The following is a 72,089-nucleotide window of genomic DNA, read 5'->3' on the forward strand; positions in this document are numbered from 1 at the left end:
TCTAATGGGTCTCAGGTTGAGTTTCATGTGCTGGAAAAAGCAGACGCGAGGGATGAAATAACTGTTTGACGTCACCTCAGGCTGCAGCTCCACTCAACAGGTGATGTCTGGATCATCTGAGACTGTCGGCAGCTTTAATGGAGACGACAGCATGGGTCGCAGGTCGGCTTACCTGAGTGCCAGCGTGACATCAGAGGTAGATAAAACACTGAGAATTGCAGGGTGGTAAATATTTAAACCAGCTGGCCTCGCTGAAAATATTCAAACAAAAACCTGTCTTTTTTATGGATAAGTTGTAAAGTTTCCATTTTATTATGAGGAAAAGCATTCTCACGTGAATTATATATGTAATGCCAAATGTAAATCTCCAGTTTTACTGTGAGAATGACAGTAAAACAACTTCCTTGTCTCTTTCTTTAGCTTCATTCAGGTGATTCGTTCTCCTGTCCCAGGTTGCTGACATGTGGACCATAGGCTGCAATCCTGGATCACCCTTTTCATCTTTGATTTTGTTTGAACAACATACATATTTCATATATACATGTACATATTTTCCAACATCTATCTTACAATAGTCTATATTTGCATGCTCAGGCGTTGGTTACACAGGCATAGAGACTGGCTGTGTCTGTCCCTGGTCTGTTAATGATCATGAAACTGATCCAATGGCCCACAGTCAGTCAGCGATGCCAGTTTTGGTTTTTAAGCAAATGTACTGTTTATCAACCTGGAGTTAGCTGAGAATGAAGAAGAAGGATGGTTACCTGGATTATTGATTAAATGTTTCTCCCAATGAAAATGAAACATCCAGAAAAAAAGCATCAACTTTCCTTATCTGGATGAGCGATCTTAAATTAGGACATTACGCTGCTGGCAAGTATTTTCTGGAGGTTGCTAGGTGATGATACTGCTCCAGAAACCTTGTGATTGTGTTGTTGCTACCAGGTTGCTGCGGTCATGCATAGTTGTCATGAAAGATGCTGATTTGTTTGCGAATATTTGCTGCCTAACCACTAAGCAATAGCAAAATTTGAAAAAGTGCAATTTAAATTGGAGATGGAGAACATTCCCCTTCAAAGTAACAGTTGTGACTTAACTTCAAAACCAGTAAGTTTCAAAAGGAGCATCTTTTACTTTGAAGGGAAACAATCGCTGTTTGTGTTGCACTCTTCACAGTTTCTGTACCAGTTAAAGAGTATCTAGCTAGTGTTTCCAGACAAATCAGCATCTTCCATTTAAACTACTAGCAACCAAAGGGATTGCAAGGAAGTTTTTGGTGCAGCACAGTATAGCTCTTTGTTACCAATTTTATTAGCAATGCTTAGTTTTTTCTGAGCGACAAGTGGTTGCTAGGTGGTAACCTACCAATCTCTAGGCCTGTGAGACTGGGGCCTACATAAGCTAGCATATTCTACCAAAGTTCTCTGAATGCTGGCTTGTGCTTTTTGTTCAGTTTTTTCTGTTTGGACATTGCTTCTTAAACCTGCATTTCCTCTAATGTCCATCAGATGGCAACTCCTCTGGTTGTAAAAAAAAAAAAAGAAGTAGTGATGTCTCAGAGAAAATGAGCCCATTGCTCACCTGATCGCTGAGCTCAGTAAACACTTTCCTGATGAGTTTATAGTTCCAGTCACTAGCTTTAAGTCTTATTTAATAAAATATGATGTTCATTTTGGAAATTATGGTCTCATTAGAGTCAGACAGGACCAGAAAGCAGGGGAAGATTTAATATGGAGCTACAGTTTAGAAACACCCCTCCCTTGTCACGTCTGGTTTCAAATGGTTAGCTTGAGGCTTGATGGTGGCTACGTCAGTGTGGGTTGCACATTAGTTGAAAACTGATGAGCCAAATAGTTTAAATTAGAACAAGAACAAAGGGACTTTGGTAACACTCTACAAAGACTCATATTTTCCTGTTTGTATAAAGTTATAGACATTAATCTACAGCCATACTTTAGACGTTGCTCAGTGTGCTATCTGCAGTCCTCCTTAGAAGACAGAGTCCTTCTTATTCTGTCTCCTTATGCTCATCTTGGAATCTTTTGTCTCTCGCTCTGGAGACTGAAGCATCAGATTATGGTCTGAAGGCAGTAACTTGTTCCACTGCAGATGTTTGTGCTGATTGAAGCGACTGGACTGAAGCAGTTTGCTTCATTGCTTTGACAGCAGGAACACAGAAAATCTGTCGTCTGCAGCTGGAGGCCGTTCAGGAAAACCTGGTGAAACCCCCGAACGTGATGTTTTCACTGCCTGCGTCCAAAACAGAGATCACTGCCACAAAATTAACTGCATGTAGCTTCACTTCTGCTCTCAATAACAACAATAACGTGATAACATCTGCTGCAAGAAGGGATCAACTTCTTTTTCTTCTTTTTTTCTTTTTATAAGTCTATCTGTAGCTATGGAAAAGGGCCGTTTGTGAGGACGCTTGCTGTTAGGACAGTGAATCATTTCAGCAGCTCACAGTTGGAGTTCCATGTGTTCAGATAAAAACAAAAAAAGCGAGGAGGCAAAGCAAGTATGTGAGGATGGGTTGAGATGGAATGATTCTCCAAGGAAAGACACAGACTTCCTTGATACAGCAGGAAACATATTTACATTTATAAATCTGAAAGTCGAAACGTTGTGAATTACAAAGACACACAACAGTCAACTGAAGCTGCTAACATTCCAGAGATGTTATCTCCAGGGTCAAAACCAATCTCAGCCTGATGACAAAAGCTGAGCAGTAGATGAATGGATATTGAGTCTTTTTCCAAGTATAACAGAAGTCCAGGCAGACAAACCAAGAACTGCCAATCAGATTATAGTGATGAAGCGACATTTGATTGACAGCTAAATGTTTGTGAACAGATGGCCACACAACATCCAGTCCAGGTACACAGACTAATGTGACACAAGAGCCTTTTCCAAAAACAATGTGTCTCTTTTGTTCCATGATAAACTTTAAGTGACTGGACCATCAGAGCCATCGCCTGACGGCACTCACATATATGGAAGCTTATTCCCACTGGCTGAATTTTTTTCTCCCAGGCAGAGCTACTATTAGACTTATTATCTTAAAATCTTCAGATAATATTTGAAATTTTGAGGTCTGATATTTTCAGTTTGTGAGTCATAGTTTTGAAATTCTAAACCAATATTTTGACAGATGAATGGCATTTTTTCTTTTTTCTTTTTTTTTTCCAGTGTAAAAACAAGCTTCCAAAATGTCATCTTTATAAACCTGTGATGTGAGTGGCTCAATCTGTAGTCAGTTAGATTGTGGGATAGCAAAGAGCCAAAACTTGATGTCAGGGGTTTGAGTTGTCTTTGGGATGTACAACTTTTTTAAATTTATGATTATTTTTTGACCTCTCTCAGTCGATAATATTTTAATTATTTCATTTTATTCTAACTGATAAAATTGGTAAGATAAATACATTCTTAAACAGAAAGATCCAAATTCAAAGACACTCAACTATCCCAGAGGCGCTTGAGTGAACTGTTCCTCACTGTTTGGTGTGCTACTCTAAGCTCACACCAGTACATAGAAGATTCTATGTTATTCATGTCATTTTATGCAGATCTAATGTGTTTTGTGAATTGCAGGATTGCATATGTAGTCACACTTTGGTGACTTTCATGAGACATCAAGTTCAGAGATTTTTTTGTTTATATTTTTTATAACAGTAAAACCTTTAAAGCTCCATTGCCTTAAGATTTGATAGACCAAACAACTTGGTTACATGGATAAATGAGAGCTCTTAGTGAGCACGACTCCCCCCGAAGGGCAAAGTTTACTGATTTTCACATTTGGTGTAACTTTGACCAGATTTTCCCCCAAATTAAATCAGCTCGAGCTGATTATCCATCTCGAAAACTGTGGATGCTAGACTGTTAACAAGCAGATGGACAGACGAACAGAGAAATGAAACCAATTGTCTGCCAAATGTCTATATTTCCCACTTTAGCTCAAACTGTCTTCCTTCAGCATCACATTTTCTTTTTGTTGCATTTTATGCTATGCTAGCTACTAGGGGTGCAACGGATCACGGTTTATCCGAAATCCGAACCGATCCCACTCCACGGTTCGGTACGCACGTGATCCGAAGATTCGAAAAAGAAAAAAAAGTATGTGTATGGTGCGCGTCGTCAGTCTGTCAAGCGGTAGCGCTAGCGGTCCAAGTAGCGGAGCAGAGGAGTTTGCGGCATTTAAGCAGCCCTTTGCTGCCCAGTCCGACCGGGCTAAAGCTAAAAGCTAATGGGGTGTTTAGCTACAGACGGGAGGCCGTCGTCTGTTGTGCAAAACAAGGTTTAAACTGTGATGAACGTGCTTGACCCACGCTATGATATCTCGTTGCGCGTCCACTTCAGTGACAAGATCCTTCCAAGCATGTATGAGCAGGAGAAGTTTAAAGTTACGGCTGAACTGTCCCAGGCATCTTCTGTTGCTCCAACTACAAATGGGTGGAGCTCCAGGGCAACGGAAAGCCACGTGACCGTGACCGCCCGTTATATCACAGCGGAGAGGTAGATACAAAGCCCTGCACTGCCCTATAGATTACATTAGATTAGATGAAACTTTATTTATTTCTCGGGTGGGTTCCTCCGGGAAATACAGTTTCCAGTAGCACAGCACCCACAGAAGTTGCAGAATGTGAGCAGAAATATACAATGTTTACACATATATAAATACAGAGTATACAAAAGGGATAAATAGAATAAATAGGAATAAGGATACAAGGGCGGCACATTTCAAGTATTGTGAGTCTATTGCACCGTTGGATATTAACAAAAACTATTGCACAGTGAAAAGGCACTACAGCTTACTTGTTCCCCCTCCTCTGTCCCCGTTTCCCCTCCAGCGAGGAGTTAAACAGTTTGATGGCGTGTGGGACAAAGGACTTGACTTTGGGAGAAGCAACCTGTCACTGAACAGACTCCTCTGGTTGTTTATGGCCATGTGCAGATGATGCAGAGGCTGCCCAGCATGGTCCATAATGTCCATATTGCACCTTAATTTGTTTTTATATAAGTGCGTGGAATGAGTCTTCAGTTGAATGTTTTTAATAGGCAAAAATACTTAAATAAGTAAACGGCGTAGTAGAATTTTTGTCTTTTTTTTTCTATTTTTGCTGATCCGAAAATTGATCCGATCCGTGACTTTAAAACCGTGATCCGATCCGAACCGTGAGATTTTTGATCCGTTGCACCCCTACTAGCTACTGCACAATCTTAGCTGCTGTGCAAACTATACAGCTGCAACAGTCTGAGCCCCAAACTATTAAAGTGCTCATTTAATCTTGTCTGAAACATGCACCCTGGGAGGCATCGTATTCAGAGGCCCAGACTAATGTTGGCCTGCTCATCTTGTACTGTAAACTGGCTTCATGAGCTGAGAACCAGTTGAAGAGAAGCCATTTATGTCTGAAGGGCTTTGAATGTTCTTTTTTTTGTTGTTATTTTTATTTTTGATGGGGACAGTATTCCTCATCATGGGGCTGGGCCATCAAGGATTTGGGGTTAATGTTTTTTTGGGGGTGGTGGGTGGGGGTTGTGTTAATAGTAAAATTTTCAGCATCCTAATGATTCTTTTTTGTTTTGTTGGACCTCTTGAACCTAAAACTACAACTCAGTATCACAGCAAAGCCTGTATTAGACATGCCTGTCCACTGTGTCCATTTCACAGTTTGCGTCTCCAAAACATGACATGGACACTAATGCAGTAGTTGCAGTAAAAGGAAGTTGAGATAATTTATTTAAAGCCAAGAACTTGTTACTAGACAAAAAATGTCCAAAGTGCAGTCCAGGGTCCGAAACGATTAAGCTAGGTGGCTAATATGTATATAAATTTAAATATATTAATAATGTCTGTTTAAACGCTTTCCCGTAATTATTTTCATGTTGGCTTGAAATAAAATATCTCCCTCTGTTTCTACAGCAACTTACTGAAACTTCTGCATGTGTTTTGAAGAGGCAAAGTGGGAAATGCACACGGTGTGTCAATTACAAGTTTTGTCGTGATATTGGGTTGAAATTGCAGCCCCAATCGAAGCTTGCACAAAGTTTCAAATAGGCCAAAATCTCTGTAATTCAGATTACTCTGATCTGAAGTCTCTTTTTGTGCTGTTCTGACTGCTTTCCCTCGGCAGGCTTCCATAAGTCAGCCAATCAGAAGAAAGTGAGCACTTACAGGAGCTCTGAAGAGACAGGAGTGCCAGACAGGTAGTTTCACAATCCCCCAAAGCTGCTCTTGTGGACTATTTTGCAGCCTACTTGATTCATTTTTAATTGTTGGATTTACTTCAGGTGAAAAACTTCAAATTTTAACCATTAATGAAATAATTTAAATGAGTAGACTCAGCTTTTAAAAGAGGTGGCCTCACATGTTCAGCCTAAAGCTGCTGCACATTTTCCAGCTCAACCATCAGTTTGTGTCTTGATTTGCTTTCTTAAAGTCCATCATTAATTTCAATTTATTTTTATTTCATCAACTCGTAGAGACATGAAACGCAAATTGTTGCTCCACCTTCCATGAGTTTCAGCAGAGACTTTTCCCCTCTTTTTATTACATTCAGCTTGAACTCCGATCAAATCCAACCTAGCAGTGCTGTAAAAGTAGATTCAGAGTAAAATCTATCTGGTATTCTGGGGGATTTCCTTAAATTCTGGAAGAGCTTCTCTTATTTATGTCTCTCACTTGGAACTAAAGAGGAGGATTATTTTGCTATAGACTATCTAAAGAGGCGTTCGCTCCTCACAGGGCCTCACAGAGCTTTGCTTCATGTAAGCTGGCATGGAAAATGAGCCATCCTCTTCTCCGCTCTGCTTTCCAAACCTGAGACGTTCCAAGTGGGGGAGCTGACATGGTGGCGCTGGCCTGCATAGGCGACATCTGCAAACACTTTCCAAATCACCGCACCAGCTGAGCAGAAGCAGCAGCAGCAGAAGAAAGAGAACAGCTTCTAATGTGGGTTTTGGATGAGCTGGTTCTCCTGGGCAGCTGACCGTCGTGCCCCAATGGGCCATCCATCTTCAGAAACCTCCACTGAATGATTCTGCACAGGTGTCATTATGACCTTTAAATGTGTCTTTCAAAACACAAAGTCCATTTTACTGAAGCTCACTGGAATTTGTATTTGACATCAACGTTTGTAAGATGTAGAAAATCATACACTACATAAAGGTTTTTATAAGATATAAAGACTTCCTTAGTGCTTCTAGCAAACACCACAGATTCTGTGCCTAATGGAAACAAGGCATTGGAGTCAGATTTTTCTGAGTTGTGGCAGTTCAAACATAATAAAGAAGTCTTAATTCAAGAGTCAGACCAAATCAAAAGAAATTTTTACAAACCAACTTACTAAAAATACAACCAAAACATCTTAAAAACAGAAGTTTGAGGAAAAGAAAATCCAGACCAAGGATCCATACATTGCTGTTTTCCACAGCTGAAAGTAGACCACAGACTTCAGAATCCTAACAAAGTAAATGTTATTTGACAGACAATCAGAACAGTTTGAGCGTCTACTGTATTGCAGCTGAGGCCAAAATGTTTTAGAATATGGAAAATAAACTCCAGACAGAGTTATGGAGCCAACGCGAGTCACATGATTGACGGTGGAAAACAAACAGAAACCAAAGCAGGAATCTATTTAACAAGCAGTCAAAAGTGCAGCGGCGAAGTGGAGTCGACTGCAGTGATGCACGTAGCAGGCCCTGAATGCCTCATATGGAACCAGGAATTCATTGGTTACTAACTAAGCTTTTTTTCCAAACATATCTTATATTTACACCTTTTGTGAAAAATGTATCCATTTGGCTTTTTACACAGGAGTCACCTTGAAGTGACCTTGCAAGTAAACACAGGTGTTATCAATCACATTCGCTGAGACTCTGAACTTAAACAGAAAAGAACTTCACCACTGATTTTTGAATGAAGACAACGGTTTCAAACTGTGTCTGTTTTTAATACTTAAACCCCAAAAAGAGACTATAAAATGCATCGAGGCTTGGTCTAATTAAGGAATCTTGATTGCTGAAACTTTTTTGTATTTATGCTGCATTAAATATAGGCCAATATGGGAAAATAAAATATCCTCAAAGGCCCAGTTTTTACTTTTTTTTAAGTTTAAAAGCCTGTTTTTGTTTATTGGTTCTGTGGGAGTTATCAGTGTAAATGCACCACCAGGCCTTGTGGCCTCATAGTCTCCAGATTGAGGTGATAAAACAATTTTCAGATTCATTGTGACCTACATTACCCACTGAACTACTTTCAGAATGGAAAAAGCACAGCCTTCAGCTGTGATGGATTGAGTTGGACCTGATTTATGGCTCCATAAGACCCGAACATGGAATTAGAGGTCTGCTCCTCCACACGGGAACCTCCTCTGGGTTTAACAGGAGTCAAGATTTATTTGGAAAGCCTTTCTGTCTTTATACAGCAGATTTTCTCAGAACATAAACCTGTTCTCCAATCTATATGACTGCATATAAATTCAACAGGAGGGTTGATTAGCGTGCTTCCTTTGGTTTCTGACTTGATTCAAACCATCAGACAGCTCAGGTCAATAAATCCTTTAAATCTACCTTTTATTACCTGGAAGGCTGGACTGATATTCCAACAATGGCAACCATGGTCTTCTCTTAAAGATAAAGATAAAATCTGCTTCCAATTTGTAGTAATCATTGAAATGAGCTCCGACAATAAGCTAACGAGACAATAACTTCAAGGTTTTTCCAGCTACAAATGGGCCTTTTGGGGGATTTCATGAACAAAAATGCTGATTATGCTTGAGTAAATGAAACCTCACTTAACAAAAGTGGTTAAAATACTTTATTATTACACACTGGAGAATTTCCTTAGGGACTGCCTGAAACACCTGAAGATGAGCCAAGCATTGGGTAGACATACACTCCTGTTTTGCCTCCTTTGCTATTATTTCCTGTAGGTCACAGCTACAAAAAGCATCACATTAATTATTTTTTTAATGCAGATAACACCCTAGTTTCTCATCTGAATGCTACATTGTCTTACAAGTGATCAGTTTAATATTATTTATATTATATTCCACCAATAAGGCCACTTATTATATATTCTACAATATTTTTTAATAGCCTCTTAATGCTTCTTGAAATTTTAAATGAAAATAAAATAATTTCATCCAAGCTTAGAAATTTTCTCCCCATCATTCATGACATCCAAGCATTGCAGCAAAAATAAGATGTACCCTATATGCACTCCATTACACTGGCACCTGTATGCTTTGGAATTGATTTGAAATGCGATCGATTAGACAGAGTATACGTACAAAAGGCCACCTGCACATTACACCTACAGGAGCTGCTTAGCCTTGGACACCCATGGCATGAAGCTCTTAGAACGTAGTTTTGTGCTGATGTTAATGCCAAAGCCAGCAGAGAACTGTTGACTTTTACACAATATGGGCCTCAGCACTTGGCAGCTCCACTCAATTTTGTAATAATACCACTTGGATTTTACCATGAAATATCAAGGAAGAAACTGACTTGGTACAATGGTGACATCTTGTTACAGCACCATCCTTGAATTCAGTGAGCTCTTTAGATTGACTCATTCTTGCACACATGTTTTTTAAAGGCAGACTGTGTGGCTAAGTGCCTCATTTTATACACCTGTGGCAAAAAGCTTGAAAGCTTCTGAATTCAAAGAAGAGCTGTGTTCCAGTGCTTTTTTTCATTTGTGGTTATAATATAAAGCTTAAAAAGATTTTTTTTTTTTTTTTTTTACAATTAACACAATATTTTGTGATGAAGACCATAACTTGTGACGAAAGGATAAAATGTGAACAAGATAAAACCAGACTTTTGTTTGACAAACAAGAGTATTTAGGAACCTAAAAATGGTTATTCACCATAACCCCGTTCTGACATGAATACATTATGTAAAGTCAATAACTCTGAGATAACTATACGCCCAAGAAAGATTGGTTTGTATGAAATCAGTAAAATAATTATAGCTCTGGTCTATTTTTACCACATTCATTATCACAAAAAGTAATGGTATTAGTGTAAACAAGCTCATTGCAACTTTTGTTCATTTGTATTTGTGGACCTAAAGTGTTTATTCGTCACTGGTCGGGAAACTTGTGCAAAGTCACAATTGCGGCTGAAAGTGAGTTTGACAAAAGAAAATTTGAGCTTTAATTTTTGGGTTTGCCTCCATTTTCTGTTCCAAATAAGCTTGGTCAACCTCAAAAACCGACTCATCTGCAGTGCCGAGTGTTCGTCATGATTTCCCTTGTCCATTCACCAGTTTCCCAGCAGCCCCTGAACTAGCATAGGCAAGGACTGAAGAACTCTTTGTGTTTTGAAACTTTCCTCTTTCTGTCTCGTCTGCCATCTGATCCCAGGCCCCTCCACCCTCCAACAGGAATCTGAAGCTCTGGCTCTGATTCCACACGTGTCTCTGGGAATCCGTTCAATGCACTTGGAAAGAAATATCAAACAATCCTGTAATTACCTCATTACCCAGCGCCCACCTGAGAACTGGGAGACGGCAAGCATTGCACGTCCTCGAATGGTGATACTTCCTGAGCGTTCATCCATGGAGAGAAAGAAATCCATGAAGGGAACAGGTGGAACGAAAACTGATGGAACACCATTAGAGCTGATTTATCTAAATGGTCCTGGAAATCCTAAAGGAGGAGATGATATTCAGCTGAATTCAAGAAAATGAGAGTAATGTTGAGGACATGTAATGGCAACCTCCAAATCTGACAAATCAGGGTAACAAGCTGCAGTTCTTCTAATGTCCACTTGAGGCTCCAGCAGTATGTCAGTCCTCATAGACTCGCATATTAAAACTTTACAGCAGGAAGTGCTTTTGGCTTCTCCTGTACAGGGGGTGATTTTTATCCACCACGAATGTGCTCCTTTGCAGTCATCCAAAACCTCAGCTGCACTTGGATGACCTGTACATTGGTCAGACGCTAACTGGTTGACAAGTGGGCCTGAACAGCGAAGAAAGAAAAAGAAGCACAACCCACTTAATTTCATTTCAGCTCTTTATATGCTAGAACTCGTCTTTTTCCTCATGGCTGGCTGATGGAACAACAATAACAGAAGCCACACATGTTTTTGACACATCCTCCATCAACAACAGATCCTCCCTGCAGGTAGACTCTGCTGTCCGTGGACTGCCAACGGGCGGTCAGACCAAAGAGCTGTTTTTTTTTCATAGACTTTTTGGAAAAGTCTTTTTGCAGCTATCACCCCTCCTTCCCACTGGCCATTAAAAAGAATGCAGCTATACGCCACTCGTGCTTTTCAAACCCAGAAGCTACATTCAATTTTCATATTGTCTATTAGGTTGACAGGTGAATTAGCTTTAATGCTGACTCCAACTAAAACCACAGTGTCTTTGTGTAAAGCATCATGAAGAACCAGATAAAACCTAAAACCCTTCTTTTCACCACCAGATTAGGTCCAGATGAAGCTCATCAGATAGGGGTCATGAAAAGCAACTGCACTGAAATTCTTCAATTATTGTAGCACTCATAATTCAAACAATATAAATCCCAGCATTTATTAAGCATAATTAATACTGACTTAATGGACAGATTAGGGAGACTTAGAGGGCTGTTAAGTGTAAAAAAAAAAGTCATGTGTTTCAGCCTGTTATGGGTCTTTGTGCCTGTTTTAGTGCTTCTCTCAGTTGTGCTGCTGAAGCCTGAAGGCAGACAAAGGCAGCATTGTGCAGCACTTTCCCCAAGAAAGAAAAAAGGTTATATAAGCGTCGCTGGGTTTTCTCTCTCCTGGCTTCAGCGCTCATCACCGTGATGCGATGCAGGTGCCGCGTGGGCTCTGGCAGGCCGAATCGATGCAGGCGCTTTGTTAACAAGGGCCGTTTGATTGGTTAAAGAGCTCCCAGGAACAGCGGAGGGTGGAGATACTAAATGTCAGCTTAGCCCTGAAAGTCAAAGTTCAGTCAGACAGAGAGTCATTTTTTTTTTTTTTAATTCCAGTATTATTCATGCTCCACTTTTCTTTTTTGGAGACTTTGTGTTGAAACTCTCAACAAAAAAACAAACAAACCCAAAAACATGTGTTTGCAATGTGTTAAATATTCATACTAATCAAGTTATCAGTAGGCTGATTTTTTAAATGCCATGAGGATCATTTTCTACCAATTTCCTCCAAACGAAGCCAAACGTTCTATTTCATTTCTTCACAGCACTCATGGATTCACCGATGGGACTGACTTGGAAGCGTCTCCATTAGTTTTTTAAATATGTGCAGTCATGAAGCATCTGAAGCCATTTAACTTTTACAGATGACTGAGGAGAATGAAGAAAACTGGACTCATTTCAAGAAACTGATTCTGTTGCAATTCAGGGATTAAAACAGGCATGTTTTGGTTATGAACTTAGAGGAAATGCAGCAGCATCATTCCTGATAAACAATTCCGAGCTGTCATTGCTATAATGTATATGTATTATTCCTGGTAACATGTTTGTGTGTGACTTTAAATCTCTTAATCACATTGGAACTGATGTGAAACATAAAGTTTTATTATTATAATTAGTAGTAGTAATAGCGGTTGTATTAATAGTGTTAATGAATCAGTGTGTAAATGTTTTTAAATGCCATTAGAGTTCAGTCATAATTGTTAAATCGACTCGTTTGGCGTTGGACTTGACTAAATTGGCCGTAGGATAACAGCGGCTTGTTGACCTAATTGGCAGCGTTAGCGTCATTAGTTCAATTAGCAGTGCAGTGAGAGCGTATTGCCCTGGCGCTGCGAGTATGTTTGTAATAACAACATCCTTAATTAGTCTGAGTCCGTCGAGCCGGGCTGCCGTTTGATGTGGGAGCGTTTAAGTTTTACAGGATGAAGCGTGGAGCCTCTCTGCTGCTCGCAGAGAAAAACAAGCTTTATGAAGGCGGACACGACGAGAGGAGCGAGCTTTCACAACCTGAAGTGTTGACTTTGGCTGCAGCGTGTTCAAGCTTGTTTTTCACAGCTGTCAGACTCTTTACTGCCCGTTTAAACCTGCAACGTTCACACTTCAAAAGGAGCACAATGAAAAGCGGATCCACTCGACTTCTTCACTGTAGCCAAGCTGGTTTATCAGGGACACTATTCTCCTCAGGTTTAAGAGATTTCCTGAGCTGTGTCCTCCTTTAACTCTTCCACTAGCAATGAAATACTTGAGAGTTTTAACTGTATGGAAAAATGACTGACTTAATTGCATGTAAGTAACACAGTCAAGTGAACAGGAAATTTAGGAACACAAGAAGGACAGACAAAGGTCAGAGGTAAGCACTGGATCTGTGGAAGTAAATGGGTAAACTCTCAGGTACGATATGAGCTAAAGTGGAAATCCATACGTAAAGAATAAGATTAACAAGCCATAAAGAGTTTTACAGTAGAAGTCAATGAGTTAACTGGAATGGTGACAATGAAATGAATAAAGAGTGTAAAAATAAACTGGTTTAACAGTTAAAAAAGCGGATAACAACCCCCAAATAAGCAGAACTTTATGGCTGAAGCAAATATTATTCAGTAAATTCAGTTTTGTTAAATTTTATTTAGGAAAACTATGGAAAGAAATTTTGTGACTTTCTCAAACTTAACTATTTAGGAATCCTAATAAAAGGTATTAGATTGAGGAAGGGGAAAGCTATGCATAAGATTACTAAAAAGCACCACTGAATGACACAGGAAATAATTCCTGCCTGTGGCCATCTCCCTGTACAACACCTCCATCTAATACACTGTAAACACTGCAACAGTTACACCCTTTTGCACACCCACTACAGTAAAATAGCAAATGACAAAGTTCACAGGTTAGAGTCTGTAATATTCTTGCGAATATTTTTGATATTTATAATTGAGTGATTTGTGTATATTAGTGCCATTTCTTACATTTGTAAACTCTGTACCACATTGTATTATTTAAAAAGTCTAGTCTGTTACTGTTACTGAAAAATCTGGGGGATGAAATGATTTTTTTCAGTTGTAGTACTGCATTTGGCCATTAGAGGCAAACATTCCATCCACTGCATCAGCTCTAATACAGTTTCTAATAGTAAACGATGACGCAGCCTCTGGATTTTGACCCACTGCGGCACTCCTCTGCTAGTGTTACACTTTACTTTAACACTAGTTACAACAGTATTGACAGTTGATATGCACCTGTCATCGTTTCCTTTTTCAGAAGCCTGATTTGCGGCTTCACTCTCTGCTGCTGTTGTGCAACACAAATCTCAAATACTTCATTCCTCTTCTGCATCAGCTGCTGTTTGGCAGTTTTCCCTTTCTCCTTCATCCTGTCGCATGTGAAGGCACGTGTTGGATACATAAACCCAGAGTCCAGGGCCAGGTTTCGGGTTTTCCTTTCAGTCATCACTGCTCCTCCTCCTCCTCCTTTTCATCCTCCCTCCATTCAGGCTCCAACTTGGAGAAAACATGTCAGAGTTTTTGGCTCTGTGGCTGTTCTCAGCATGCACGTGTGAAGAGAGCGGATGTGTTGTGATGCGGGCGGAGCTTGTGTGTGTTTTTGTGTGTGTGTGTGTCTTCCCATCATGCTCTGGTCCAGGAGCAGCGAGGCCACCGAGGATTTCACGAGTTTTACTGCGAGCACGTGCAACAAACCTCAGTGACCCAAACACACTGCTGCTGTGATCAGTGTGTGCATTAATAGATGTTCCACTGACAGACGCTCGTCACAGTAGTTTGTCCAGTTCTGTGTGTGTGTGAAACATCCCCGGCTGATATACATTCCTGTCGTTCCTGTCAGTACAACCCTCAGAGCTCCTCCCACACAGGTTTCACATCCAAATGCTGCTTTGTGAGCCAAACAACAAAACTTCTGCTATCAACATCATTTAGGCGATGATGGTGAAACACGAGGCTACAATTATACAGAAATTAAGTACAATAAACACTCCATACACCACAAGGGGTAATTCTTCTCAACAAGCTGTCAACATGTGCGGCCCTTACATACATGATTAGATTACTCAATGAACTGGAAGGGGCTTCAAGGTCAAGGGCCCCTGGGCCTTATCAGTTTTTTTTTTCTTTTAGGAAAGTTATTGAGTTAAGGCACAAATATGAATGTCCTCATGGAATACAAAGGAAAAATACTTAAAAACATTAAAAAAACAAAAAAAAGAAACAAATAAAAAACCTAAAAAAGTTTCAAAACAACCACAAGCAATACGAAAAGTAAAAGAGCAACAAAATAACCAGAGAAAGACGGTCAAGGATCAAAAAGAAGCCCAAATAACTGTAAAGAGAAACAAAACTACAACTAAAAGACTCAAAACCACAACTAAAGGACACAAAATAACAACAAAGTGTAACAACATCTGCACGATGAAGAAGCCGCAATGAGAAACAAACAACAAGAAAGACAAAAAACAACAAAGAGAACCGAAAAAATCCAAAAAAGTCAAAACAACCACCAACAGCCACAAAACAGAGATTAAAAATGATCAAAAAGAGTCTAATAGACCACAAAGAGGAGAAAACAAAAGGATACAATGTAACAGAAATGCAAAATGATACAACAAACTGATCACAGAGCCACAAATCAACAGTAAACAATAACAAAAAAGTCCAAAAAATAACCAAAAGAGATAAAACAGCTAAAAATTGAAACAAGAAAACAACAAAAAGACACAAAAGAACTAAAGAAAGAAACGACCTGAAAAAAAAAATGTGCACAACCAGAGAAATGTCTCTTACACTAATATCATTTTCTCACTTTTACATAAAAAAAAAGTCTTGGCACAGATAAACACGGGTGTTACAAACAAAGAACAGAAACGAAATGGATGATTTCACTGTTGACACAGTTTCTGACGCGTTTGTGGTTCTTTGTGATCACAGCCTGCTGCTAACCTCCTGCTCTGAAGTGTCCAACAGCCAAACCCTGGAAAACAACAAAGTGAGGAAAGGGAGGGGTGAGGAAGGAGGAGGAGGTGTGCATGATGAAAAAAGCAGAGAGGGGGTAAAAGAGAGAGAGAGAAAAAAAAATCATGTTTGAGGTCCAGAGAGAAAAGGGAGGGGTGCAGGCTGCCGAGAGAGGAGGGCACGTACAGTAACAGAGGGCCGTATGTGGGGCTTGGAGATGCCTTCCAGACCACGCCCACCTGCAGAAGCTATAGATGTTGGCGTTTCAGTGGTCCCCCTCTTCACAGCGAGGACGTCCGACAGCTGAACAAGTCCTAAGTCCGACCGACCAACTGCAGGGAGAGGCGCTTAGTGAAGTTGTCCAGCACCTGGTCGCTCCTCATCCTTTAAATCTGCGCCCCATCTTCATCACCAGGCTAATCCCAGAAGCTCCGTCCTCCACTTCATCCTCGTCTCCTGCAAGCTGAAGCTTTGAGAGGTCATGGCGGGCATCGCTCCCCTCCTCCGAGTCCTCCTGTTGCTGCTCGAGGGCACGACTCTCCTCAGCGGCATCCCTGCACAGAGGATCAGAGGCAAGTGCACAAAACGGCATGCAAAAAAACACAAGTTGCATAGCGTAATGTGAAGTCAACGGGGTAGCACGGGCATGAAAGAAAGCAGAAATAAGTAAAGTAACAGAGCTGTAATAATAAAAATGCAAAAACTAAAAGAGTAAATGGTTCATTTTATGCATGAATGAAACAGATTGGCATAAAGTTGTGAAAGAAAAGATGGTGACATGCTTAAAAATAGTAGTACTAGGCAGAAATAGGTTTGGAATAAATGAGGAAAATGTACAGATATAAATGCTAAAAGAATGGAAGTAAGTGGGTGAAATGTCTACAGAAAAGAAACACAGTTCTGAAACAAAGTGGCATCAACTTGATAACAATGAAATACAGCAAATGTAGAATAATGTTTGCAGCAACAAAGATGTGTCTGTGGGTCTGTCAAACAGGATGGATGTAATAATTAATATGTGAACATGTGTGCATAGGATGGCAAAGTCGTGAGGCGTGAGGAGACGAAAAGTCAGGTTTAAGTCACGAAAATGTGGAAAAGTGCAAAGATGAAAGTAAATGGATGTAGGAGATGTAGGCAGGAAGCAATGCAGGTACACAAGAGTGAAAATAAATGGTTAAATTATAAAGTTGGGAGGAAAAATCTGTCCACAGAAGACGCATAAACATGAGAGAAAAAGAGAAAACATGAAAGTTATGAGGACAACGTTAGAAGTCAGCATGATGATTGGGTACAACTGCCTTGAAGTTAATAATAAAGTTAACAGGCTGCAAAGGGCAGTCAAATATCTCAAATGTGTCCAAATTAGTTCAGTGTGATGAGTTTATTGAGTCTTTTGACACATGAGGAAACCCTGAGGAAATTGGATGTTTAAGAGCTGAACACTGTTTTCATGCTGCTACTCGTCCTGAGTTTTAGCAGAATTAGCAGATTTCCCTGGTTGGAGCTCCTGCTTATCCTTCAGTGTTCCTGCACATAAAAAAAGACTCATTTGTGAATAGATTTGAGTTTTTGTCTTGCTTAATCTGCCATGTGTGCCGGTAATGACCTGTGCAGCTCTTCGCCCGCAGGTGTTTGCCTGATTCTGTCATCAGTGCATTCTCTCCTTTCTGCTGACTCGGCATCTTTGGCTGCAATAATGGTCTGCAGCTGCGGAGAAGTGACAGAATACTCTTTCAGAACACTTTTTAATACATGCGTTTTGGCCTTTTCCTGATTGCCTTTTGGCTGCGTGTCGAGGTGGATTTTGGTTTGGTGTCTTTGTCGGTTCCTGCAGCCAGGGTTTCTCTGTGGGCTGCAGGTGTGCCTGCCCAGGCCCGATGGGAGGAGGGGCTAATTCATGAAATAACCTGTCATTTTTTCTGCCTCAGTGAGCTTTTTATGTTATGTAAGATGATAAAATCCCCCTCATTCAGAGAGACATGGTGGTCTGACGTGACGGCTCAGAGAAGATTACCTCACCGGGTGAGAGACAGCCAAGAGCAACATAGAGGGACAGAGAGAGAGAGTGATGTGTTTGGAGGAGCTCTGTTTTTTTGTTTTTTTTTTCAGTTTGTTTAAATTTTTTTTTTTGCATATGTTTTCCGCAGCTCTTCCTTTATAGGGAAGTTTATTGGTGGCAAAAGTACAGAGTGAGCAAAAATGTAATTAATGTGGTGAAGAATTAGAAGCACACAAGGACACGTGTAAATGTGGAACAAGTTTCGTGTTAAGTCCTGCTATGATTTTGTTTGTTTCAGCTGGGTTTTTTTTTCAGATTCGGGGGGGATCCTTGACAACAGTTTCATCAGGCCACGCCCACATACAGCTGTTAGATTCATTACTATTTTATACCGAAGCTCTTAAAGGGAAAAGTTGACTAGCCAAACAGGGGATTACGGGGCTCTCAGAGTTTGTAAAACAAAGACCAGCTGCAGGGGTTTTGTCATTGTTAAACTTCCATATAGGTCCTGTTTTAGTGTTCTGGGCAGCTGCTTCAAAAAACAGCTGTTTTCCGTTATTTTCGTTGAATACATCTAGTTACAAATGGACTTCGAGGGTTATAATTTTGCACGTGTAACTGTTTCTTCACATTTTTCTCTGTGCAAACTCAGAGTGGATGTAAAGCTTGTCCTATCAAAGAAATGCCATGTAATATTGCAAAAAAGATTTCTCTTTTGACTTATTGTGTAAAACAGTAAGGTGTGACTAACACTAATTTTTTTTTCTGTTCTTGATCTTTTTAAATATCTCTCTAGTTTGTTTGGTTTCTCTTTGAACTGTTTTTCTCCTTAAAAGCAGCCAAACTGAGTTTTTTTTTTTTTTAACATAATGTTGCAGTTGACCTGAAGGGGGGCCTCCTTTTCGCCTTTTTTTTTTTTAATAAGTGGGGCATTTATTAAAAAAACCCCTCAAGGTTAGTCCCCACTTAAATGCTAAAACATGCAATATCTATAGTGGCCACTTGAGGCTCCAGCAGTTATTCCCCATAGACGCCCCATTAAAATGTCGCACTTAACTTGAGAAACCAACATGTTTAGAGTTGGATGCACAAACAGATTTCATTATTACAAATGTAACTTCAGTTGCAGGTGACCTGCAGGGGGCACTAAATAACATTTTTGTACTTTCATTGATTAGTTGATGAATTTTGATTGTGTGAATGGGTGGATTTTTGATGCTGTTTCCTAGCTTACCTTTAGGGTGTCATGACACATCTCATGATAATTAGCATTTTATGTTCAGTAAATTAAATCCAGTTACACAGAAGCCATCTGGAGGTGTGGCCAAAAGGGGGTGCTGGATCATCTTGCAGTCTTTTTCTCACTGAGTTTGTAAAATAAATAACTTTGAAGATTATTTAAGGATCAGTTTCAGGCTTAAAGTTGAGTTTCAGTATGTTTTGGTTTTTTGTGTATTTTCCTGTGGGGGGATTTCCCACCGGAAAGATGATAACAACCCTCACTGAAGCCAGCAGCAGGAGCAGAAGCTTGGAGGTTTAGCGATAGCGGGACCTGTGCTGTATCACAGAGGACTGTTTGAGTTCCACCACACTGTTTTACTGTTGCAACTAATGAGCTGGCTCGCTCTGTTGTCTGGTGGCATTTCTTCCCTTAAAAGGAGCTGCTGCACACTGACCGTGTGCAGAAACAGACTCCAGACTGCATGGAGGTGATTTCTTTTGCTAACTGAAAAATGTTATGTGTGTGTCTCTGGTTGTCCGACTACAACCAGTACTTTCTAATACTGCATCTTGTGTGGTGTTTTATTGTTCATGTTTTTGGAGTACTCAGTGACTCATGTATCACTTTTTATACAGCGTTATCTTTCAGTTCATTTTGATGTTTTGCTGTACTTGTAATGTAATTCTTAGTGGTAGTTATTTTGGAACCTTTCTGGGTTCTGAGCAGTTTATAGCTGCTCTGTGTGCATAGTAGTACTTTGTGTTCTTTGTGGATGAGATGGCGTTTTATAGTACTTTGGATTGTTTTTTCCACAGTACTTTGATGTAACAGTTTGTTTTTTTGTAGTATGTTAACCTTTGTTAGGACTTTGTGCTCCTATTTGGCACTTTATTTTGAGCAGTTTTGTGGTACTTTCCGATTCATAGCAGTGTAAGTTTAGAGTAGCTTTATATTAACTTTGATGCACTTGGTTCATTACTGTTTGTTTGTGCTCCCTGGTGATGACATAGTTAATGTTTAGTTCTTTATACTACATGGCAGTACTTGTTCTTTGGTTTTCATATTTTGCACACTCAGGTGATTTTTCTGTACTGTTACCGCCTTGTGATACCCTTTTCTTGTAGTAAGATGAAGGCGTGTAATAGCTTTTTGAGCTATTACTGTTTGCGGGTTTATTTTGAGGTTTTTTATAGTACTTTTGGTTACTTGCTGGAGTACTTTTTCTTCCATTTGACACTGGTTTTGTGGGTACTTGTGGTATTTTGTTGTACTTAATGTCTTTTCATTAGGGTCCACTTGTTTCTAAGGAAAAATGAGAGTCATTACAGAGATATTAGAGTTTGACACACAGAGAAAACTGCTGCAGCTGGGATATGTTGTCCATGCTTTTGGGAGGGGGGACCCTCGTCTATATTAAGCACTGTTTTTTTTGTTGTTGTTTTTTTCATGGGGGTGGGGGGGCTGATGTCTGTCATGATGTTGAGGTTTATCCCTCCACCTTCGACAGGCCAAACAGTGCTGCCAAGAATGAGCTACATGATTCCACACGTCCAGCATGTTGGCCTCTCTGCAGGCTTTTCCCATACTGATCTGCATGAACAAACAGCCCATAGAAAACCTCGACAAGATGATGAACTGGATGTACTTGAACACAATGACGTGCTCGGAAAAATCCAAACCTTCCAGGAAAAAAAACTAAAAAAGAAAACAGTTGTCTAGTGATTGGGCACATGCTTTTCCTCGCAGGAGGCTTTAATGCCTAATTAGACCTGATTGTTCCACTGAGCTTCTGCACAGAGAGTTAATCGGCTAAAACAACAGTTCAGGAGCAGAAAAATGCTCCTCTGCTGGAATTTATCACTTCAAACTGCTCGATTTGGTTCCACATTAACCTGTAGTCACTTCTATGAAAGGACGTGTCTTCCAGCAGCAGCTGATTTAACCTTCCTCTATTTAAGGCCGAATAATCTCTCACGTAAACATCACAGAGCCTCAGTTGATGGCTTCAGGTGATAGAGATACTTGGATCATGAAAGGTAGAAGCACAATTTACAGGTCACAGTGTTTTTCATGAAAGGTTTGAGGCAATAAATCTTCCTTAAAGACCTCCAAAGTCGTGAACCATTATATTTTTTACAATGTCAACATTCCAGCATTCAGTATCCTCTACATGGGCTTTGGAACACCGTAATTCAAAACAGCCCCATTACAATTCAATTTCATTTCAGTTTTATCTATATGGCACCAAACAACAGTTGCTGCAGAGTGCTTTATATCAAGTAAGGTAAGTGAAGACTGTACAATAACACATAGAAAAGACTAAAATTCCAACAATCAGATTGCCTGCATATGAGAAAGTGCTTTGGCCACAGTGGGAAGGAAAAGCTCCCTTTTAACAGGAATAAACCCACAGCAGAACCACACAAAGTAAGGGGCAGCACCTAAATTGGTGCACATTAGGTTGCTGCAGCAATAAAAACTGGACATATTTAAATACAGTGTGGTGAAATATTACAAATTTGCAGCATTACACGAGCATTGTATTTGGATCATAGATGTATATATAAAAAATCCCTAAAAATCCCTTTTCTGAGATACTGCACTGCAGTGACAGCTCGACAAGATCTACCTGATGAGAAAGATCATCAGAAGTTAGAATATAATAACTAAACCAACTGTGTAGTGTTCAGAGCAGAAACATTTTAAAGACAGAGGAGCTTTTGGGATTACATGTGGGAAACATTACAAACATCCAGCTAACAGGTTCTTTATGCTGGGACTGGTTTGCAGTTCTTCAGAAGCCCGTCTGAATGTTACCATAGCTCAGAAAGCCACATGAAGGCACGGAGAGGAACATGAAGCGTCACATGTGTGATTGCCTCGTCATTGAGTTTTCATGGTGTGGATTCAAGAGAAAACCAACTGCAGATGAACTCTTAACAGCTTCATCATGTTTAAGCAAGTCAATCCTCTTTAAATGGTGGGAAAGTGTTGGAAAAACAAGCAACCCTGGCTGATGTGGAAAACTTAAAGAGGCTGCAAGTCCTGCTGATTCAGCCATTTTAGGTTTAGGACTTTCCAGGTCAAAGTTTGAGTTTTTCTGGGGTATTCACATGAAGTAACCATGATTTGGGTACAGTCGGAGATTTTCAGCCTGTATCACTTCACAGGTAGTTGAAGTGTCTGCTGAACTCTTAGTTTACAGTGTTTCATTGATGTACTGTTACTGTGACGCTGAAGGAAAACTGAAAACAGACTGATTCCCAGGCAGCTTCTGAACGTGTTTTCTCCAGTTTCTGAGTGGATTATCAGAGATAATGATGCACAGGAAATGGAAGTCAAATCTGTTTCATGTCTGCGAGTTCTGACTCTGAGGAGGCTAAGTTTGATGCTGGCATGGTTTAAAGCAGCTTATTCATAGAGTAATTTGGACCTCCTCGAGCTTTCCTGTGTGTGTACACTGTCAGAGCTCTGGGGCCTGGAAAATAAAATGTTTATAGAGAAAACCCTGCAGGACTGAAACATTTTGTCCTTGTTAAAAGTGTGGACCATGATGATGCACTTGAGCCCTGCAGACAGAGGTCAGGAGGATCTGCCACTGGACACCAAACATGCTCATTAACTCCTTGAGCAGAGGCTCTGAGGCAAATCTTAAAAGCCCATGAAAAACAGAGATATACAGAATGTGGATTCTAGATGACATATGCATCCCAGCGTGAAATGTAATCAAAGCATGACTTCCCCTACAGAACAGAACAGACTGTACCTTCAGACTGAAATGTTCAGTCCAGTCGAAACTTCCATGTCACTGGACTATAAACTGGACAGAGCTTAGAGTAGAGCCAGTATTCATCCAGTTGAGGTGGTTCGGCCATCTAATCCAGATGCCTTCTGGACACCAGCCCAGGTTTTCTGGGCATGGAATGCCAAGCTCTGAGGAGACAATAACGTACACACATCAAGAAATCAGTTGTATATCTCATTTGGAACTCTCTCAGGATCCCACAGGAGGAATTGGAAAACCTGAGGAAAGGATTCTCTTGAACATAACTTTGGGTAAGAAGAAGAAAATTGACACACATAATTCTTGTCTCTTTGAAAGAAATTTCTGGCAGCTTCATTTTGTAATAAAAGTGTTGGAAAACTCTAAAAACTCTTTCCATCATTAGGAATTTAATATAGCATTTATTCCATTTACGTCCCCAAACGTATAAAACATAATCTCAATAACCTGTCAATGGAAATGCGGTTTCTCTCCAACAAACAACAAACAAAGCAAAGAAAAACAAGAAACATTTTAAAGTTGATGAACAAACATTGTCTCATTCCAAGACATCGTGCAACACTGGCCGCCTGTGTTGCAGGATTATATACAGGATCTTTGTCACTGGTCCTCAAAGAGAAAACAGCATTATTTTAGAGACCTAAAAAATCCACATTGTGCTGATTGATTATTGTGCTGTACATGTAATTGACATGTTAATTCTGAGAACTGGTTTGTGTCCTTTATGGACGTTTTATGAACTTGGTCTAGATTCTTGGTTAGGTCCAGGCACTAACAACTGCTTGGTTTGGCTTTTTGTTTGATGGAGCTATATATCAATAAAACTTTCACCATGGTTTGTTTTTACTGCCTTTGATTTCTAAAAACACAACTTTTACTCCTTTTTTTCCAGTTGCAGTTAGATTATCTTGGTTTGATTTAGGAAAAGATCCTGTTTTGTGTTAAAATAAATCCCTTGAGAATGTAAAACCACATGTTAGGAAAAAAGCTTTTGTCATCTGCAACAAGTTTCTCCTCTGTTTTCATCCTGTGACAGTGGCTACACCAGCAAAGAACATGTGGCCACAGTCTCATGGTTTCTGTTTCAGACACCATGGAAAAAGACACTAAAGGGGTACCTGCTGCATCACAGTGTGACACTGAGTGGGCTAGACTAGGCTTCAGTGATTAGCTGCGAGTGCAAATACCCTCTTTAATCATGTTACAATAACTTTAAATAACTCCTGCAGTAAGTAATAGGCCAAACTTTTAACTCTGTTGATTTTTCCCCCATTTTTTTTCTAAGCTAATTTCCATAAAAGTAAAACCTTATATTCAGGCCCGTGTAGAAACGTTCTCTCCAGACCAGTTTTAGAGTTTTGGGCATCTTATTAGAAAATCCTTATTTGACTGACTTGAAAATTCGATAAGATGCCATGTTTCAATCACTTTGTGAATTAAAAATTAAAATATCTTGTCTTTGTGTTCATAAAGACTATTTAATTAATTTATACTTACAGTGAAATGTGGTTGAACTCTGAATTCTTACTTGACATCCGAGATGTTTGACTGTAAGCTCAGAGCGACACTGGAGCTGGTGTGGAGTTTGAGTCCCTGTCTGTCTCCAGTTTGGTCTTTGATTTTTCGGTAAAGCCAAAACAAATGTGCCATCCGCATCGCCAGAGGTTGTTTGGTTTCAGTCTCAGTCAGCTGAGACTGAAGAAGTCACTTGGATGAGTGACAAAACGTGTCTTCCACTGAAAACGCTACGTCCAGATGAACAGAATCAACTTTTGGACAATCGGAAAGAGATTTTTGGTGGAGCACCGTTTTTATGACTGATTTCAACTTGAGACAGCCAGCAACCACTCATTATCAGTCGTTTTTACCTATCAACCACATGTTGCCAGGGGGGTCTTCAACCCATCTTTACACCTTAGTACATCAGAGCTTGGTCTTGAAACATTTAAATCTGGTCTTGGTATGAATTTTTTGAGTCAAAAACCAAAATGTCTTTCAAATGTATCACACAGTTCTGACTTTGTAAATTTTTATTACATGAACTTTGATTCATGTAACTTTGATATGATATTTTCTCACCTTGAGTATTTGTTGTTAAATTCCTGATATTCCCTAATAGTCTTGCTTCTTCTCTTCCTTAGTGCGTCGTCAGAACATGAAGGTTCGAATCAACGCCACTGGGGACACCATTGTGATGAAGTTTGTACGTCCAAGTCCAGATGTGAAGTTAGAGGGTTATATTCTGGGTTACGGCAGCAGCATGTTCTCCAAACAGTTCATCCAGCTGCCTGAAAACGGACAGCCCTACGAGACTGAGATGGGTAAGACCCACAAATATTTCTTCATCATCTTTTTCTTTTCCAATTTACTTTTCCATTTGTTTTAATCAGTATCAAGTTGTTGATGGAGATGATCTTTGCAGATAAAAGGCAGCAGATCTTTATGAATTTCCTTAAAAGTTTATTAGAAAAGAATAGTACACTTGGGCAAAATTAAACCTTCCACTCCCTTTTCCGAATATTTTCCCTTTATACAATTTTCAGAGGCTGAACTTATTAGTGCCTGTCTTTAAAACATTAAACAGGTTCATGAGGAGCTGATTAAATCTGTGCCAAACCACGACTTTGTGTTGTTTTGATTCTGGAACTTTTGTTTCTGCATCTGTTTGACCACCAAACCTCCATGTCTAAACCTTTACACTCGTGGGAAAGTGAGAGTTTCTGTAGGAATACTTTCAGGAAAAGAAGAATGTGGGAAGCTTTGAGAAGCAGGAGAGTCTCACAGTGACAGCAGCAGGTGGCTCTGATCCGTTTTCTGAAGCGCGGCCAAGAATTTTTATCCCATCACACCAAGAAAGCTCTAAAAGTTGCGATGGTACGATGCATATAATCGGCCACAGTGAGAAGGTTAACAGAAAACCGGCTGAAAGTCATCCTTCAACACCAGTTTTCATGCAGGATGAGTTTGTTTGCACTCCTGCAGATTTGGGACTAAATGACTGCAGCAGCTTTTGGAATTTAGACCAGAGTTATGAGGACTTTTCCCCTCAAGCAGGAAAGCCCATTTATCATCTAATGACAAATATTGGCTCTGCATTATGCTCACAAAAATGCACCAGATTTGGCTGAAGTTTGGTTATGGTCTTGGATACATTTGCTTTAGTGAGAGACGTGGAAGTGAAAAAACATAAATCCTGGGTCAAAACTGCTTTTCATGTTGGCACTATGAAACATTAAAATACCACTAAATTTGGCCGAGGTTTTGTGGTGATCCTTTGTGTGAAAACCCCAAATTTGCTCAGTATCGCCTTGTATGTTGGCAGAATTAGAAGTCAAGAGGGTACAACATTTTGGTTGATGGACAGCTGCCAAAAGACTAAACTTTTCTTGCCTTTTGGATGTTTTTATCCAGGTTCTCTCAGCCTTGAGAACTTAATTTCTTGGTGATGAGAGTGTGGCGAGTTTAGCTTTGTACTTTCTTTAAAATCAACCAAATTGGGCTGTTCATGAATGACATTACTGATTTTGGATGCAGTTCAAGTCTTATCAGCTTTGAGCTTCATTTCATCCTGCTGGAAGTAGTTTCGTACTATGTTTAAAATTACACAGACTTTGGCTGAAGTTTGGTGGATCTATTTTAAATACTTTATTCACTGCCTCCCTACTTTTCTGATTAATGTACAGTAATAGTGACTTTGCTCCAGTCTCTCTGTGTGGGTCACTAAGATACTAATTCAATGATGAAGAGGCGGCTGAAGGTTGGTAGACAGGCCCTCATTTACTCGTGTGATGATAAATTTTTGTCTTTTTGCTTTCTTCAGGTCCTATGATAGAAATAGCCAAATTGTGCCAGAAGTCTGGCACTGGTTTTCTGGATAGATTTTTGGTTAAAAAAAATGTGGTAGTTTTTCCTCAGATGATTGATGGAACTTCCTTAAAAGTTGGCGTCAGTTTTGGTGGAGACTTCAACAAAAAGAGCCCAAACTTTTAAAGACCATTTTCTCGTCAACTGCTTGATTGGCTTTGATGAAAACATCCGAACTCTGGCATAATGGATACTTTTCCTCATGTTATAAATTGGTACAACATTAGTAGTTTGCTGAGAAACATCAGCTTTACTCCAGCCTCTCTGTGAATCTCATTAAAGATACTTAATCAAAAGTTGGAACTTCACTTCCATATCTGACTTAAGTTTAGGTCTGTTTTTTTAGTCTTTTGGATGCTTTACGTTTTCTGACTCTCTTTAAGCAACTGTGACCACATAATTTCCTCTGGGACTAATAAGCTATTCTGATTCTGATGACTCTGATTAAAAATTGCCAGAATTTGCATGGTCTAGCTTTGATTTTCTTGGTATATTTCTGATGACATAAAATATATTTTGCCATTGATGATTAATTAACTTGATTGATTAAATTGACTTAAAATTTGGCTTAGGTTCGGTGAACAGAAAAGCTTTTCTCATCAACTGTGAGCTTCATGTCTTTACTTAGTGGCTTTGTACCTTGTTCAAACTGTGCAATATTTGGCTGAAGTTTGGTGGACAGCTCACCACACATCCAAACATCTTCAGATTATTTGATTTGAATAATTCAGATCTGAGTGTTTCTTCCTTTCTTGGCATTATGAGACATGCTGAGTTCACATGCTGCTGGGAAAATCAGGTATCCCATTCTTCCATGTCATGTTTACTTTCCTCACTGTGGGAAAATTAAATCCAGAAGACAGACGATAAACACATATAAACAGTTAGATGCAGGAGGATCTTGGAGCTCCTCTGGGAGAATTTTAATTTAATCTCCTTCTTTATTTTCACCACTCATCTCTCATCACTGCCACTTCTGCCTCAAGGTCATGTCATGTCAGTTTGACGATCTGGGCGGGACTGTGGTATCAGAGCTGCTCTTGAACATTTCCTGCGGTGTTTACCTTCCTGTTTAAAAACCCTCAGTGGAGGATCATCCATCAGCAGTTCCAGGAGGACTGCAACCGCAGTGTTGACTCTTTAAATCCGACGCTGCCGGTGGTTTCTGGGTTTTGGTTTTTTTAGCCACATGAGACACAAACGTGGCTTCACGACGACTCAGGGATACTTCACCATTTCCTCTGCAGGCAAACTGTTGCTTTTTCAATTTAAACTTTACTGCACGAGAGTGGGGAAACAGTAGCACTGTATGGTGTTAAAAACATCTGAATTTTGGCTCAAGTTTGGAGGATGGTTTGGTATGCTGATGAAGTAGAAACCAATAATTCAAACCTCAAACTAAAACAAAAACCAAAAACCCTAACACCAGCAGCAAAAAGAAAAAAAAAATCTAACAAGAAAACGAACCCCATTAGACAAATACAGACAAATCCTTAATCTGTTTAGGGCTACATGTGATTGATGGAGTCATTTGGGGGGGTGGGGCATGTTTACACCTGCAGAGATGAATACAGACTCCCCTCAAACCATCAAAGACACTGGTTTGTTTTTACAAAAAAAATCAGATTGAGGACATTTTCTTACTGGAAAGTTAAACATCACTCAGTCCAGAGAACTGTCAGAAAACGCTATAATTTTAAATCAAGTCTGGTGTAGGAGGAGATTGTGATAAAGAACCATTTCATCAGCTGACAGCGGCTTTGTTAGATGCTACAAAACATCATGATACAGGAAAGAATTACCATATTGATCGCACAGATGGCTGAATTATTAATCAAATATGAGGAGCGGAGTTATTGATCACAAAAATCAGGTGATATTTGCAGAGTAAATGTGTTCAGTTTGACAGTGAGGAGTTCCTCCCCCATAACTGGTCATAAATAAAAAAGCTGAATGGTGTCCAGGCTAAAGACAGGAAGAAACAGCAGCTGCTTTAACAGTCATTCATCATTTAAAAAGGTCTCCAGAGAGGTTTAATAAGTGAGGGTGGAACTTTTACTGACTGTAAATATTCACACTGAGTGAAACTCAGAGAGCTCAGTCATCAGAAGGAGTTCAAAGGTCACTAAGAAAGGAACAACGATTTTCAGTGAGAGGCTTACAAATGATTTTGATCTGTAATTTTTAGTCTTTAAAACCACTTATAGCTGTTTTACAAAACTTTGTTGTTATTTTATAAGACTTTCAGGTTTGTTCTCCGAGTTGTTTTGCAGTTTTGAAGCTATTTTTACATCATAACTTCTATAATACTTTACTTTTTTTTTTTTTTTTACACCTTTTTAAAACTCTTTGTAGCTTTTGTGATTTTACATTTTGTAGTGTTTTATGATACTTATAGTGCAGTAGTTATGTCTGCTGAATATAATATCATTTCTGAGCAGTGAGTTCATTTTAGTGATTCCCAGACATTTACAAAAGTTTCTATATTTTTACAGGCATCTAGGCCAATGTTCCTGTATGTAAGGCACACTTTGTACTGTTAAGTTGACTAAAGAAAGTCAGACTGAGAGATGAGTTTGTGCTGGAAAAGGAAACCGTGCATGTGGGTGAGAACAGAGAAAATTACAGATAAACACAAAAAAGTTGAGGCTGAACTCTGGAGTTAAAGACGCAAAGAACAAAAGCAGAAAACATTTGACTTGGATGGAAATCAGATTATTATGAAAGAAGATCTGAGTGTTTTCACATGTGGATGTTTAAACTGTCATCCTTGTGTTTCAGCAAAGAAACTCCCTCCTTATCTATAATCATTCACATCTGTGCGTCTACTTTCTGTCCATGTGCCTGAGGAAGGTGGGGGAGGGAGGGGGCAACAATACCCGCCATGACATAATCACCATAACAGAGTGCAGAATTCCTCACATGTTTCAGCCTCTATGAACTCCCACAGGAGATGTTCATGTTTCTGTAGGGAAGGTTTTAACGTACTTGCCATGGTAGTTGCAGCAGTACAGGTTGTAACTGTACCACTATTTGAAAAAAATGGTACTGTCTGCGACTGTGTGTTGTGGTTTTATCCAACTTTGTTGTTGTTGGCTTTTATTTGTCTTTGTCTGCATCATTCTGTTGGGTGTACATCACAAAGCCTGACCTCATTTGACATTTTTTTCCAGATGCAGAACCAAAGTACCTGGTGGCCGTCCAACCAATCCCAGCTAACGATGTGAAGAAACACTGCACAGGTATACTGGCAGCTACATGTGGGCTTCAAACTGCTAAACAGGCCAACACATAGTCTCACTCTGTACTCACTTGTCCCAACAGGTAAAGTGAACCTGGAGAAGCCGCTTCACCTGGTGATTGGTTCCATTAGCCCGACCGCAGTGCTACTGTCCTGGGGAAACTATCTGAAGACACCCTATGAAGGGAACATCATGAACGAATGTCTGGAAGACGGGTGATTAACTTCACATGTTGTCCCAATGCTGATTGCATGTTTTGTCTAAGCTGTACACTGAGCTCTGTCTCTAAAGCTTTGAGCTTTCAGGGATAGTTTAGGGAACAGTTCATAGTGTGGTAAAATATTGCCAATTAATTTTTTTGGTTTACCTTTACGATGAGTAACTTCACATATGTCACAGATTCATCATAAAAACAGTTTTTGGTTTAGTGAACATAAAAGCTTTTTACCTCCTCTCATGTATTTTATGTTTTATGGACAACCAGAAAGCCCTTTTCCAAAGCTCGACGTTACTCTGAGACAAATCACCTTCAACCAATCAAGATGATGAATTACAACCCTGAAAACTCTACTGCTGTTGAGCTTGAACTGTCCCAGTGTGTTGAGTGATATTACACCGACTGAGACTCACCAATGCTCTTTTCCATCACCCCTTGATCTCTGCTGCCTCTAATAATACATATTTTTCCTTCACTGTCAAACAAGTTGGAGGAGCCATTGGAAAGCCTGACCTAGGCGTCCTCTGCCACTCTGGGCGTCTTATTAAAACCTAATGTCAGCTCCATCTGTGGAGGGTTTGGCTGCTGCCTCAGATTTTTGGATCCCTGCTCTGAAAAACAGAACTTGAAGGAGTGAAAGTGGAGATTGGCTTTGTGGCCGCCAGAATTAACAACACCTAATGGAGAAGTTGTTTCCACACTGAGGTCACGGCGGATACAGGCAGCCAGAGAGAAACCGCACGGCATGAAGACGCTGGTACTGGATTGTGTATGTCATCCATATGTCGTACCACTGGGACACTTCGATGCTTTCTGAAACCTTCAGCCTTGTGATCAGGGAAACTTTGACAAGATGCAGCCGAACACATTTTGCAGTCTACGAAGCAGACCTGCAACCACAGTCGTCAGTGATTTAGTTTTGTTTGATTCTGCATAACCCAGTTTTTCTTTACCATAATGGTATTATTACATTAATTTTTTCAAAGACATTGGCTTGCTATTTGTGTTTATCACAATATAAACCTAAAATATGAGGAGCTTGAGTCACTCCTCCAGAAATGTGTGATACTGTCAGTCTAATTAACCCATTTCTTTGTATTTTCTGGAATTAGTATTAGGCAGCTGGTTGCTAACATGTTTAGATCAGCTACTTTACCTGTTTCCTCTGGTTAAATTACAAATATAACCTCTGTGTTTCATAAAAGTCAATGAATGTAAGCATGGCCAAATCAATTTATTGCTGAAACACAACCAAGCTATTGAGAATTTAAAAAAAACAACAACGAACATTCCATATAAGCATATGAAGTTAAAATACAAAGGACCAAAAATAGAACCCTGAGGAGCTCCAAGGGCAGTTTTCAGACAATCTAACCACCTTGCTGTTGGTAAAGGCATTTCTCCTTTTTCTCCATCAGATTCTACACTATCCGCTACAGAGAGAGAAACAGGAATTGGATCTACCAGACTTGCCCAACAAGCGACACAGTCATTGATAACCTGAAACCCAACACGCCTTATGAGTTTGGCGTCCGTTCCAACAAGGATGACCGCAGTGGCACATGGAGCAAACCAGTCATCCACAACACCAGCATGGGCAGTAAGGAGTTACTTAAGTACTTGTCACCACTGGAATCATAGAGGTTAAAGCTAAAGAAAACATCATGCCTTGATTTTGATGTTCAGAAAAAGTTTACAATTTCTTCCAAGAAAAGTTTTTATTATATTTTTTTTTGCAAAGAAATGGCTAATCGATTTTTAATAATAATAACTAATTTTACTGCTTTTTCTCTGCCCTTTTTACACAGATAAAAATAGACAGAAGTCATACAAGCCGCGTAACAATCCTCCAATCAAGCTGGGGGTAAGTAACCTGCTGTACTGTAACAAACTGAATGCTTTTATATCTGCAATGTAAATGTCATGACCTTTTAAATTTTTAAATCATGGATACATGTAGAAAAGATTGCTTCAAACTTTATATTTACTTAAATACCTCAAAATGTATTTAAAAAAATATTTCATGAAGTAAATAATAACATGAACAAACTATGCTGCGCTTACTCTATATGACATCTTTTTCACAATAACATTTTTTACTGTTTGCTTTGTATAATTGTGGCTAAATTCTAAAACATAAAAAAAATGTGCCATATTTTTTAATTTGTGTATTTGTTTTTGGTCAGTAAGCGTACTTCATATTTAATGTAAAGTATTAAGGCAATGAATATGCAATAAAGGTTTTCTTAAATTAATAAAAATTGAAGAAAGAAAATATACAAAAATATTATAAATAAAATTAAAGGTGAAGGTAATAAGTCTTCATTAAATTCAAATTACCTCTGGATTTCCACAGAATTTAAAGCTTTCTTTTTTTTTAGGTCTAATTTTTCAAAACAGTGCATCATGAGCTTAGGAGTCCTTGTTTTTATGTATATTTGATTTAAACATGTCTAAAGTTGACATTCTTTGTTCTTTCTTTTTTTTCTTTTACAAACAGACGCCCCTCTTTGCTCCTCGTTATGGTAAGATTTATGATTTTGTCTTTAATAAACATACAGTCTGCTCAGTCATTATTTCTTCCTGGCATGATTTGTGGAATCTGTTTGACTTCAGTTCAGGTATGTACAGTCAGTAATGTGTTCTCATAGGCCACCACAACAAAACAGGTTCAGGCTGGTTAGAAACACTCACACTTTGCAGTAGGAAAAAAACAACAACTTCCAATTATCCTGAAGTTCAAGCCAAAAGCTTTATGCACCAAATATAGTAGCTGATAAGCTGCTGATCTTTCTGAAAACATCAGACTTGTATTCTGCACTTAGACATCTGTCTGCTGAACTGCTCATGCTGAACCATTTCATTGTTTGTCTTTAAAATCTTTGTTGACTTGTTTGCAGCCCTGCACAACGGGACGGGCCCTCGAACGCCTACTTTGTTCAAAAACCCAGGGTTCCCTGGAGCTCCACGCACGTCCTTTGGTGATTACCGCTCTTTCTTTCTTTTCTACCTGTCTGCATACTTTTACTTTTCATTCCTCTCTGGGCAAAAGAGAAGTTGCTCACACAGCACAGCATAAAAGCTTCCTTAAAGGGTTCTACTGATGGAAAACAGGCACCAAAATGCAGTTTCAATCCTCACATTCCAGATGTGAGAAAGTGAGAAAGCAAACAATAGTAATACCAACATTCTTTAAATGTTTCAAAGTAAGAAATTCACAGCACTAAAGGAGGTTGAAGATTTGTTTATAAAAAGCCTCATCAGTCTAACCCAATGGTTGCTTTTCCCAAACTAGGTTTCACAAAGAATTGATTGTCTTTCCAACCCTATCCTCTTTAATTTTGACATTTTTCCTCTTATAAACCCACCATGTTATTTCCAACAGCACCTCCTGAGAGCCAGCAGGAAACTATCCCTGTGCCTGGCTCTTCTGAGCCCAAATTTCCTCACGTGTCCCCCGGTAACGAAACAGACGCTCTTTTATTCTTTAATCATCAGCTTCATTTGCAGTCCATCTTTACCTGCTTCGCCTGAGCCTGTGATGCACCTGGGAGGGGTGGGGGTGGGGTGTGCAGCTATTGAGATTGGCTGCATGTTAGCATGTCTTAAGCCCAGCTAGAAAGTCAAAACAAGGCGAGGAAATGATGTCACTGGAGATCAGTAAGTTCCCTTTGGCCTGCCCATTCCAACAGTAGCTGCAGCTGATTTTTTCAAACCACACTGCTGAAATGTATATGACAGCCATCATGCTTCAGCATTCATCATCCATTTTCTTTTCTCCTCTCACCTGCTTACTTTGATCAATGATATTTCTCTGTCTTAGACTTTTCAATTAATACCTGATATTTGGACCTCTGAGAGGTACAAGGGCTCAACACTACAGTAGCTATTTTATTATCATTAAATCTGTACAATATATTTAAACCATCAGCTATTTAAAGTAAACCAGTTTTAGTCAGAACTTCTCCATTCCTCTGTCATCCATCTTGTCTGTCTGTCCAGCTGTCCCCATCCTACTTGTTGCAAGTCACCGCTCTCTTCAGTCAGTCTGCATGACAGGAGTGCATGTCAGCCAGTTCAGACGCAGACGTGGTTGGAATTTCCCATCCAGGAAAGCCAACACAAGTCGTTCTGCAAAATCCTCCCGAAGTACAATGTCTTCAAACTTTTCTGTATTTCTTTGAGGTACGAGATTATAGGGAACAAAATCAAATTCTTTAGGCATCTGTTTGAAAATAAGCGAATCTTGTTGAATCTAGGGCTGGGTATCTGGTATAAAACCAGAGTTTTCTAATTGGTTCTAACAGAAATATTAGATCTTGATCTACAAAAGGAAAATGCTGGCTAAATACAATAGTGTGAAAAAGTGTTTGCCCCTTTCCTGATCTTCTGTTTTTGTTTTGTTTTGTTGTATGTTTGTCACACTTCAGTGTTTCAGATCATCCAAAAAAAAAAAACCCTCAATATTAGAGTAAACACAAAAAACAGTTTCTGAATGAAGGTGTTTATTATTAAGGGAAACAAAACAAAACAAAAACACAAAAAACCTACATGTGAAACAGTGTGAAAAGTGATTGCCTGCTAAACCTAATAACAGGAACAAGAAGCAGCAAGTGCAGTCAAGCATTTGCGATAACTGGCAATCAGTCTTTTACAGCACTGTGGAGGAATTTTGGCCTATACCCCTCTTTGCAGAAATGTTGTAATTCAGCCCCATTGGAGGGTTTTCGAGCATGACCTGCCTCTGTAAGGTCATGCCACAGCATCTCAGTCAGATTGAGGTCAGGACTTTGACTAGGCCACTCCAAAATCTCCATTTTGTTTTTATTAAGAGGTGGACTTGCTGGTGTGTTTTGAATGATTGTCTTGCTGCAGAACCCAAGTATGATATAGCATTCTCCTTCAGGATGTTTTGGTAGAGAGCAGAATTCATGGTTCCTTTTACCATAGCAGGTCTTCCAGTTCCTGAAGCAGCAAAACAGGCCTAGACCATCACACTACCACCACCATTTTTTAATGATGGTATAAAGTTCTTTTTCTGAAATAATGTTTTACTTTTACATCATATTTAATGGGACACACACCTTCCAAAAAGTTCAGCTTTTATTTTGTCACTCCACAGAGTATTTTCCCAAAAGTCTTGGGGATCATAAAGATGTTTTTTAGCAACACTTAGACAATCCTTCATGCTCTTTAGCTCAGCAGTGGTTTTCGTCTTGGAACTCTGTCATGCAGGCCATTTTGCCCAGTCTCTTTCTCATGGTGGAGTCATGAACACTAATCTTAACTGAGGCAAGTGAGACCTGCAGTTGTTTAGATGTTGTTATGGTATCTTTTGTGACCTCTAGAATGAGTCGTAGGTGTGCTATTGGGGTAATTTTGTTTGGCTGGCAACTCCTGTGAAGATTCACAGCTGTTTCATGTTTTTGCCATTTGTGGATAATGGCTCTCACTGTGGTTTGCTGGTCCCACAGCTTTAGAAATGGCTTTATAATGTTTTCCAAACCGAGAGATCTCAATTAATTTGTTTCTCATTTGTTCCTGGATTTCCTTGGATTGCACCATAATGTATAGCATTGAGGATGTTTTGGTCTATTCCACTCTGTCAGGCAGGTGCTAATTAAGTGATTTCTTAAACCTGTGTTTAAAAACTGCATTCTGTGTTTTGCCTAATATTTACAGTTTTTGATGATCTGATACATTTAAGTATGACAAAAATACATAAGAATGGAAATCAGGAAGAGGGCAAACACTTTTTCACACTACTGCATATCACCAACCAATAAGCCAGCGAGGACCCTTCATTATGAACATGTTTTATTTAGTATCAAATGAAGGATCTATACCATGTCCTATCTGATAGAAAAGCTAAACAAATTTCCAGCTTTGAAAGACATGTATCTGATGATTTGAATTTCTCCAGAGTTGCTGGATGAAATCAGTCAAAATGCATGTCTATTTTATTTTATATCATAGTGTACACATCAAGCAAAAACAAACACTGACCAGTTTCCTATGACCTCAGTACCTCTCTTCTCTTTCATCCCAGAAAAAGGAAACACAATTAGAAACAACACCACCCAACCAGCGGATATTCCCACTCCTGCCCTCCCCAAACTTCTGTCCACCAAAGCCCCTCATGCCAACATCACAGCCGTCCTTCTTACTAAGTTAGCCTCCAGAGGTGACTCCATTCATGTGCAAACCACTAAGGCACCCACTAGTGCACCTGAGAAGCCTCGTAACCCCACTGGTAATTCCTCCCTACAATCTTTTTTTGTCTTTCTTTTTTTTTTTTTTGTCTGTGACATAATCATTATGTTTTAGAAAACATACAGTTTTATCATAGTCAGCTTTGGTAGAAAAATATCTGTCTTGTCTCTCCAAGTCCCTTAATACTTAAAACTGTTCTAGACTCAGTGTATGGTGTCCATGAATATAAAAGCATCATCTGCAAATAGTTTCACTGCATTTGCCATATTCTGTCCCAAAAATGCCAAATGTTCTTTTCAAAACTTGACTTCTTCTAAAAAATCCTCTTTCTGCTTCTGTGAGATGTAGTATCTCACAATATCTAAGCTTTTTGAGGGTGTAAGTAATGCAATGTGGTTCTTTAAAAATGAGTATGAGCATAGTTAAAAATGTCCTGCATTTAAATTTTTTTCACCAAATGAATGAGTGTGTTTTCTTGTCTTTTTAAACTGTGTGTGGGGCTACAAAAATAAGAGTTTCATCCAACAGTTGAACTTCACAAAGAAATGTAGCACATTCAGCTACTGTCAACCGAGTACATTTAAAGATGTATAGCTCTTAAAATCTTTTCATCACTTATTACCTAAGATGTTGAAAATAATCATAGCAGTTCTACAAAATTGGTTGGTTTTAAATGTATTTTTTTGGACAGCTGAGACATAACTGGCTGAATACTTACTTTTATTTGGATTTAATTTCTGCCTCCATAAACTGCTCATTTGAGGTCAAAGGGCCCTGGCGACTGTTACTATATCACCCTGTTACCAAGGCAAGTGTCATATGTACTTTGCACTATGTGAAAAGATCTGGCATATATGTGCAGCCTGGTGCCAGGAGTTGGTGGACTATTGGCAAAAAGACTGCACATCCTGCACTGATCACATACAATTTTTTAGGTTCTACACCACCTTTGTAAGATTTTGAGGAAAGAACCCATGATAAGTCTTCATAGTCAAATCCTACTTCTTAAAATGGACTTTGAATCCAAATCTAACCAAGGCTTTAAAAGTATTGCCTTTCGTGTCTTACCTTCTCAACGGTCAGTTCTGCTTGGCAAACTTTAAGAAGAATGTTTACATATATTTACATTTTCAGGTTCTAATTTGACAGGATGCAGACCATCTCTCAAACTGAAAAATGCCTTCATTTTTTTTAGTGTTCAACCTTCTTTTTTTCATACAGCTGTTGGCAAATCACAGGACGGCTCATCACTGCTGAGATCAGCACTGGCCAATGAGCGGGCCAAAACTAACACATGGGGTAATAACAACCTCACAAACAGCTTCTTTTATCTTGCAATCAAAGCAACCTTGCTCTGTCTGTCTGCTGTTAATTTGCAATCATCTCTTTCCCTTGAGCTTACAGGCAGCTTCCAGTGAAATTAGCACTAAAGGTTTTTTCCACAGGAATGGCTGCTCAATCCAGGAGTATCACCTTCACGCACATTTCATCTGGTGTTTGCATGCAGCACACAATCTTCCAGTTATCAAAACTCATCAGCATCTTCGATGACTGGTTTCTCAAGATTGTGAGCGCTTAAAGAATCATCTTGGTCCCATCATGCTCATTTGTTCATTTATTCCATAAATTCAATGACATCAGATTTAATGGTCCATCACTAACGATGCTGCACAGGGCTGCTGCAAGCTCGCTTGTCTGCCAACACAGATAAAGGTCAAATCAGACTGTAACACAGGCCGTGCAACTGTTTTTGATCTTTTAGGTCAAGGAAACAAAAGAAATCTCACTCCATCGCTGCCCTTGCAGCCCTACAACCCAGCAGCTACCACAGTTACCGGATCCATGAGGCCTGCATCGAGAAACCCTCTCTTTCCCTTCTCTAATGGCTTCAGACAGCCCCACTCCCCCTCCTCTAGATCGAGTAACTCATCCCCAACTTCAGGGAAACTTGGGGGTAATCCTCCTTGTACCTGTTTCTTTTATGTTCACTTTGCTGCTTTCCTGTCTTTTACTGTCCAAGGGGAAAATGTTTTGATAGGCTAAGCCATTAAATATATCTAATTTCAAGTACTCAAGTTTAAGTTTGACTTTTCTTTTCAAGTCAAATTTTAGTTACACTCAAATGCAAATTTGATGGAAAAATACTTACAGGCTTATTGATGATATTTCTCTCTTGTTCAAGATTCTAAAATCAAGATGATGAAAAATTGATACCAAAAAGAACTGAAATATCAAATATACCTACTGTTTACCCATATGGAAAAGAAATAGGAAAAACTTGTATAAGACTTGCATCTGCTTTAGCTTGCTTCATATAGTGAATCATATCAGGCTTATATGATTTACTCATGAAAGTGGCCACTTTCTCATTACTTTCATATATTGTTTTAGGAAGTATCCAAAACATACAAGTTTCATTTATATAATTTTTCAAGGGATCTTATATCTGTTTTCTCTCTTGTATGCTTTTCATACAAGTTTCACACAAGACAGATACAAACTTTATAAGATTTATATATATCTTTTCCATATGGGTAGGTTGTAGAATCTTGAGATATTCTAATCAACACTCTTGTGGACTCATTATCTTCCAGTTTCCCATCTATTGTTACAGTCTGAGACATTTTGGGGGTTTCTGCAATGGTTTTCTGTGCCACTATTCTTTCAATTTTAAGAAAGAATTTCTTATGTGTCTCAACACTGTTTCGCATTTCATCACCCTTCAACACAATTTTACTTTTGCCTTTTTTCTGATTTAAATGCTGTGAAACTTCATTTTTTTTTAACTGTTGGCTGCTAAATGAACCTTTCAGGTGAACAACCACACAAGTCCGTTAAAAGCTTTGTCTAAAAGGTTAATAGATCAACTAGTGGGATTTTATATTGCTTCCAGAATAAATAATGCAGATTAAGTTTTATCTTTGGTTCATAACTGATCCATGACAAGAATTAAGGAATTCTGTACAGTTAAGGAAATGGACGAATGTTGGTCCAAATAGTCAAGACAAGTAAAAACAAATATGATTTATTTGGTTAGAAAAGGACTTGGTTGATTGTCCTCGTATCAGGTTCAGTTTTCAGAGACAGTTTCTTTCCCTTCATAACACTCAGTTTTCTCCCAACAGTAAATGGACAACCACACCGGGGCATTTCCCCACCTAAACCGGCCATATGGTCCCGACCTCGATTGGGTAAAAAAGACCTTGTTTGTCTTTCTGTGTTTCATCATTAACCCTTCACTCGCTTTTGCAGCATTTTCACCTCCACTGCAGCTCTTGTTGGTGTTTTTTGTGTCCATCCATTTTTTATTAATACTTTAATGTCCATGCACTATTCATCCATCCATCCATCTGTTTGTCCACCATTGGTCTGTCCATCTGTGTTGTCTTTTTGTCCCATGTTCGCTGCCTCAAGACAGTTTTGAGCAAAGCTTCAGTCAGAGAGACTTAACTAATCAAGCCGATGGAGATGCTTGATTATGTGAGTTGGTTACTTAAGCTCAGCAGCTGATTGTGTCCCTCTGTGTTCTACAAGTTGTTGGTGGTGGGGAATATTTAACCATCTGGTTTAAGATTGTGGTTGGGGAAACTGTAGCAAATTCAGAGACCTGAGACCTCTTCAGCTCTTTGGGTGCTGGGCTAAAAAACATTTCACTGCTTCACTGTTTCACTGCTTTGCTCTAATAACCATGTAGAATATTTCCCAAAACATTTTAATTATTCCTCAGAACCAGACATTAAACTCTGGATCTATTAAACTCTGACCAGTTTGAAATAATGTATATTTTCTTGGATGAACTCCATCTGGAGATGAAAATGGTCAGATAATACACTAAGGTCACTGAAAAAGTTTGTTTGTGGACGTATGCTTAAATATTGTGTTTTACAAAAGTATTGAATAATGAAGCTATTTGTTGTCTGCAGGATTGACTATTGATTTTTTAAAACTTTGGCCATTTACCCACAATTGAAACTTTTTTTATGCTACCGCACAGTTTTTGCAGTTTTTGGGAACATTAGCATGATGGTTTTTTAAAAAAGCTGTGTGTAGTTTAAATAGTGTTTCCAGAGTTATAATCTAAAGAAAAGAGTCTGTTATTTGCTGAAAATGATAAAAAAAAAAAAAAAAAAATATGACAGAAAATAATCTGTCAAGTTTATTATCAATTAGAATCCCTTTTCTGAAACTGGCCTTTTAAGTTTATAGAGAAATATCTAAAAAATATACATATAAGGCATCAATGTTATTGGGAGTGTTGTTACTCTTTTAGATAAAGTAATGCTTCTAAAATGTAACTTAGTTAATGAGAGCTGGTGTAGTGGAGTGTTATTACTGGCTCAGACCTGCCTACACATGTTGAGCTTTACTCTGTACTTTGATATAGTAGTAGTTATAATAGTTGCTATATGGGCTCTCTGTCAAACTTAATACCAGTATTTTATTTGTAGTGTTTGCTTTACTTTCTGATGATTTGAAGTAGTTTCCAACCCAACTAGGAAAGAAAATAGTCCTTTTGCTGCAACAATTACTTTAATAGGTTTAACAAGTTGTTGGCACAAACTGGCTGCAATATTTATTTGGAATATGAACTAAAGTACCAATGAAGGGAAAATATGAGAAAACTGTTTTTCTTTTCATTTGTCTTCTGAGGAAAATAAGCATATTTTTTGTTTTTTGTATTAGCAAAAGTTAGGCCACCTTCAGAACCCAGAATTGAAACCCGGTCAGATCACACGTTACAAAAGCTTACAGTGAATTATACAGTTAATGATTTACATTGTGCATGGTGTCATGGTGGGCATGGTCTTCCTGTCCAGTATGCATGAGCTGGTTTTGGTATCACCAGTTTTCTAGTTTTGATGTTTTGTCTTTTGTATGTTAACACCCAGAAACCACTGATCTATGACTTTTTGACAGAAACTTAAAAATGCAAAACCGAAAAATGGCCAAGGCGTCTCAGGGCTTTATATCAGTATTAAATACAGACTCCAGTTTTAATCGCAGTGCCTCTCCTGCTGCAGTGAACAACTCATTGCTGGAGGAAAAGAAGTCTGAACTCCCTGAAGTGTTTGGTCGTTCGGGTCCCACCACAGAAGAGCGGCTTTATGGTTGGTAACGGCATGAATTTCATTTGTCTGCACCCAAAACTTGCCCATGCCGTGTGCTGACTGCCGCTCCGGTTGCTCTACATCGCCAAGACTGCATGGTTTGGTGGTGTTACATGTCCAGAAACAAATCTTTAGAAGGACCATGAAGGAAAATACTGGCCGTCAGCTTGAAAGTTTTGGCCAAAGGCTTTGGAAAGTATGCGCTCCCCTGATCGTTAGCTTACTTTTACAGAACCTCACTTTGCAGAGCTTTGCGCTTTTTCTCACCACAGAAATTAAAGGAGGAGACTGTTTCTAATTAGCCTGTGATGAACCTGGCATCTGGATTGGACCTTTGGTATTATTTTAAAAGTTTTCTGTCCAGGGTCCAAATGCTTCAGCTTGTGCTTCTTGCCTGATTGCGAGTGCGATGAGCTTCAGACATCTTGCTGCAGAGATGCCGTGTTTAGAAAACCCTCACGCGAACCAGGACAGCATGGCGTGCATTGGACAGTTTTCACCAGAATGTAGAAACCTCTGTTTGCTTTTTATTTTAGAATTATTTGTGTGTGAAAAAAAATCATACCAATATTTATTTAATCTAGTTCTGTATTGTAATCATGAGGCATTTCTGAACATAGGCTATAATTATAGCACAGTTTCCACTCTGACCTTCCAATATAATGATCCTTTGAGAACACTGTACCTCTTGTGGTTTGTTGACAAGCCTCCTAATTTATGTCCAAGAATAATACAAGGTTTACCCAAGTAAGCAAAATATCTCTATGAAGCCTAAACAATTTTAACCAAACTTCATGTCAAACAACAGCAAACATTCATACAGGCAGCCCCTCATACATATTTACATGCAACTGATTGAAAGGAATGCATCTGTGTTGTTTCATGTTACGAGCTAACATGTTTCAGGACTCCATCATCTTTCATGTTCCTAGCTTTGCATTTATTCTATTTAGTTTTGGAACCGAGTCAATTCCTTGATTGTGAAGAATTTTGGCTTCTGCTTAAATAAGAGGAAAGGGGGCAGGGGTGGGGTGTAATTGGCTGCAGGCTCTGGACTTTAGTCAGAAAAACACAAAAGATCTTGTGGGATTACAAGGAATTTTTCATGTTTTAAGGTTCATTTGGCATTTGGAAATGGGTAGGGAGTTCTACCTTAGCTGAAAAAATGGATTTTCCAAGAGATTAGACAGCACCTGGCTAGAAAATAGATCCAAAGTGGCTGTTAAAGCTTTATTTTTACCTTATGTAGAGCGATACTGTCCACAGACTACAGAACAAGCCTGAATCTGATCTAAAGCAGAGACATTCCCATCAAGTAATACTTCAGAAAATTATTGCAGCACTTTATATTAATAGTAGTAAAAGAAATGAGAAATGATTGTACATGAAATAGACCCTTTAATTCAAAAAGTCACAAATGCAGAGATGGTTTGGATCAGGACAGTAAAATAAAGGCTGATAAGAGGTTATAAAAAGATAATGTTTTTGTTTCTTTCAGGATCTCCTGCTCGTCCAGCCATACAGATCAACAAGAAGCCAAATTTGGTTGGAAAACCTGGAGAAATGGGTAGGAACTCAATAAGAAAAACAATCAACTTTGTCTACACCCTTGTTTAACTGCGACATTTATAGTTTTCTGAAGGTTGAACTGTTTTTGTTTACATATTTTCCATCAGACAAAGTTAACAACTTCAAACAGAATGATAAACTGCCAGTCCTGAAACCCAAAGTACCAGCAGTGACCGCCAAGCCGATCAAACAAGAACGGAAACAGACCACAACTGCTACACCAACAACTACTGGTACAAAGATTTCCACTTGGCAATCAAGTAGTAGTCATCAGCCCAGTTTCGTCCAGTTTACCACATGCATACTGCAATTTAAGACAATTTTCTCCTGCTTATTATGAAATGTTTTGCTAGTTTAACCAAATGCATGTGATCAATGATTGAACATGAAGTCTGTTTACAATATGCTGCCAAATGGAGCCTTGCTGGGCACTTTAAAAGTTTTCATGCCAGTCACTGCTTTCTTTGAAAAAAGCTTTTGGAAAATATAGTATTTTTTAACTATATACTCACTCCCAAAAGAAACCCACAAAAACAAAACAAAGAAAAAAAATATTTTCATGGACATGCACAATATGCACAAAATATCACAAACCAGCTCACAAGAAGTAGACATACCTTCTTGTAATATTTTGCTTTGTTTACAAAAAATGTTGCACATAGAAGGAAGGTCATTTTTTCCACAAGGTTTATTCTTGAAATGAGACATTTTGTGTTGCGTTTCTTCTTTCAGCACCTCGACAGGAGTCATGGGAGGAGTCAGATCTTTTTAAATCACAGCCATCCTCTGAGATTGACGCCATGGGCAAAAAACGTTACGTAGGTAAGCTGAAATGGTCACTTTAGCAGGTTATTGGGTTTTACCATATAGCGACACAGAGATCAAACCAAGCATTTTTTGTTCCAGCTCCAATTACATACACAAAGTGAACCTCAAACCCCATTGATACTTATGCTTTACATTTGCTTTCTACAGCACCTCATGTCATCTACAAAACTGGAAAGAAACCAGACGAGCCTTGCTCCATTACCTCTTCCCTCAACTACTTCCCCGAAGATGAACCCAGTGAGACTAATGTGACATCACCACCAAAGACTCCACCCTCCAACCTCACTGTGGTGACAGTGGAGGGATGCCCATCTTTCATCATCTTGGACTGGGAGAAGACTGACAATGAAACCACTGGTACTTATTGGCTGAATTTTTATTGCAGCAGCCCAACAAAAAAACCTGAATGAAATTGAAACTCTTTGGTGACTAACCTATAACACTCATATGGTGGTTTTAGCTGTGTTTTATCACGATTCTGTTGGTCATGGCCTAATTCTGTCATCCTCTTCTCAGAGTACGAAGTCATCTCCACTGCTAAAGGACCAGATGGAGAACAGGTTTCCATCCTGACTACAAACCAGACTCATACTGCCGTAGAGAACCTCAAACCCGAGAGCAGGTAAGTTCTACCTGAATTAGTTTTCTTTCTTCAAGTTTATTTTTCATGAAGTTGAAGTCAAAGTCAATTTCTAAACTGTAGAATTTGAGATTGGAAATCGACCAGCCTTGTGTTCCATGTGCAAATTTTCACAGCCTAGCATCAGGGGTTATCTGCAGATTTATTTACCATGATTTCATGTTATGAGATTGATTTGCTGTGTAGCCAAGAGAACCAGTCCATTTGTAGGCTACACAGAAGAAAGAGAAGACATGAAAAATGTGAAAACAGTCCAAACCAAACCAGTTCATTACAATAAAGCAGGTTTATACATATTAATCTCTGGATGTTAAGTGTTTCTGCACCTCAGATCTGACTGAACATCTGCTAGTTGGCGTTGCAGCCATTTCATTCAGCTGTTCAAACAACCCAAGTCAGTTGAGCCCAGTAAAATAAGCAGAGCATCTGTTACGCTTGCTGACGCTTTAACGAGCCGCGATGTGGGAAAGCTATTTGGTGTGAAGGAAGGTGGTTAGAAATGAAGTCTGGCCCATGGCAAGTCTGGACTCCAGCAAAACCATATGAAAGTAAAGAGCTGTGAGCAGAGGTCATGGTTTTCACTGTCATGCACGGGTTGCATGATGCTTGTGACTGTCCAAGCTTATAAAACCTGTTTTAATAGTCAGTTGTGTAACTTTGACACAGTATAAAAGAACAGAAAACAATAGTTGTTGTATTGTCTTTTACAGACCTAGAGGAAATGGTTAAGGAGAAATCCTTTGCTACAGTAAAATCACTATTATTAACAAGTAGCTTCAAAGTAATTTGTTAATAATTCCTTAAAAGTGTATAATCAATAAAAAATAAAGGTAGTCTATCCAGAGAAATGTAGTGTTAGAATATATTAGTACTTTAACTGTTTTGGGCTGAGCTGATTTTTTTAATTTTATTTTTTAGTTTACTTTGATAAATTATAGTTCTCAATAAGATTTTGCAGTATAGTTCATACCTACTTGAAGGACTGCTTGAGAACCACAATGAAGTACTACATTTTCTTTGTACTTTGTGGCATCTGAGTTTGCTGTGTCATCTTTGAAAATGTTATGACTCTGTTCCTGATTATGTATTATTGTAATGCTATATTTCCCTCCATTTTTTAGTTACGAGTTCAAGGTGAAGCCAAAGAATGAGCTGGGCTCAGGTCCTCCCAGTGAACCAGTGACCTTCAACACAGAGTCAGGTACATTCCTGCTCAACTCAAACTATGCCTGTCTTTAGATCATGCATAAGCCAAAGCAGCTGCAGTCAAACTTAAACTCCAGGACCTCTCCATGACTTCAAATGTTTTAGACAACAAGTAAAAATGCTCCAAACTTTCCGCTCATCAGTTAAGACTAATGTTCACCCTCAGCAGCAGCTACTGTTTCTGCCCATTTCAAATCCACTTAGCAGGAATTGCAACTCATTGCAAATGTATAATTAATTACCACTATTGTATAAAGGTAATTTCCTGCTAGAAATGTATCATAATGTGAGACTTGAGACTTCACTCCTAAATGCCTGCAAAATACAATTCATCAGTTATGCAGTCATCCATAACTGGACTTTACTGATAGAATTACTAACAATTCATTGATTTAGTTGGTTTTTAAAAGCTGACATCCAGGATATTGATTTTTTCAAACATTGCATGAGTGAATTGATATCTTATATTTCAAACACAGAGAAATAATTAAATGTTCTGCTTCACTGATTTAGATGATGATGAAGGTTGCTGCTCAAGTTATAAGAAGGCACTCCTGCATCAATGTGCAGTATCAGTTATGCTTTCTTTATATAAGCTGTTAAGACCCTGTTGTTATTCTTTCTTTAGCGGACCCCAGAGTGAGTGAGAACGTTTCAGGTAAATTAACATCCACCTTATGTCCACATGGTTATAAGAAAAGCCTTTGTTTAAAGGTAGAAAGTTATATTTATTTTTCTGTACAGGAAAAGATGCCATCTGGACTCAGTTCCCCTTCAAGACAGACTCATACTCTGACTGCCATGGCAAACAGTATGTGAAGAGGACCTGGTACCGCAAGTTTGTTGGTGTACAGCTATGCAACTCACTTAGGTACAAGATCTACCTGAGTGAAACACTCAATGGTAAGTACACATGTTGAATTTATTGCCCACTTTCACAGGGAAACTGATCCCAGATCTGATCTGTTTCTCTATATTTCCCCTTATAGGTAAATTCTACAATATTGGAGATCAGACTGGCTTTGGTGAGGATCACTGTCAGTTCGTTGACTCATTCCTGGATGGGCGAACGGGCAGACAGCTCAGAGCTGACCAGCTCCCATCCAGACAAGGTATAAGCTTTATTTCAGTTTTCCTGAATTTTCCTGAGCTCCTTAGAGAGCATGCATTTTTTGGACATTAAGATCCAGTATACTGCATGGTTTGTCTTAAAAAATAGAAAATAGTTATACCTGTACTTACATTTCAATTCAATTCAGTGTTTTTTATACAGCACCAAATCACAACAACAGTCGCCTCAAGGCGCTTTTAATTGTAAGCTAGACCCTACAATAATACATACAGAGACCGGTTGGGGTGAGACATAACAGACAAATATAAAACAGCTACATTTAAATCCAATGTGACACCCACTTCTGGAGTATGTCATTGTCTTTGATGCCCATCTAGAATAAGAGTTCAGAAACCAGAGAGGACATTTTAGAATCTCTTAGTTTTTCCATTTCCTTTAGAATCACAATCATTCATTCAGTATTAGATGTCTGTACATTTTTATTACACTAAATAGGAAATTCTGCCGCTCCTAATCGGGCACTTTGATACAAATTAGATGAATGTATCAGATTTAAAATATGTTCCTCATCACGTATTGTTCTTTTTTGTCCAGGTTTCTACAGAGCATTGCGTCAAGAACCTGTCCACTTTGGAGAAATAGGAGGACATTCCCATGTCAACTACGTCTCATGGTATGAGTGTGGAACACCCATTCCTGGCAAGTGGTAGACGAACAGAGGCCTATGATGGGATTTATTACCAAAGCTTGGATGGCTAAGTCGTGCCTCTGAATTCTCTCAACCATGTTACCCAGTGCTGTAAAAAATGTACAGGACATACCTGTCAGGGACTTTGTAAGGAGAGAGCATTTTTCAAAAAATGATATAGCAAACATGCCTCATTTTTAATATTTATCTAGCAGCAAGGCTAAAGTGATGTTAGAACATGAAGATACATAGAGGTATTGTTCCTCAGACTCATGCTAGATATATTTTATTTTGTGTTGAAATAATGGGAAGCTGGCTCCCTGGATTACTATTTTCATAACTTGTGAGATGTTATTTATCAAAAGGTCTTTGATTGCATTGCTTCACGAGGGCCACAGATGGGAATTCACAGGAGTTATTTTTTTAAAGAAATGTCATAAAAAATAATTCAAGCGAGAGGTTTTAAAAGATACCATCCTGCTTCACATTCATCCACCGGCAACTGGCAGTCACCCATATCACCAATCTTTAACCAATGCTTCACTAGTTAGTGTGGAAAATATAAACAGCATAATGTGTGATAAATTTACTGGATATCAGCAATGAGAAACCTATTTTAAACATTAAAAGTAAATAAAGTATTTGATAATATAAATGCTAAATAATGTACTTTCTGCTCTGAAAGGCACCCCAAAAATACAGTAAGGTGATATTTTTCGGGAACTAAGTTAGCATTGTAGGTTAGCTAATCCAGCTTTGTGAATCTGCTGTTCTGTAATTAATCTTCATTATTAATTAATCTGCCAGTTATTTTTGATTAGCCAAATTAGTCATAAAAAATAAAAAAGTAAAAAATAGCCCAGCCAATTTCTGAAACACATATTTAGCTTACTGTCATGTAATTCTTACATTTAAGAAGCAGCAAATGTTTTACTTGAAAATAGACAAACAATTAATTGATCGTCCATTAACCGATCTATTAATGGAGAAAGAGCTGCGGCTTTTATCATTGTCCTTTAAAGTAAATATCAAGCAGGCCTGAGTTTTGGTGCTTTAAACTACATTTTTAGGTGAAATGCCTAAAATTCATGCATTACATGTCAATACATTGGATGTGTTGACTGAACGCTGAGCTTCGGTGAGAGGCTTCTACACTTGCATTTTGCACAGCAGAAATGTATTTATATGTATATGGAGAGAATGTATTTTTTTTTTTCAGTACATTTTTGCAGATGCATTTCTCTCACCATGGCCAAAAAAACACCAAAAAACACCAAATGGTACTATAATATCCTCGTCTTTGTTCTTCCTCATGCTAAAGCATGATGGGAAACTAACACTGCTGCCTGACTGCAAGTCAGAAGCAGAATCATTTAAATTTTAATAACCAAATTATGTTTGGTTAAAGATTTTATCTCTAGCTAGGTAGGGTTAAAATATTCAAATGGGAAATTAACTTGTTAACTGGTCCAAAAGATGGAAACTAATTGCCATCTGATGCCTGGTTAATCAGATAAAACATTTCCCTAAATACAGTCTCTTTCTGTATTTTACCAAATTAACTCGTTGGAGTCATAGTTGCCCTGGTGGTTTTTCACACTCAACAACAGACCCAGTCATGCAGGCCTAGCAACCCATCACATGGCAACCACCAGTTGCTAGGGAAAAATATTGGAGAGTGGTTGCTGGATATCACTGGGTGAACCTGGTAACAAAGTAGGCGCTGCTCCAAAAGCCTACGGGACCTATAGATGGCATGGAAGATGCCAACATGCTTGCAAACACTCTTAAAATATTTTTCCCTAGCATTCAGTCTATAGGTCTGTGAGACTAAAGCCTAAAATAGGGGTAGCTATAGCTAGATCGGGAACGCTATGAGTATCTGTTTCCTTGAGTAGCTAGACAACTATCCTCTATGCAGTCCTCAAAGGAAACCTCAGACACCAGTTTTATTCACTTACACTATTTGTCACAATCAGATAGTTGCGGGAACAATGAGCCATCCGGCTCAGAACTCAGACATTTCAGTCTTTAAAGGGTTTGTATATATTTTCTTATTGAAATTATGCATGAAAATACATCCTGTTGTATTGTTTGTGATATGTTTAGCAACACGTAAGAAAGACATTAATAACTGAAATATAAAGATACCATTTTTAACAATTTCATCAAAACAAGTTTAATGACCCACTGAACAACAAAAATGTCTGAGACAAAATCTGATCATAATAACAACATTTGTAAGAAAAGAGTAATAGATAACTATAATGTGGCTGAAATGTTCTAATAATGTTCTGATGGCTAGCAAATCCAGAAATATCTGCATTAAACCTAAGTGCTGTTTACTTAACCAACATCTAGAGATGGCAGCTAAGTTAGAACAAGTAATGATCTGCCATGATCTGCCTTTCTACGTGTCTTCAAATGGGCATTTCTATAAGGGCACCTAGTCTGCATTTTCTTACCTGTCATATGTATATAACATTAAGATCCTGAATGTTCATATTACAAGTCGCCAGGTTTCAAAGAATGAGGCTCAAGTAATCCTTCTAAGCCAAAAGCTCAGCTTTCAAACTACTCTGAGTAGTCAGTACAACCATGTGCTTCAGGCTAATACCAGACAGTATAACTCTGTCAACAAGCTTCCAAATGTTGGCCAGTCAGAAGAACGAAGGGGGAATGGAGTTGTTAGAAATGCTTAACAACTCACTTAATGAACTGAGGGTTCATTAAAAGGAGAGCTTTATAAAGGGCAAATATAAGATAAGTATCGATTTTTATTTGAACTGTGAATCATGCAAAGCTACTCTACTAGAGTCCAAGAAAAGAAGCAGAGTGCTGAAAATGAGCAGACTAGGTACCCTTTCAATTAGTTACAGTGTGTGTTGTAATATAAATTTTCTCACTGGCAGGAAACAGATTACATGACTGTGGTATCTGAGAAGTGCAGTAATGAAAGTCGCAGATTAGGGCTACAAACTAAATTGCTAATCTAGCTTTATAATACTCATGGCTGCCGTTAACTTCCTGTCCTTCCACCAGCCTCAAACTTACCTACTGTCACACTAATAATATATGGTGGAGTGATGGAGGCAGAGACAGTAGAGAGCAGTGATATAATACAGCATTAGCAGGGTGTTTTCTGATTCTTCCACACAATGTTGCACAGTCCTGCTTAGATGCTGTTTCCTGACAATAAAGCAGTGTACTGTGCCTTTACCTTCCAGCTGCAGTCCTGACCGCCTTCATTTATAAAGCCCATTATTATAATGCAGGGATCATTTAAAACAGAGGAGTGCTTTGTAAGGAAAAATAAGAATGTATTGCTGTTGATGTTTTTCTACATACATTTATTTCTATATTGATTTTTAACAATAAAGAAGTTTTGAGTCCTTTTTTAAAAAAAAGTGTCTTTATTTACCCTCCACATGCATAAAGCTTTATCAGTTTATTAGCTATGACAGAACCTTATTATGTTTTTCTATTTTCTTAACCACTATTAATTGAATTAATCAATACTTCAGAGTTACCGAGATTTGGAGACTATCCCAGCTGTCATAGAGTAAGAGGCAGGGTACATCCTGTACAGATCACCAATCTGTTGAAGTAAAATAATGAATTTAACCCATATTTCCTAACTCAGGACACAGGAAATGTGTTTTGTTGAAGATGAGAGATGAAAATATGAACAACAGTCACATCTATTATGTTCAAATTGAGAAATGCTGGCAGTGATTAATCAGAGAGTCAGACAGGATGGATAGGAAGTGTTTATCTTCAGCTGTGTTCAAGTCCTCAGCTCCAGCCTCTTCACAGCTGAAAATTAGAAGTTGGGGAGTATCAAAGTAAACGCCTGTGACTGTAAGGGTGGAGTAAACGCCACTTAATGTTAACACAACTAAAAATCTGTTCTAAAACATTTCAGGTCACACAAGCACTGAAATCCACCATTAGTCACAGACGAGATCAAATTTGTGCCTTTTCAAGATGATCAAACAAGTTTAAAGAATCTTAGACATTAATTTTCTGCTTAAGCAACTTCTTGAAATGAGGTTATCAACCTGTAGCATTTCAGTCTGGTGATTAGGTTTGATCACTATACTCAAAGACAATAGTCTATATATATATTAAACATTACAAAATTTCTAAATAACTAAGTAAAATTCTGACAAAAAGTGGATCTTGGGGCTGCTCCAAATACTCATTTGTCCCCTTAACAGTCAACTTGCCAAAGGTTTCTGTATCTCTAATCCAGGTACATATTAGAGCTAAGATAAGATAACCAAGCATGTTGACGTTAGCTGAAAAGCCCTCTTACAAATGTGATGACTTCTTTTCTGAAAAAATAACACAGCAGTGGTCAAAATGCTAATTTTGATCATTTTTATCACGGAAAAAAACAACTTTTTCAAAATACTTTGCAGTCCTGTGAAAAACTAACTATACCTCTCAGTGTTTCCATGTGAATTTAAAGGGTAAGTAGCAGCCACATGATGCTGATTTGAATGCACTTGATGAAAAGCAGAAGTTTTGTCAGTTTGCAGGTCTGCAACCTTCAGGTATGTGTTAACACAGTGCCAAAGAGAAAATACATCAGCAATGAATTAAGGGGAGCAACTGTTGCCCATCAGTCTGGGAAGGGTTATGAGGCTATTTCCAAAGAATCTGAAGTCTATCATTCTACAATGAAAAAAAAAAAAAAATTACAAATCAAAAACATTCAAGGCAGCTGCCAAACTTCCCAGACATGAATGGATATCACAAGAAATTCACCCCAAGGTCAAACTGTGCAATGCTCAGAGAAACTGCAAAAAGCCCAAGAGCAAAAAACTCAGACTCTACAGGCCTCAGTTAGCATGATAAATATTAAAATTCACCACAGTACAAATCAAAAAAGACCGTCTGGCTTGTCTGAAAGGGTTACCAGGAGAAAGCCTCTTGTCACTAAAAAGAAAACTGCAGCACAGCTTCGGTTTGTAAAGCTGGATCTGGACACTTGGCCAATGTCCTTCAGACATAATGAAAAGATTAAAGTGGAGATGTTGGTCATAATGTACGTTTGAAGAAAACCAAACACAGCATATCAGCACAAACACCTCAAACCACCGTCAATCATGATGGTGGAAGGGTAATGATTTGGGTTTGTTTGCAGCCACAGGACCTGGGCATCTTGCAGTCCGTGAGTCAACCGAGTCAAAAAAATAATCTAGAGTCAAATCTGTCGAATCAACAAAAAATCAAAACAGACGAGCAGTCAGCTAAAGCTTGACTGAAATTGGGGCGGCATGACAATGATACCAAGCACAGCAACAACTCTGCAGCAGAATGACTGAGAAGAAAAGAATCAAGGTGTTCGAATGGACCAGTCAAATTCTGGACTTCAACCTGATTGAAATGCTGCGGTGAAACCTCAGGAGAGCTGTGCATAAATGAATAATCACAAACCTCAAAGAACTGGGGGGACGCTGCAAAAAGGACTGGGCCAAACTCCGTCCACAACACTCTGTGAGACTGATAAAGTCATACAGAAAACAATTATTAAGTTATTGCTTCTAAAGTCAGTTTTATAGGCCACTGAATCATGGGGTGTATTCGATTATTTGTTTTTGCATGAATGCATATTACAGTTCTTTTTAATAACTGCACCCTATTGAATAATCCCAGAAAGATGATTCTGTTCATCAGGACGTGGGAGAAATGTTTCATCACCTTCCCCAACCATGTTGTTGGGGACACCTACAGTCAGCTGAGACTGAAGAAGTCTCAACTGACTGAAGTCTGAAGACATGTTTCTCCCACTGAAAACGTTACATCCTGATGAACAGAATCAACTTTTTGGGATTTCCTTACCTGGATGATTGCGCATGCATCAAGACCTACTGAATAATATTCTATAATCTTATTCAATAAGACAAGATTATCCTACAGAATAAGATTTTATAAGGTTTCAAGTGCAAAACTCAAAATATAAAAAAATGACCATCAGCATTTCGGAGATTACTGATGGAAGGCGATCTACTGAGACTGCAGTGGGTTGTTTTCTTTACTGAGTGTTGCCGTTCTTCACAGGTTCAATAGTTGTCTTAGAGAAAGTGAACCTAAGAGAAGACGTCTTTAAATTTGGAAAACTGACTGAGGTCTGGTTGGACGCAGCTGCAGACTCCACACTGAAGTCATTAAAGTGAGGGACGAGAACATTTTTAGGGGATCATATTGTGTTTTTAGCCCCTTCTCAGATCATCCATCCTCATATTACCCACAAACCCCCTCATCCCCCAGTGTCACAAATTCAACCGCAGTTCCAGTTAGAAACACCAGCAGTGATGTGACAGATTACATCAGTTTTCCAGTTCTGAAACCACATAGAAAGAAGGGAAAATAGTGACGACTTCTCAACTCTGTGACCAGAAAAGTGGAGGTTTCTTTCACCATGAACGAGGAGGAGAGAAAAAAAATCAGAGCAGGAAGTCTCGTCAGAATAAGAGCACCATGCCAGCTCTGCTGTAATTTCACCTTGTTATGTAACACATGAACGCTCTCTCTGGATCACTAATGACAAATGGGACAACTGGTAGGTGAGGTAATGCCCTGGTTCAGAGAGGCTGAAGCAGAAAAAACTGTGGGAGAGTTTGTCACTCATTAACACGACATGTTGCAGAGGTTGGTCAACTTGTCAGCAGCTGCACAGTTTCTTTAATCTGAATCAGTCTGGTACCAAAAACCAACATTAAGCTTTTCCCTGTGTTGCGTGTTGCTGTTCATTTGTTGCTTTTGATTGTTGCTGTTTCCTGTGTTGATGATGATTTTTGTTATGTTTATTGCTGTTCAGTGATTCTTGCTGTTAGTTGTTCCTTTTTCTTGTGTTGTTATTTGTTCCTTTCATCACGTTATTATCATTCGCATTGTTGCCATTCATTGATTATTGCTTGCTGCGTTTTGCATTGTTTTCCTGTATTTGTGTAGTTGTTTTGTTGCTTTTCTATTTGTTGTAACTATTCATTGCGTTATAATCATTTATTGGTTTAATTTGTCGTGTTTTCATGGTGTTGCTATTTTTCTTGCTTGTTGCTTTTTATCAATTGTTGCTTTTGATTGTTACTGTGTGGGCTGTTGTGGTTGTGTTGTTGTTGTTTGGTCTCTTGTTGCTGTTTTTTGCAATGTTGCCTTTTACTGTATTTACATTTTAACTTTGAGTTGTGCTGTTACATTTTGTTGCTTTTTTAATTAATTTGCTGTTCATTGTTTTGCTTTTTGCAGTTTGTCACTTTATTACTTTGTGTAGTTTCTTTGTTGATTTCTTTTTGTTACTGTTTGTGTGTTGTTAGTTTCAACTTTTGAATGTTACACTGTAAAAAAAAAATCCTAATATAAAAGTATTTTACTGTGTATTTTACAGTTGTGTTCTGTTCTTCTAGAATATCATTAAATTTACATAAATAGACTGATTTCACATTTCAAATGTAAATTAACGTAAAATCACTGTAATGTAATAAAACATAATTTTCTTGTTTTTTAAATGTATTTGTCTGTACATATGCATATTTAGATCGTTAAAATACAGTCACAAATGTATCATGATTTCACAAATATGTGTCCGTTATTTGAAAGATTGAACTGTTAAATTCAAATGTAATGCTATATGGAAAAATATATAAAATGATTCTCATAAACTTTTTTTACATCAAATAATTTTATTATTATTACTATTTAGGGCGATCGTGGCTCAAGAGTTTTAATGTTTAAAAGCACTTGAAAAAGGCAAAATCCCATGTAAAATTAGGGCAACAAACTGTATTGTCATTACTGAAAATAACCGTATTTTTATGAGAAAATTATTTTCTGTTATTTTCTGGTATTATTTTGGCGCCCCAGCTGCCAGAATATTACTGTTTTTCTAGGATTTTTTTTTTTAACAGTGTATCTTGCAATTTTTCATGTCATAGATGTTATTGAGAATGTTGACGCATGTAGCTTTGTTGATATTGACATGGGCTGCATCATATTTTCTTGTTTATAAGTGTTATGGTCCATCATTTTCTTGTTTTAATTTGTTGTGATGTTGCTCTCTGCGTTTAGAAAGACGGTGTTTGACCTGCGGTGTGTTGTGTACCAAGCCAGTAGATGTGGTTTTTTTATATAAGTGAGGATGTTTTTTTGTGTTTTTCATCATTTTTTTCATGTTGGTGCTTTTTGCTGTTGTTTTTGTTCTGTTTTTGCCTTTCACTATCTGATGCTTTTTTTTGCATTGTTATCGTGCTATTGTGTTTAGTTAGTTATGTTGCTCTTTTTTGTGCTTCTGTAAATTGCATACTCTGTTTTGTAATATTTCAGTGACCTTGTGGTTGAAGCCCTTTGGATGAATCCTTTGGATTTTTCCCCCATGAGTCTTCAGAATTGTTGGGATGAAGGGGCATCTTCATCACAAACTCTGCTTCTCTGTTGTGATTTTGGTTTATTCGCATGGCATCGTATCAGGCTCCAGACTTGATCTGAGAAAAGAAGCACTGCATTCGCCTCGATCGCCAGGAAATTAAGATTTTCTGGTTTTAAGCAGGAAAGGCGAGAAGCGTGAGAGAAGGCAGCTGCACGCATTGTGAGGGATTTCAGACACCGTTGTAGCTGCATACAAACATGTGTTGCACGTTCGTAAAACAAGAATTTCTGCAGTGAAACGTGAGAGACTGTAAAATCATTTTGAGCTTGCTAAAGTTTGTAATTTCAGAGCCCCCAAAACAACATGGCGACTCTCCAAACTTTTTCACTTTCATTTCACATCCTGCAAGTTTTCAATATGTCTTTAGTAAACAACAGTAGGTTTTTCAAGTTTACATTTGGTTAAGAAAAAAAGAAAGAAAGAAACATTTCCAACAGAAATGCCAAGAAAGAAACAGACATCTGCAGTAGGGATGGGTACCGGTGTCGGTTCTGACATAAACGGTAGTAACCAGACCGAAAAGCAGCGCACATTTCGGTGCTTTATTTCGGTGCTTTTTTTTTCCTGAGCCAATTCTAGCCAATCATTTTACGTTTCCGAGGATAGTAGGCGGGGCTAGGTACGTACATTCTTTTAGAGCAGAGCTACAGATTGAAAATGCCCAAGGCAAAGCGGTCAAAAGTCTGGCTGTACTTCACAGCAAAAGATGCAAACTCAGCAGCCTGCAACAAGTGCTTTAAGCTGATGCTGTGATACTGTCAAAGGAGGTAACACCTCAAATCGCATAGCGTTTTTTTTAAAAGCCGAGAAATGCGCTGTGTTTGATAGCTTGCTGCGAGACCTCACACCGTGCACATCTACTGCGGGTGTGGTGCCTGTTATCGGACCCGGAGTTAGCAACATCCCCCAAAAACCCGAAGAGTGGAGTCCTGGCCCCTAGCCCTGCCAGCGTAGCAGAAATGATGAGGATGATGATGGCAGCAGCAGCCGTTCTCCTCTGCGTGAGTAGCTTCATGTTGTTCGTGTGTAATTAACGTTGAGTACGCTAACCACATTATTACATTAATGCATGTAAGGTGAACTAGCAAACACCGTCGTAGTTACATGCGGCTGTCTTCTTGTTTGATGGCAGATACTCCCGTCACCCTGGCTAAAAAGGCTAAAATGACCAAAGAAAAAGTGGGAAACAGTTAAACATGAGAGGTTTTTGGGCAAAGTTTGTGTTTTTTCCATTGTTTAAGCACTGCTTCCAGCCAAGAGTGAGACCATATATGCCCTATAGCTGCAGAAAAGGCTAACATTGTTATCTTTTTTACAAAAAAACAGCTGAACATGAGAGGTTTTTGGACAAAGTTTGTGTTCTCCATTCTTTAAGCACTGGTTTGAGCACTGTTTAAGCACCGGCACCGTTTCAAAAGTACCGGTTTGGCACCGGTATCGGATAAAACCTAAACGATACCCATCCCTAATCTGCAGATGGTTTGTAGAGCTCCGTATCATTTCAGCTGCTAATGAGGGTGTTTATCAAGCTCACATTTAATGGAAAACAAGTAGAACTGAATAATTATACAATTAATCAGCCATTCACTAATCAGGAAAATAATCTTTTAATCATTTTCAAGGAGACTACCAGGAAATCTTTAGTGTACTATGTGGATTCTATCATAGACAAAATAATATTTTTTGATTCAGGACCAAATAAATAATAAATCATTTCTGACAGACCATGGACTGAACAGTCTGTCAGATCCGTTTCCACTTTGCAAATCTCATAAAGAATATCCTATTTAAGCTGCTTTAGCCCGTCTACATTTGCTGCAAGCTACTTTGTGACCCACCTCCACTGTAAGCTTTCTACTTGTGCTTTTTCTAATTCAATCAATGACATGCATTTTCTTGCTAATTCTGTTTCTTTCCCAACTTTCCTCACTTGTCCCAGATTTTGCAAAGAAAATCCAATTACATTGAAGTTTGTGAAGTATCTGAAGTATTGGACATCTTGAAGCGCATGAGGGACACTTGGAGTTCCACATTCAACTGAATAACTTCACGCTTTATTTTAATTACTGAATCACACTTTATTTGTGATCTGCTGCAGGTTGTAGGCAGCAAATCATCCCAAATAAGTTAAGAAAAAAGGTCATGAATTGGGTGAAAATGCAAAAAGTGGCATTTTTTAAAAAGTTCTCTTTGTTGTACCATCTGCTCACAAGACTCTCAGAAACATGTATAGTGTAGACATAAAACGTTCCTCCAATTTCAAAGTTGTGCTGACTGTAATGAAAAAAAGAGCACATTTTGTGCCCATGTTCACAAACAAATGCATTTCTTTTCATGACTTTTTCACATTTTGCCATAAGGCTGTTTTGGATGGAAGGTGAGGTTGCAAACCAGAGAGCTGTTGCCAAATATAAATGACTGAAAACAGAAAACGTCTTCTTTAAACTCTAGTCATCCCAACTGAAGCCTAAAGGGGAATCACAAGACTACAGCAGCAAAAGGGGGTTAAAGTGAAAACTTTCATCAAAAAGTCAGTTATTCTCATGTGCTTCTTCAGACCAAACTTTCAAACATTTAATTTTAGACAAAGAAGAACACTGGTGAACAAAGTTTTCTGCACAAAAAATGGATAGTTGTTTATTAAAAGGGTTGGCGTGTACAAATGTGCAGTATTTTAGTCCAGCCATCAGGTAGCCATATGACTCAAAGTGAAATTTTTGTCCAAAATGCTGTGCTGAAAAATGTATGGTTATAAACAGTTCAACAAAAAATCCTAATAATGTTCTATCCAAGAGAGTCAATCTGATACAGCAACCCCAAAGTACCCTTATCCATGAAATGGAGCGAAGGAAAAAAAAAAAGGTAACAAGACCACTATATGTTCATGAAACCAAAAGACCTTAAAAAAATCCAAAATGAGGTGAAGTGTCCTGTTTTCTGAAACCAGTAGAACCTGCTGAGAAGTCAGGAAATGAGGTCACTCGTGTGGACTCTATTGAGATTTTGCAAAACTTTGATCTGTGAAACTCATGAAGGACAGAAGTTACATAACTGTGCATAAACCAGCCGAGAACTACAGGTCACAACTCGATCGTTTCACAAGGAATAAAAGCTGCAGGAACTCTTTTACTTTCTAAAGTTTTCCAGGAGTTCTTGATAGAAACATGTTAATGAGAGCTGCAGAAACTCAGAGTAAGTCTTATTCAAGATGTGAGGTAGTTAAATTCCAAATCGATATGTTTCAAAAGGACTGAAGGAAATGAAAAAGAAACCACCAGAAGAAATTGTGCCTCAGAGGTCACTAGTAGAGATTGCAGTAACAGCCTTTGTTCATAAACCAGGGAAGTTAGCTTACATTAACAGCACAGCAACTTAAAAAGAATATATACTGGAATGTATAGAAATAATTTGTTGTTTTACATCATTACTTTGCAGATTAGCGATATCTGTGAGTGAGTTTACTCAAAATGGTCTTTCTGTTCAAATAAACTGCATCCTAAGCTGAATTTTGTGGAGACTTTATGTTTTCCTTGGTAGCAGTATTACTGGATATAAAGTTGACATTCATGCAAGGTGGAGCAGGTCATATGCATCAAAAGCTGTACTCTCAGCCCCGAGTCCCGAGTTAGAGTCCAGTGTGACAGCTTTGAGTCTCCAGTTTTACTTTGATATTAGATTTTCTATCTTAATTTTTTTTTACTAGAAGCAGTCCTAAAATGTTTACAGATCTTTTCTCAGTAATTTACATGGAACACCAACTTGTCTAATAACACTTGCTAAACAATTTTACCTCCAGCCAACCAGTTGGGGAATACACATACATTTTTCTGTTGCAATGCAGGGTTGCCAGGGTTGTTACCTACCAGTCTCTTGCCTGTGTGACTGAGGCCCAACAGACTCATAAAACACAAGAATTTCACTCACCAAACCTCTGAAATGGGCTGCATTACACAGCAAGCCATAATATTAGTCAGATAATGTATCCAACATGCTCTAATGTTCCTCATCAGTACTTTTAACTGATCAGAATAATAGTTTTTAACCAGGATCTTTAGCAATTTGATCAAGTCACAAGTTAAAAGTTACAGTTATTATTACAGTGCACCAGATACAGGCTTAGTCCAATTTAGAGTAAATGCAAAAATCAGATCAGACTAAGCAAACCCTATAATTGTGATGAGAAAAATTTTCTTGCTTTGTAACAAATCATGTTACTGCTTCAGATTTAACACCCTTCAATGTTTTTGAATCCAGCTATGATTCTGGTATTTCATCCAAACTCAAAGGTGTAAATTTAGATCAATTTTATTGTCACCAAAGCTAATCAGGAAATCAAACAGCTCATCAGCACCCAGTGAAACATCCTGTAAATGTGAAATCACAACTGCTTTTTATCTAAGCAGCAAATGTGAAAAGGATGGAGGTGTTTTACAGAGCAGGTAAACTATCTGTCACAACTATTTTTCCTCTCAAGACCAAAAGCTTTAATTTTGTGCTTTTTATAGAGGTGAAAGCTGAGCTGTGAGAGAGGGCAAAGTCTGCAGGACCTCACAGTGATGATGAGCTTCATAAAAAACACGGCAACTCTGAAAAACGAGAGCCATTACTAGTGATGAGTACCAGAGTGGAAAGAAAACATCCTGCTGAGGAAGAGATTAACCTCAGAGGAGGGTAAGAGAGTTTCAGCATTTTCTAAATGTGTGTGGAAAGTCACAGAAGTCTTCAAAATGTGTAAAATGTCAAATATTCTCTGTCAGAGGTTCTTGTGCAGGTTTTAGGGGCAGTGGTTGTAGTTGTTGCAGAGCTAATTAAGGAGGCTTAAAAAAGGTAGCAAAGTGACCACAGAGTGGTCTACTTAAATGCCTCTGAGACCTCTTTAAGGCTTAAATAACATCAATATAGACATTGTTAACATTCTAAATTCCATCCAAAGCCCCGATAAAAATGATCTAAAGTCCTCGAAAAGAGCTTTTGAATGCCTTTAATTTCCTTTTGAATATCATGATATGTTATTTTTCTGTTTAACCTGCAGTTTTTGCCAAATAGACTTTTTGTCTTAACGCATAGGTGTTATACTCTGGCCCGCGGGCCAAATTTGGCCCACAGCCTAATTACATTTGGCCCGCGAAGCCATACCAAATTACTATTAATGCTGGCCTACTGGTATTATACAGCTAATATATATATTGTTTAGTATTAAGCTTTGCTTGTTCCATATTCAGTTTTTCAGCAAAACTTGTTTGAGTCCATAAGAAAAGATTCATTCTTATATCTGGAGGAAGATTTTTTTTCAATAAATATTAATGTTGGCCCGCGACTTTGTTCCAGTTTTGAATTTTGGCCCACTGTGTATTTGAGTTTGACACCCCTGTCTTAACGCCTCAAAAACCACTATTTTGTGATCTTTTTATGGCCCAAAAGAGATTTAATTAGTTAAACCTATTATCGTAATTACCTTGTAAACAAAGCTATGAAAAAATTAACTCCCAATCAGTGCAAATATCCATATTATGAGAGTCATGTTGCTTTTAAATAATTTCATTCCTATCTTAGGTTTCCCCTTACTTTGCAGCTTCAATGGAAACCTGTAGACTGCACGTAAAACAGATTTATCCATCATGATGTCCCCATTAACTTAGTGAAGTTCCATTTAAAATCCTAAAGCTTTTTGAAACTACATGTAATGAGTGAATTTTGGACCTTCTTTGACCATAATTTTCTAAATAAACATGTTTTATTTAATAACATTTGAAACTAGCAACTGAGACCCTACACTCATCAGGAAAGTCTTTAATGAGCTCAGAGATCAGGTGAGCATTAGAGCTGTTTAGAGACTTTGACACAATTAGACTTAACAACCACAGGAGTCACCCCCTGCTGGACATTAGAAAGAATGTAGGTCTAGGACACTTTCAGCGTCACTTTTGAGACCTAGAAGCTATGTCCATCTTTTAATTGAAGAATATGTGGAAAATCTTAAAGTGAATACTAAACCCATGTGTAGCGGAGACCCAAATGAAAAGTTTAAGGTGGTTTTTAAGGTATAAAGTTAAATGTTTCTACTTCCTTAGTCTTTTTCTGTTAGGTCTCAGTAAGAAGACAAACTGCAGAGGACACACAAGGCAGTTCATGAGACTAACCCTGGAATTTGATCCTGGTTTCTGAGAGCAGATTAGTTCCACATGAGGCAGAGGACTCTGAAACCTGATTCTGACATTCTCAGACCTACACTGGGAAAATGTGTTGCTGCCGGTGACAACATTGTCAAGGAGTCACCTGGAAACACTCACCTGCCCTGTTGCCCTCCATCTTTCCAGGAACAGCTTGTTCTGAAGCCAAACAGGGGACTTCTGGGTAATTCCCTGAAGTAATTTCTATTGAAATCTCTTGCTTTTTGTCTCACTAGTTGCATTGCTAAAACTAGAATTCATTGTCTCAGAGCTCTTTAAAAACTGATAATGTGATCACATAAAAACTCTGATTAAACATGTTTTCACTGTAAAGGGATTTCTGGAGTGTTTCATTTTTTCCACTGAGTGTAGGGGTCCAGGAGACAAAACACTGCACATCTGTTATTATTCAGTTAAGAGCATTAATGGGTGAAGAGTCTCTGTGGTTGATTTAAAACTCATTCGCTCCACTTGATTTTGAATTCTTGACTCACACCAAAACACTCAAGTGCACATAGGTTTTCTTCAGTAATACCAATTACATTTTCATTATGCCAGCACGAAATAAACAGTCTGAATGTCTATATAGTTTTCTTGCTTTTCTTAGCAATCATAATGATACATCTGAAACCCATACTTCAAGGTCAGGTTGAAGTCCAGCAGAAAACAAGACTAAAACTGTTAGTTAAAAGTTAGTGAGTGTGTCTCAGTTATGGCAACATCAACCTGATCCCCAACACCTCCGGTAACAGGGGCAAAGTGTGTGTGTGTGTGTGTGTGTGTGTGGGGGGGATGTTCTGTTTCATTAGCTGTGACATGAGGTCCGTTGTAAATAAATGGTAAATGGCATGTGTGGTATCCACAGAAACCTCCAACTAAACCTCGAGCTAGAAGTTCATATAACCCATTTATATCACCACCAAACACAGTGAAAACATCAAGCAATTGAAAGAGCAGTTATGTCATTTTGCAATATTTGCATAAATACAAACAACACACCAAAACTTCATGCGACTTCAAGTAAATAAGGAAACGGAAAATTTTCTAAAAGTCGAGATTTCACACGTTCCAAAAATGCAAGTTTTGTCAAGCTCCGACCAAAATTAACTGAACCAGTCGCAAAAGAAGACCACAAATATATCTGACGCTCAATAAACAATAACATGAAATCAGACTTACCTTTCACTTCCAAAAAGAAACATCCATTCAAGACTACAGCTCATTTCCTGAATAACTTCATCTCCCACAATGCCTCAGAGCCATTTTCTGTCAAAAATCTAAATTTTCTGCCCAGTTACAGACATTTGATTGGACAAGGACGAGCGGCGTAACTAGCGTCGCATGTATTTTTCACCTTGCAACGTCTGATTGGTGGAACGTAATATTTACACCTCTGATGAAGTCTCACAAATGTTAGCTTTAATTTGATACCAAGATATATATTTTTTATATTATATTCATATTATATTATATTTATGTATCATATATATATATATATATATATATGTAGATAGATAGATAGTTATCTATATATACAGTGTTGGGGAGTAACGGAATACATGTACCGGTGTTACGTATTTAAAATACAAAATATGAGTAACTGTATTCTGTTACAGTAACCATTTAAAAAGGTGGCATTCGGAATACAGTTACTTTGTTGAAATAAAGGGATTTCTCGACGTTCTATTCCTGTTTCATATGTTAGGCTGTCCCCTCTCTATTTTTGGTAATTCCACTCCTCTGGAAACCCGAACAAAACAGGCATTAAGAGGCTCTAATGCCTGCGTCTCAATCTCGCGGCCCATGTCACCCTCATAATGAAGTGATGAAATATTTTTTAAAATTATGTTCAAAAAATTATTTAATATGAAGGCAATAGGCAGAGTGTTACAGGCATAGCCATAAAGAATGTAGCCTCATGGGCAGTGTAGCCCAGTTGTAAGTAAGCTATTAAGACTCGACTGTACACTGTGTTCGTGTTTTCCTCCGAAACAATACTTTCCGTTGGAGCAGCCTTTCAACGCCTCTCTCCGACTCTCGGTAGCAAAGTTGACCCAGACAACAAAGTAAAGCTAGTTTTCTGCTACGATCCTGACACGGAACCCGACGTATTAGCCAGAAGTCTCTTTACTACGGTTCGGAGCTGCAGACCTGTTTTATATATGTGCTGAATAGTTTTCTGTATGAGATTGTTGCAAAAAGTGCAGCCTTACCTAATGTCCACCTACTGTTACTCATTTTATATTAACATTTAAAAATCTAGTTGGTATTGGTATGTCGAGTAACCTTCACTAATAGTAATAAATCACACAGCAATAGTACATTCATGTAGTTGTAAAAAGCATGATAATATATTAAGTAATCCAAAGTATTCAGAATACGTTACTCTCATTGAGTAATGTAACGGAATATGTTACAAAATATGTTTTGGGGCATGTATTCTGTAATCTGTAGTGGAATACATTTTAAAAGTAACCTTCCCAACACGGAAGGAAGGAGGCCGGGGACTGGTGAGTGTCAGCACCGCAGTCCAGGATGAGACAACGAACATCCATGAATACATCATGAAGATGGCCCCAACTGACAGCATGCTCAGTGAATACCTCGGGCAGCAGAAACCCAAGAAAAAGGAGGAAGGCGAGGAACCATCATGGAAGGACAGGCCCCTGCACAGTATGTACCACCGGCAGATAGCGGAGGTGGCTGATATCCAGAAATCCTACCAGTGGCTGGACAAAGCTGGACTGAAAGACAGCACAGAGGCACTAATCATGGCAGCACAGGAACAAGCTCTGAGTACAAGATCCATAGAGCCTGGGATCTATCACACCAGGCAAGACCCCAGGTGCAGGCTGTGTAAAGATGCCCCTTAGACTATCCAGCACATGACAGCAGGGTGCAAGATACTAGCAGGCAAGGCATACATGGAACGCCATAACAGAAACATCTGTGCCGAATACGGCCTGGAAGTCCTGAGGTCAAAATGGGAGACGCCCCCTAGGGTGGAGGAGAATGACCGAGCTAAGATCCTGTGGGACTTCCAGATACAGACGGACAAAATGGTGGTGGCTAACCAACCGGACATAGTGGTGGTAGACAAACAGAAGAAGACGGCCGTAGTGGTCAATGTAGCAGTTCCCAATGACAGCAACATCAGAAAGAAGGAACACGAGAAGCTGGAGAAATACCAAGGGCTCAGGGAAGAGCTCGGGAAGATGTGGAGGGTGAAGGTAACAGTGGTCCCCGTGGTAATCGGAGCACTAGGTGCGGTGACTCCCAAGCTAGGCGAGTGGCTCCAGCACATCCCAGGAACAACATCAGAGATCTCTGTCCAGAAGAGCGCAGTCCTAGGAACAGCTAAGATACTGCGCAGGACCCTCAAGCTCCCAGGCCTCTGGTAGAGGATCCGAGCTTGAAGGATAGACCGCCCGCAGGGGCGAGCGGGGGATTTTTTTTTTTTAAATATATATCTGTTGTGGGCATTTTCATTTTCCAGCTTTAGCTTTCCAACTGATAGCCGTATAAATAGATGCAGATGCTGACTGGAAATGCCTGTTTTCATCTGAGAAACGCAAGGTTGCTGTGGAGCTTCCTGTATGTATGTAATCCACCTTAATGAGAGACCATCAAGCTCTAATTTTGCCAGATTGGAATTGGACCTGCATATTTGACTAAGTTTTACAAATGTTTGACTCAGTTTCTCATCACTTCTGTGCAGTTGCTAATAATAATGATTTATCTCACACATTTAGGACAAAATTCACTAACACTGTGCAAATCTGTGTTCTATAAGCTCTGTCAATACTTAAGAGGCACAGTGCAAATGTTTTCAGGGCACTTCTTGTGTCTGACCTTGCTGCATATGGATTTGTAGGAGTTTCCCTTTGAGAATGCAATCTTTTGGGAGGAGAATATTCCACACACATCTCCACTGAAGTCCTGAATGTTTCCCTCCTGCACCTGCCTGCAGACCAACCTGCTGTCCTGTCTGGCAGTCTTCTGAATCTGTCCTCTGTGAGTCATTCATCTTTTCAACATTGTTTTCCCTTGGAAACATCCACCATGTACCACCACTGTTTCTGTGTTGCCTCCTTCCATCTTGGAAGGTATTAGTCGGCAGGGGTCAAGCTGTTAATTGTTTTCTCAGTGCTTCAGTTTGGCCCTGAATGGTGCTCTATGTTTGGATACTGTGATTAATGTTCCTCAGGACATTTGTCCATTTTGCAGAATCAAGACCAAAGTCTGAGTTTCCAAATTAATATTCCTTCCATTTAAATGTTACCAGTCCCTGTCCTGAATCATCTTCACCCTTTACCTAAACGGATCAGATCAGTCAGTAGGTCTTCCACTGCCCCAACTGCAAATAGTGTTTTTATTAGAATAATAATACATCCTGTTGCCAAATTAAGTGGTTTAAGGCCGCACACACACGCACACACCCACAAACAAACAGAGTAGCTTTTGTACTTTTTGTTCTTGACTCCGCTCTTTATCTATTCCAAACACAATTTGGATTTGGAACATTATGGATTTTATCTCAACTCTAAACTGAGTTGCTTTGGGACTTGACACTTTAGTAGTCCTTTTTGACAGATCTTATCTGACTTTGCCTTTGACGTACAAAATTGTTTTACACGGCTTTGACTCTGAATCAAGTCATGAATCAGAGGGCTTTAGGCTTAAAGAGGACCAGCTTGTCTAGATTTAGTTTTTTATCTGCCTTGATTTGATACTTAGCACTTGATGTGCAGTTGCTGGTTTTGAGTTACTAGCATAGCTGGACTGGCCATCGGGCATACCGGGCATTTGCCCGGTGGGCCGCTGGCGATTTTTTGTTTTTATGGGCCGATGGATTTTTTTTATTTTTTTTTTTTTTTTAGGAAGGGTATATATAATGAAAGGTGTTGGATTGGCCAATTGGTCATGATCGACTCTGGGCTGGACCAATTACAGCCGAGGAGGCCGAATGCACCCTCCCCTTGTTCAGCAATCTTATAGACGAACTAAAGAAAATGGAGAAGAAAAAAAAGGAAAGGAGGTGTTTATGAAAATATCACTAAATCTGTCATTTATTAATTTTAATATTAATTAATGATCATGTCTCACCTCTAGTGTTCTTGGTCTTAATTTAAGGTTTCTACCATGTGTTGTAGATAGTTCAGGAGGTTAACTCGACCAAGCAGTCTTTTTGTTTCCGCTATGTACTGTTTAAAATCCAGAATAGGGAGGATGGTGTAGGTTTAAGTTTATTAGATTGATACATATATACCAACAAGGCAGTGTACATCAAAGCAGTTGTTTTCATGCAAAGGCTTTATGGTTTTTCCTATAGCGATTGACAGATGACGTGACTTTCGCGCATTGCATGCCAGGAACTCGTGGCAAAACAATCCAAATACCGCATCAAATGCAAGCATTTGCAGCACCATAAAACGTTCATTCTCCGGTTCCAATACCTTCTTGGTTTTTCTTTGCCGCACAAAAAGGAATGTACAAAACTAAGGAGAACAATGCCGGACCATACAAAGACAGACTCGACGAAAAGGCAAAGAAAAGATACGAGGAAAAAATCAAAGGAGTGAGAGGGTCAGACCCTTACGAGCACACAAAGTGGACAAAAGACGTTAGCGTGCTGCCCAACTTTAACCACGCTCAGATTTATAATTATATGGATCTTGGAGTGAGTGCATACACTCATGAAGTTTTTAGTAACTTCAGGTCACTGCAACAAGCCCGGTACAGTTTACCGACGGATGGGTACAGGACCTTGAAATGCACCGTGTAGAACGAAAGACCATGTACAAACAAAGGTAAGTTTACCAGTCTCACAAATCGTCTTCATAAATACACAATCGTTAACCGTTTATTAATATAACCTTTGAGCTCAACGGTAATTAATTAGTAGTGGAAATAATTTCTGGTGACAATAATATTGTATGTTGTAATCGCACTGGACAATTAGTGATACAAAACAACTGTTTTATCCTGTGAATAAAAGTATATGTTTTTGTCAATGTACCCTGGTAATAACAGAAGCGAAACGCAATATTATATACAATAAATAAAGAAGCATAGCGTGACAATTTCTGTTCAGCGCCAGACTTGCTTGTAACCTATATCACCAATTATGTTAAGAAAAATGACGTATTAAGTACTACAAAACACTGACCTTTGTGGGAATGCTTGGAGCAGACTAACATGTGAGCTGGAGTGTTCTGAGACGTTATATTTGGTATATCCGTTGGCTCTTACTTCGGAAACATGGCTTAAAAAATTTCTCTTCAACGACATAATCCGATAAAAAAAACCCGATCTCTTTACCCGTCGGCTTCCCGTGGCTGTCATGCGACCGGCTATTGCAGTTAATAATACAACAGCTTCTTGCCATTTTTTGGGTTTCTTTTTATCGCTGTGTAACTGAGTTCAATTGAAAGCCTGCGTGCGCTAGTACCTCTTGCCTCAAGTTCCCAGAATCCTTTGCGGTTTTACCCCTGAATGACGTCACATTTTCAATCTCTATCCTGGTGGGCCGGTCTCTAGTCAAAATGCCCGGGCCGATTTTTTGTCCCAGTCCAGCCCTGGTTACTAGACTTGCAACTTTGGCATGATAACTTTTGACTCAACTGATTTGGGACTTGAAATTAGCGATGAGTGAAAGGCAGAATTGTGGAACTGAGTTATGCAATTCAGTGTTAAGAAGGCCTTGATACATGAATCTAAGAACTTTAAGTCTAACTTGAGACTTGAAATTTTATGGATTAATTTTATTTAGTCAATAAACTGTTGAACTGGCTCTGTGTTTAATCTCCAATGTTCATGTTGAAAGCTGCAGCAGAAGTTGGACCATCTTTGAATTTGTTGTCCTCTGGAACTCCCCCAGACTTTCTGATCTGGACTCCAAATGTTTCCCTCTTTGTTTCCTTGCTTTCCTCTTCGATGTTTTCCTCCCTTGAGTTTTTCTGACAGATGACTTACGATGCAGAGGAATTCCTTCCCTCTCATCCCTCTTTTCGTGCAGCCTGGGATTCCCTTGTTTTAGGAAAATAAGACTAGGCTGGGCTGAGCGTGGGGGATGATGGGAGGTTGATGGGCGGATGACGGGAGGATGGGGGAAATGATGATGAAGGACAAGGCCTGTTTAAGTCAGGGAAACCCTGGATACTGCTGCAGCAAGAGGCTTGGGGACTGAATACCTCAGCTGCAGGTGAGGAGTTCCACTGCTTAATATCTTATGCAGTTATTGGGAAGTACACAAGATCTTGCATCTTGGGATTGTGGTTTGTTGATCAAAAATAAACATTATGATTGGCATGCATAAAATAAACTATTTATATTATTACAAAAAAATCCTACAAATCATAGTGTTTTGGTTATTTCCCAGCAACACTGAGGACTTAAACCTCAAAGGGTTAAACCAACCCTTGAAGATTTTCCCCAAAGCATTTTTATCAGACATATTTTTCCAACAAACATTGATTCTAAAAGTTTACCAAATCACAATCTGGGAACTCCCTCTCTAGCTGCTGACGTACAGTGGCCAATATTTGGGGGCTTCTGGTGGAGCCAGTGGATATCATGATAGAAAACAAATAACCATTTGAAGACTTCTAATGTCAGGTGGTCATTGTTTATGATCCAGATGAATTAATTTTAAAAAGCTGAAAAATAAGTTCATTGTTGTCAGATGATAGCTGGCAGTTTTAAGACTGCCCTTCAGCTAATACAGTCCCTGTTTGGCCCTCTTCACTGACTGTGCTGTTCAAATGTGGTTTGTCAATAGAAGTCAGGATATCAACAGAAACCTACAAGTTTACAATACCAAAATGACTCCATTGGCTCTAAGAAATCATAGCAAAACAGATCGTATATATAATGTCAACCATATACTACTTACATCTGTTACAGGAACCTGATTTAACTCAGACAAACTGTGAGTATGCAAGTATGCAAATTAATGCACACCTAATATTCCAAAAATAAAGGAGTCATCCTCCTTGAAGCTGTATCTTAACTAACTTTAATTTAAAATTAAATTGTCTAGGGTTAATTGGGAATTTTTATATAAAGTCATGGGCAAGTTTGGATTTCATCAATCGTTTATCAGGATTATTCAAGCATTATATAAATCACCAAGGGCAAGAATTAAAGTTAACGGGGCACTCTCTAATGTTTTTAATTTACAGAGAGGGACACGTCAGGGTTGTCCCTTAAGTCCCTCACTCTTTGCTCTTTTTATAGAGGCCCTGAGTCAAAGTGTTATACAAAGTAATAATATTACTGGTGTCAAGATCATGGGTCGAGAGCATAAGATATCCTTGTTTGGTGATGATATTTTGATTTACTTGACAAATCCGAACATTACTTTCCCCAAGCTGCTATCACTTCTGGAGACCTTTGGCTCACTATCAGGTTATAAATTAAATATACTGAAGACTCAGATATTAACTTTTAATTATAAGCCAAATCAGGAAATTAAGTCTAAGGTTAATTTGAACTGGGAGTCGGAGTGGATGAAGTATCTTGGAGTAAATATTACTAAAGATCTCTAAGTTATATAATGCAAACTTTAATCCTTTGTGTTATAAAATAAATGAGGATATTAAAAGATGGAACTTATTACCATTTTTAAATTTTGAATCACGTATTGATACAATTAAAATGAATATTTTGCCCAGGATGCTTTATCTGTTCCAAACACTCCCAGTTGAAATAACTGATAAACAATTTCAGGAATGGGACAAAACAATCTCTAGGTTCATATGGCAGGGGGAAAAACCACGGATTAAGTACCAAACTATCCAGTTGGCTAAAGATAAAGGGGTTGGGGTTCCCATGTTTGAAAGATTATTATATTTCAGCTCAATTTAGGATATTAGTGTGTTGGTGTAATGTAGACTACCAAGCGAGATGGAAAGAAATAGAAACAGAAACAGAGGCCTTAAAAGATTTTCCAATTCAGGCAAGCTTAGGAGATGTGAGACTTATTAAAAACAAATTAATCAAGGAAACCAATGGATTAACTTGCCTTTAAAACTTTGGTCACAATTTCTTAATAAGAACGATTGGAATGAAGAGGCCAGGATTTTAAGATGGTGCGCTTATGATCTTGACTTTTACCCAATAAGTTAGATGCAAGATATAAAAATGGGCAGGACAAGGCTTAATGGCATATTGTATGTTTTATGATAAGGGAATTTTAGGGACTTCCAATCACTAAAAGATCAATACCAGTTAAGCAAAACGGATTTTTTAGGTTTCTCCAAATTAGGCATCACATACATAACTATATACCTAAAAGAACAGATCTTTTCTTTCTTCCTGTTTTGAATATATTTGCCAAGGCTTACCAGGCAGATCCTGGCCTCAAGGTGATTTCTAGATTGTATAAGGGTATACAAGAGGTTAAGAAGTGGAATACTGCCTACATTAAAAAAAAAAATGGGAAAGGGAAACAAATACAGAAATTCTAAATGATATTTGGTATCAGCAGTGTGTTTTTCAGTGGAGAATTTCTAGTTCTAATATATGGAGATGTTTTGGTTGGAAGAGTCTCTGTAGGTTTTTATTACCCCTGCACAAAGTAAACATTTTTCTATTCACTCTAGCTGTTGGAGAAAATGTGGGGCCCAAGGAATAAAACATTTCCACTTGTTTTGGTCATGCCCATTGATCAACACTTTTGGGTATCGATTCATTCTGAGTTACAGATCATTTTTAGTATGCAACTTCCCTTTAATTGGGATGAACTTTTGTTTGGATATTTATACTCAGTGAATGTAGATAAAACGTCCAAGCTGTTGTATGGTATTCTGAGTCTGGCTGCCCGTAAGACTATTACCAAGAAATGGCTTAGTGTGAAAATTCCATCACTTAATGATTGGTATGAGATTGTTTATGGGATGTTTAAAATGGAAAGAATTACTTTCATTAATAGACTCCAATAT

General features: G+C 38.7%; 1 protein-coding gene and 1 long non-coding RNA gene across 10 annotated transcripts; both read left to right on the forward strand.

Moving 5' to 3' along the window:
- Window positions 1–16,047: 16,047 nt before the first annotated feature.
- On the forward strand, window positions 16,048–50,948 carry LOC116329530 (target of Nesh-SH3-like). Of its 9 annotated transcripts, none has more exons than XM_039607165.1 (24): window positions 16,048–16,458; window positions 25,036–25,215; window positions 29,932–30,000; window positions 30,083–30,215; window positions 31,636–31,817; window positions 32,026–32,081; window positions 32,718–32,742; window positions 33,118–33,198; window positions 33,603–33,677; window positions 36,267–36,470; window positions 37,652–37,729; window positions 38,193–38,384; window positions 39,556–39,621; window positions 41,452–41,538; window positions 43,037–43,105; window positions 43,215–43,340; window positions 43,840–43,929; window positions 44,083–44,292; window positions 44,452–44,557; window positions 45,697–45,776; window positions 46,410–46,439; window positions 46,526–46,684; window positions 46,771–46,893; window positions 47,448–50,948. In XM_039607165.1, exons 1-24 carry the CDS (start codon window positions 16,368–16,370, stop codon window positions 47,561–47,563), a joined length of 2,628 nt encoding a protein of 875 aa, XP_039463099.1. In that variant the 5' UTR covers window positions 16,048–16,367; the 3' UTR covers window positions 47,564–50,948. The 9 variants fall into 9 exon arrangements, with proteins under 9 accessions (XP_039463099.1, XP_039463096.1, XP_039463100.1 ...); XM_039607162.1 differs by lacking the exon at window positions 16,048–16,458 and adding an exon at window positions 22,584–23,166; XM_039607166.1 differs by lacking the exons at window positions 16,048–16,458; window positions 41,452–41,538 and adding an exon at window positions 22,584–23,166.
- A 5,971-nt stretch (window positions 50,949–56,919) lies between these two features.
- On the forward strand, window positions 56,920–62,445 carry LOC120436445. The gene is made up of 3 exons (XR_005610427.1): window positions 56,920–56,976; window positions 60,481–60,646; window positions 62,047–62,445. It is a non-coding gene; the product is annotated as an uncharacterized LOC120436445 (long non-coding RNA).
- The last annotated feature ends 9,644 nt before the right edge of the window (window positions 62,446–72,089 follow it).

The sequence above is a fragment of the Oreochromis aureus genome, linkage group 23 (genome assembly GCF_013358895.1).
Source record: "Oreochromis aureus strain Israel breed Guangdong linkage group 23, ZZ_aureus, whole genome shotgun sequence".
NCBI classification, from domain to species: Eukaryota; Metazoa; Chordata; class Actinopteri; order Cichliformes; family Cichlidae; genus Oreochromis; species Oreochromis aureus.

Bases quoted from the DNA above. Each gene is read 5' to 3' on its own strand.
- LOC116329530 (XM_039607162.1), top strand. From the start codon at position 22,995: ATGCCTTCTGGACACCAGCCCAGGTTTTCTGGGCATGGAATGCCAAGC. The intron at 32,743-33,117 runs GTAAGATTTATG...ACTTGTTTGCAG, and splicing joins CCTCTTTGCTCCTCGTTATG to CCCTGCACAACGGGACGGGC. The intron at 46,894-47,447 runs GTATAAGCTTTA...TTTTTTGTCCAG, and splicing joins CCAGCTCCCATCCAGACAAG to GTTTCTACAGAGCATTGCGT.